Source organism: Pinus tabuliformis, chromosome 3_2, assembly GCF_031772625.1.
Source record: "Pinus tabuliformis cultivar Carrire ecotype Pingquan chromosome 3_2, CPIR1, whole genome shotgun sequence".
Lineage (NCBI taxonomy): Eukaryota > Viridiplantae > Streptophyta > Pinopsida > Pinales > Pinaceae > Pinus > Pinus tabuliformis.
This window is the reverse complement of record NC_142302.1, coordinates 368,152,718-368,224,806: the sequence shown is the minus strand read 5'-3', so window position 1 is coordinate 368,224,806 and position 72,089 is coordinate 368,152,718.

The window sequence follows — 72,089 nt, the reverse complement described above, 5'->3', positions numbered from 1 at the left end:
ATCCCAAATTTGAATGAAATGGTAAAAATGAGAGGTAAAAACTATTTTTATGTCACTATTCACATAGTTCAAGTAAAATATAGTTATTTAACTCATTTTTCAAGCATGTATTCACATTTCTAATCAATTTGATGGAGTAATTGAGCAGGCAACACGACTATCAAAAGAACATAGTGTTAATGGTGAAATCAATGTCTCTGACTATTCTGACAAGCAGTTCTACGCAAAGTTCAAGTTCATTAAAAAATAAACCTAGCCATGAGCAGTTTTACGTGAAGTTCAAGCTCGTTAAAAAATAAACCTAGCAATGAGCAAGTGTTCCCATAGAGTTTAAGCTCATTAAGAAAGGAACCCCACCTTCAGTAAATAATCTTTGTGATCGCATAATTATCAAATTTTGAACCTTGACCATGCTCTTACCATCACCTCCACTCTTTTTTAGCTGATCATATGCCTCCATTTGATTGTTTACCCTTCTGAGGAACAACTGTGACGAGTGATTCTATTAGCCACCTTCTTTACACTACCGTGATTGAAAAGTTCCAAACCTTACCTGGAACTAGCTGCTATCCAAAAAACATCACTCATTCCTCCAAAAATGAGTCTCCTTTAAGCTCTTTTCATTTGACCCATAAAATATGAAAATATTGTCGAGCAATTTGCCTCTCCAGCTCGTTAAAGTGATCGAAAGTGCCATCCCTCCTCTAGATTTTAATCTTTATGGACCTGAGGGATTATTACACAAAAAGATCGAGTACTTGTCTTGTTCGACTCGTTAAAACTATCGAAAATTCATCCCTTTCGTATTATTTTACACTTTTTCGGACTTAAGGGATTACATTACAAAAAAGGACCACTGGAGTTGCCTTTACGTCTCTTTTTAGACTCTCTAAAATTGAAAAGGACCAAGTTATCTTTGTCGTTAAACTCATTAAAACAATAGCGACAAACTTGTCCATGCAGACAAGAGCAAGTTTCATTGTCACTAGGCTCGTTAAAGCATAGCAAATTATAGAACAAGCATATGTTATCGTCCTCAAGCTTGAAAAAAATAAAGAGGTACTGGTCAAAAATTACTGGGGAAAAATTGGGAAGGAAACTTGAAGAAACTTTATTGGTAGCAGGTCACTCTTGAACATGACACTTTCACTCCATCACCATGATTGAGTCGGGTTGGGTTATTCCGTTCACCGGTCATATCACCATTGCTCCATTGTACCATACACCTTGGGGTTAATTCTACCAATCCATTTCAATGTCGCCAGTATGTTCAAGAGAAGTCACTCAAAGAATTCACCAACCTAGCTAACGTCTCATCCACTGCAATACCTTCACTCTCCATTTTTCATGACCGCCACCCTAAACCTTGTATCATCAAATTGTTTTCACCTCCACAAAATCATTTGCTCCATTCCGTGCCATAGATGTGGGATTCATTAAGGCCCTCCTATAACGGGTCACTTCTTGTCGACATCAGCTCATTATCCAAGAAGTTGACTTAGGCACAACCCTTTCAGTAATTTGAAGCTTGCATGCCTCAATGGAAAGTTTCTCACTTCTGGCGATAGGTTTACATCAATCGCCTTTGATCGAAGGATTTTACGTGGTGTTCGACATTAGCTCATGGATTCACACCACGTGAATTGTACTATAGTACCTTGAGGTTCATTATCATTATCGGTGATTCCTCTCGTGCCTGTTAACATCTTACATCATTGGTTGGTAATCAGGTAATGTCTTTCCATGTTCGACATCAAAACATCTTTTCACGTGGATCGACATGTACTTCGGTTGAAGTTTGAAAGAGTTTGAAGACCCCAGATCTAGTTTCATCCATCCGGGCTACGATATATTCAGGAAAATAAAGACATCAAATGTACATCACAGCTGCACAGATAATCATCCAAACTAAAGGATGATGGCTCTACCAGAATCATCAGTCTCTCACATAGACGATTGTCAGTCTTATGTACATGAAAATGAATTTATAAAGCTGAGCATGGGAATGCCTGCCTCAGCTAGATCATGAAAATATTATGAAGATAATGTATTGTATTCTATCTTATTACAGGTCACCTTTCAGTTTGAAAAACCTCGGATCCTCATTATAAAGCATTTCACCCAACATCAAAAGATTTACAACCTCATGCTTTATGGGGCAACTGTTATAGACATATTTAGGAACTACAACCCCAATCACATATGTCCATAAACCAAGGGCTTCTAAACCCCTAAAAGTGTTGTTTCATACCCTAAAGGAACAAGGTTAGCTGATTACATCATCTCCTAGAAGTTCTCCATGAAAAAATACTCAGAACTATTCAAAACTAGACCATACAGACTGCTCCATGCATAGGGTGCGATGGATCTCACCTATTACACATGGGGGGTGCGATGCATACTGGAAATCCCTTCTGTAGGGTGTGATGAGCGGGAGAAGATAAATGGTAGAAGAAGTTTACTAGGTGGAAACCCAGAGAATCTTCTAGAAACTACTCAAATGACACTTGCCTCTCTAAATTCACCCAGGGATGAGTAAGAGATCTAAAATCTCAAAGTGGAACCAAGAACTATTAGTGAAATGACACTAATCAAAATCCTAGAAGCTGACTCACTCTCCTGTAAACATCTATATATGGATCCCTCATCCTAGAGATCCTGGAGGCTGGAATTTTTATAATTTGTAAGGAAGTGCTGTTGGTTTCTCTTTGAAGACATTGTTGGGTGATCTTGCTTTGTATGAGGTGAAGAGTGCTTTCATGCTAGGGGGACGATGATGGATCAGAAAACTTGGTTGTAATTCTCTCTTCTACTACTTCTATCAATAAAGCTATTTGAGTTTTCCTCCATATGTTTGTATATCTCTAAATCTTGTATTTGTATATGCATTTGTGTGGTTAATGTACATCTGATCCTACATTAGTTATGGTTATAGATCTCCATGCTTTGATGATATTTTGTTGCCTTGACTCTACAGGTGTTCTTTGAAGTGGGACAAATGAGAAAGGAATGGTGAAAGCTCTATCAAAGGAGAGAGGAAACAAGCAAGTAGACTAGCGAAATACTGAGGTTGGTACTCTCTTCTTCTCTCTCATCTATCTCTCATAAAGGAAAACACAAGTGACTTTATTTTGTTTGTTTCTAAGATAGCTACTCGTCTTAGTGGGACTAGCAGCTCTGAATAGAAACTAGTTTCCCCGATAACAGGGAGGTTTACACTTTTCCATGTCTAAAGTAGCAAGCATGGAATCTTGTGGGTCGATACCACCAATAGCCAAAAGCAAAGATTTCCTTTGTGCTGGGCATGTTTGTAATACTTAGAGCACTGACATAGTTGATGACGCTTATGCCAAATCTTCTACAATGTTGTAGTTTTGGGTGGCACATGCAGATGTATTGTGCATTGTGCGTCAAAATGCCCCTTTGGGGGGGCAAATTACAATGTCAGAACCTAGCCTTTTGATATGAAAATCATTGGGCGACGGTGGGTTTGGACCTGATGAAGGTTCCGCTGCATGAGAGACAGGAGCTCTATAAGATTTGGCTCTTATTTGTAGCTCTACTGTTTGAAATGTGTAAATGGTAGAGGATCACTCACTAGCTGAAGGATGTTGTGACCATCGTTGCCCCCTTGTGGGGGTTTCCGTTGGTTTGGAATAAGATTTTGCTGCTACTGGTCGGGAAAAGGATTTCGAAGGACAACGGGGGTCTTACTAGTATCCTTTCTGGCAATTTATTATGTGCATTCCTGAAGACGTGGACAATGCCAGGTCATGTGGTCTTCAGCATAGGTTTTGCATGGAAATCTAGTGGGTTTATCCTTTTCATCGACAGTGGGCGCAGTGGCCTTTAGTTTTTCATTTTGCTACTTTGTTGACTGCTCCTTAGAAGGAGCAGTCTTTTTCTTATTCTTCTTGTTCTTGCCACCGAATTTTTGCGTAGACTGCATAGATTTTATCACGGTGGAAGGAAAAGCAGTCAATTTGGTAGAGGGGTCCATTGACATCTTGACGATGTGGCCGCTAATTTGTTTTACAACAACCCCAAAGGTTGCATCGACAATCTCATTAGCATGCACTCTGGGGTGGTGAGTAGTAGAAACATTGGTGTTACTAGGGGCATTGGGGATTATGTCATAAAGAGTGACAGACTGTGAATATATCATATCTAAGTGTTGGGCACTACATATGGATTGGTATTCTATGACCGCACCACTTAGAGGGACATCTCTAGTGATTTGTGAGAGTAAGGACTTGCAGAACCAATCCGTTAAGAGAAAGTCTGGGAGGAGAGCTTTGACTAACCTCCACCTACGTCTCCATTGATGTATATGATCAGAGATGTGGGTGGTGGTATCCTGACAAAATGAAGTGAGGAGCTCTGTCCTAGTCTCATAACGGATGGGTGGCTAGAAGTGCTTTAGGAATTCCATCGCTAAAGTGTTGAAGTTGTTTAATGACGCGCGTGGTAACTCAATGTACCATTTAGGTATGTTACCAGTGAGGGTGTGGGGAAAAAGATGTAACCGGACACTATCATCCACCATAGAGTTTGAAACACAACAAAGATTTTAGGTGGTGATATGGGTGTCCCGATCCTCCCCTTGCTTTCCATCAAACATAGGGATGTCCATTCGTATCTTATGTGGGATCAACGACCATTGTAAGTTGTGATAGATGGTGTCATTTGTCAGTTTGTATAAGTCAGGTATATCCAACGTTGCCAAGAAAGGCAGAGAGCTTGGTGCCCCCGACGTGGACCATGGTGATGACATATGACTTGAGGAGCCTTGCGCTCCTCCCATTGTTTGGCTCCCAATATTATACATGGGTTGCATGGTGTAGCAGCTTCTTTGAGGTATGGTGTTGTAGAGTGGATTTCCATGAGGATTTTGATGTTGGGGTATAGAATTTCCCCCAGGATAATCGATGCCCCCATGGATTGGTTGGACCTCCTTGAGGATTCCCACCCGACACAGAACTAACCATTTGTCCGTGATTGACATAAGGAATGTTCGAGTTAATTAGCGACTGACCAGGCATGCCTGAGAATGGAGAGGGAACTGTTATGTTCCCCACCAGCATGTGCATATTGGAAACCCCCTCAGATACAGGAATCTGGGGATTCGAACTGTACAATGGTGGCTGACCATATTTTCGGTAAATGGGAACCCTGCCCATAGTGCCACATTGAGTGTTATAGGGAGCGTTGTATGTGGCACTTGTTGAAGGTATGTAGTTTGACACTAAAGTGGTGGAACCCAGCATTGGCTGGGTTCCACTCGTAGAGGGTGTCATGTGAGTGGTTGTACCTGGGACAAACGGGGTAGTGGGATTCTCCATTAATGGTGTTGTGATGACTATCAACTGGGGAAGTGGTGGAGAACCGAAAGCGTCCACAAAGTTCCACGACCCATTAGTCGTCGATGGGATAGATGGAAATGTTCCAACTACCAAAGCAAGAAGTACAGGTACCATGAGAGCCAAGACATGCTCCAACGGATTCGTGAGTAGAGGGTTAAAGGGAGGAAGGAATCCTTCGGTAAAGAAATCCTCCAGAAAACTTGAATCATCGGTCGTCCAAATAGATCCCGTGTGAGATCTAGGAGACTAATCCCCTGAAGATGGGGAATCCAGTTTAGTGGAACTTGGTGGATCTTCCATAATGAGTGGAGGAAGGCCTAGAAATCGTCTAGAGTGAGGACAAGGGCCGAATGTAGCCACATTGACCGTTAATATTTATCAATAAATTTTATCATGATATTTGTTAAATTCTCAAATGATAGCACTCAGGTACTTAAAATATATAAAAAATACACTAAATTGATCAATCAACAGACAGAGGGAAATGACCCTATCTGATAAGCACCGATCAGTAGAGATGAAACCCAATATCTGAACGAATAACAGAGAAGGTTGGACATATTTACAGTTACAGTTACTCTATAGCTTCGTTCAAACCTCAGATTGAGCGGCCAAGTACTCTCGTGAAGATGAGCACCCTCCCAAAAATGGAAGATAGAGTAGGTCCATTTGTGTTAGGTACCAGGACAGCACGTCCCAGTCTCCTTGTGTAAGTGCCTAAAAGTTTTGCCACTAAAGATACCTTAGATCATAGACACCACCAAGGGGGACATAGTCGTAGATAGCACGCTATGTGGGCAGGATACCTGAGTCCCTGACTTAGCTCCAAAATCCCCGAAAGGATCCCCAATACACAGAATACCTAAAGGATTTGTAAGAGAATATGGGCTACCTTCACTTACAGTCCGATGTTGTCTCGTATTTAGCTCCATTTTTACTAGAGTGGGCCCAATAGCATGAGTGCATAAGGAATTTTCTCTCTTTTAATGACACTGGTTTGGTTTTCGATCTTAGGCAGTTTTACTCACTCTGCTTATCCCAAGATCCTAGCCTAGCTATTGTTTGTTCGCTCAATAAAGAGTTACTGATTGATTTTAGGTAAATTTTATGTGTACTTGATTATTTTCTTCGGTAAGGGAGTTGACGTATGAAATGTGATGAGACTCTAACTCAATAAATCATGCACAAAACAATGCTTTAAAAACATATTTTCAATTCGATGAAAACAAGCTATATTCTACAAGTGAGAGTTTGTCACATATTCATATTTTTTCCATGCATCTTAGTCATTTAACACATGCATAACCAAAAGACTTCTTTCCAATGTTTCTTAACAACTACTTGAAACCAAAATAAAGCAACTTTTAACCAGCTAAACAGAAGCATGAATAAAAAATGTGGGTCTTCCTTTCATAAAAAATGCTTTTAAGAAAGAAAAACAAAAATTATTTCCCAAAAAAAATCTTTTTACAACACCTATACAGCAAAATGCAGTTATAGATCTTTTTTCAGTACATGAGAAGGCTTCCTATCCCTTTTGGCTTACAAACACAGATGAAAATCAAGGTATTGGGAGACTAATGCTCTATAACAATGGCTACAGAGAGTTAGTAGGCCCACTAACGCTCCTTGTGAATAGACACAGTGCTTTATAAAGCTCTGTGTAGCCTTCTAACCTGCGTTAGTGTGGGAAATCAGTCAAAAAGAGGGATTTCAAGATTAGATTCAGAGATGAATGTATGTAAGCAAGATGCAACAAGGTTTTTGGTGGGTTAGAAAGGAATTGTAGAAGTATAGGGAGCTCTTAGAAGGATGAGAAACTGAGAAGAGTCTGCGTAAACCGGTAACTAGATGTATAGTCCCTAGTGGAGTCACCAATTTTGCTATTGGATAAAATTCATGGTGTATGGAGAATGAAGATACCCTCAAAGGTCTTCCTTGGACCTTCGGTAGACTGTAAGATTATCTGCAACCGTCACAAAGTTACATGCGCGTTCATAAACAATAACTAACTATCAAAGTAGGAGAAGAAGATTACCTCAAGCCTCCGTGTAGATTTTCTGGAGAGTACAATGCAACTAGGTGGAAATCCCCCGAGACGGCTCCAGATCAATTCCTGCACATAGAAGAGACAAGCATAATCACAACATACAACTCTGATCGCTAATACATGAATACATAAAATAACATCTAATTGCATATAACTAAGCTACTCATGCTAATAGGTATTGAACAAACCACTCAATGAATGATAGTATCAACACCACTGAGTAGACAGTACAACTGCAATTCTATATTAATGTTGGAAGAGTGATTACAACCATCTGTTGTATCAGCCTTCATTTACCCCTCCAACTTCTCTCTCTCTCTCCCTTCTTGCTCACTTCTTATGATTTGAGACAATTCTCAATAGTCAATTATGCTATCCTTTCAAATGCTTTGACCCTTTTCAGAATAGCCCTAGCTTTGCTTATATAGCAATTGAGTTATGGTTGCCCAGTTCCACCTTGAGTTTAATAGGGTAAAAGCAATGAAATTGCAATTATTTTCAGCTATTTCCCATTTTCCCCCTTATTTTGGATTAGAAATCCTCCAAATACATCAATTTTGGATGTTTCCTTGCTTTTCTTGAGTAATTTTAGGAACAAATATCTAGATATTTGTGAGTCAATTCATTCCTTTGACCCTTGGAACTTCACCAAGTTTCACTAATGTTGTTCCCGTACTAGCAACTTGAGTTAGTAGGGTCACTAATGCACACTTAGGCTTGCAGACAAGCTTTATAAAGCGGGTTGTTAGTGCAAAACCAGCGTTAGTGTGGAATCAAGGCATGTAATTGTGGTCTTTGTTTCAGCTATCTTGTCTTTCCCCTCTGAGTTGATGAGGAGGTCAATTTGTTGTATAACAATGTAGCAATATGTTGTCAAGGTCGAGTAAATATTTAAAAAAAGGAAGTGAAACTTTGGGTCTATGAATCTGAAGTAGGGAAAAGCACCTCCAACCTGCGGAATAAAGGACCAAGCCAATAATGAATGAGCTAGGACAACCCATTGAAGCCACAATCAAAGAACACTCGCAAGAACATGAATAAAGACACATGAAAGTGGTGTGAGTTCCATAAGCGCCCCGCTGACAACACAAATGAATGTTGCACAAAGTAGTCACTATTGATCAAGCTAAAGGCTTCCGAATTAGATGCATGTTCTAACTGAAAATTAGAACTGAAAAAGGGGGAATTGATCATTGATGCAGAACCCAATGTCGTTGTTGCAACCACCAAGGTCAATAGATGTGGGTTAAGGGTTAACTACTACAATTCGTTATCAACAATGGCAATCAAAAGAACCTCATCTCAACTAAGGCCATTAACTGGTTTGGCCTCTCGAGGACACCACACATGTCAAAATACCCCATTAGGTGGCTCCACCAAGGGACATCTCTTTGCATCAAAGAATAGTGTTGCTTATCATAGAAAATATCACCCTTCATAGATGAGATACCTTGTAATGTTTCTCCCCTTGAAGTTTGTGATGTATTATTAGAACAACCATACTTGTTGAACCATCATGCTATGTATGAGTCTAGGCCTCACACTATCATTATTAATTTGGGAAGTAAGCTACAAAGGGTGCAAGTGAGCGTTGTGGCTTTCGCGGTTTCTTTGATCTTTACTAAAAAATGTAGTAAGATCATTTCTTAGGCTGATAATATTTTTTTCTTTCTAAATGTATCTCAAAGTAAGGGGAATATCATGACCACCTCCATCACCGCTAGGAAGGGTTCCACCATGTAGCATAAGCAAGTGAATAAGGTCGTGGAAAAATATAGGTACATATTCTCCTCACCTATTGCGGTACCTTTGCAGTGTCATGTCAACCATTCTATTGAAATAACTCCTAGAGCACCTCCATTAAATCGTCGACATACTTTCACTCTCTCCTGGAAAAAAAAAAATCAAGCAAAAAATATAGAACTTGATATGAAAAGGGAACATCCAACCAATTTCCTCACCATGTTGGATACCAATTGTACTCGCACAGAAGAAGGATAAGACCTCGAGATTTTTCATTGATTATCAGGAACTAAATAAAATCATCGTCGGTAACAGGCATCTAATCCCATGGATTGATGAACTTCTTGACCAACTAAAGGGGGGAAATACTTCATAAAGATTGATTTGAATTATAGATATCACCATGTTCCAATAGAACCCACATATGTATGGAAGACCACCTTCAAATCCAAGAAGGGCCTTTTTAGAGGTTGGTCATGACTTTCAAATTAACAAATTCCACTGCAACTTTTATGATGTTGATGGATGATAGCTTGCAACTCTTCACCAACTCGTTCATGGTCATATATCTTGATGACATCCTCATCTTGAACAAGAGTTTGGAAGAGCACTTGCAACATATTTAGTGGGTACTTCAAACCCTACGCCAACACAAACTATGTTCCAACTTAGAGAAATGCACATTGGGCACAAAACATGTCTAATACTTGGGTTACCTCATTGATGGGAAAGATATGCATGTCGATTTTTCTAAGATCCAATTCAATTAGGATTGGTCAACCCTAATCACTCTAATATAGCTTCACAACTTTTTGGGCCTTCAATTTCTATCGAATGTTTATGTAGGGATTCTCTCATATCAGTTGGCCTTTAAGTTAAGCTACCAAGGGTGGAGTGAAAGAAAAAAAAAATATGGTCTAAGTCCCAATAGAAGGCATTCATTGAGCTGAATCACTCCCTTTGCTCCCCACCAGGAATCACATTGCCACACCTACAAAAACCATTTGAAATTTAGATAGATGCCATTGATTATGTTATTGGTGTAGTTCTCACCTAGTGAGGGCATCCTATGGCCTATAATAATGATATTCTCACTGATATAATTCATAAATAACTTACTTACGATAAAAAGATGTATTCCATCATTTAAGATTGTTGGTAGTGGAAAAATTGCATTGTTGGCAAGGAGATGATCATCCACACAGATCATTGAGCTCTTTAATTTATATACACATAAGGGAAGTTTCACAATGACTTCCATAAAAAATTGTTTGCATATTTGCAACAATTTCATCTAAACATTGAGTACAAGAACGTAAGAACCAATAATGTTTCATATTTCCTCAGTAGACCATTGGTTATGGTGCTAACTACTATTCTCCTCTCTTATGGGAACGAGACTTCTCAATGGCTGCAACTTTACAAGAATGATATAGAATTCACCACAACATACCAAGTGCTGATGGATGGCAAGAAATTTTCAGACTTCCACCTCAAAGACACATTGTTATGCCACTTGGGACACCTTTATGTTCCCTTAGGTGAGAATGCCAAGATAATTTGTGAGGCACACTAAATTTGGGTTGCATGACACTTTGGTGTAGAGAAGATAGTGGTAGTACTACAAAAGTATTTTTATTGGCCAAATCTCCAAAAATATGTCAGAGAATAAATAAGATATTGTAGTGTATGTGCCACAGTCAAGAAAACCATTAAGAAGCAAGGCTTGTATACTCCTCTGCCTAATCATCGCTGACCCTAGGAATCCATCTCCACGGACCATATGTATGGAATTCCTTCTACCAGACATCGCATTGACTATGTATTTTTTGTCAATGATATATTTTCTAAGATGAACATATTGACTACATGTGATAAGAGTATCACACTAGAAGCGACTATTAAACTCTTCTTTGAAAGAGTGTGGGTACTGTGGGGCTACAGATCCCCCCCATATCGTGTTTTTGGGGCTTAAAGCCCGACTTTTGGTCAACGTAATGTAAAGACCCCACTAAATGTGGGTGCAGAGCACGAAAGTCAAGGATGAGGAATAGGGTTGTCTGCCCTAAAATAATTTAATTTAATGTAAAGTTGTGTCGGCCTACCCATGGTCCGTGGACCATGGAATTGTATAAATAGAGCGAGGCTCTAAGTGTAAACATAGCATTTGGCAAGGAAGTACTAGATAGATTGGAAGGCCTGGTTAGAAGATAGAAGTGGATCTGAAGTGTATTGGGTCGTAGTAGTAGGTAGAGGCTCTACAGCTGAGTGTGTAGAGGCCTAGTAGAGTCCGTGGCTGAGTGTGCAAACCCCTGCAGCTAAGTCCGCAGGACAGAGTCGGGTCTGTATTGAACTAAACTTGAAAAGGATCATTAATAAAGCTAATTTGATTCAACATATTGTACATCTATTTCATAGATCTATATTTTGATGTTCAGTGTTAATGATATCTCTTTATCTATATGCACACACTTGTATGTGTGTTTATGTATGAAAACATTCTAAGTAATTAACGAACAGAACCTAACTAAGGAAGACTTGGGTAATTAATATTGGTCGCACTACGGCTGGTTCTATGCGAAGGCAGTCCAGCAGGATGTAAGGAGCCCACTGGTGCGTGTAACCTAGTAAGTGCGGAGGTTGAATCACATACCTATCGCCCATATCAAACATCCCTATGGTGCAGAAATCTGGTTCCAACACCCTCCCATACTACCTCAGGTGAGACCTTTGTTCGTGCTCCATGGACTATTGCTGAAAGGGCCAGTAGTACCGGGATTTGCTTGGCCAAATTTACTGCTGAACCTAGGTTAGACCCAACCAACAAATGGTTATGTTGCCAAGACCAGGATCTGCCTAAGGGATGTCTGATGTCGTGCCACTGGAACCCAACAGAGAAGGAAATTGAAGAGTGGTTGGACAAGAAGATTCATAAGTTTACGACACAAGAAAATAGAACTCCGTAGGTATCTGAGAAAATGTGGCTGGATCATTACATGTATACAGAAATCCATGAGATTTTTATTGCATCCTTTCCCTCTGAAATGTATGAGTGGATCACGAGATTAGCCGACAGCCAGGGAAGGTGTAAGCTTGACCAACCGATAGTGTGGACTCCGGAATTAGTGCATGGACTAAAGGCATCAAAAGATAAGATCGCACGAGCTATGGACCATTGGCTCGACTGGATAATAGGGGGATTCATCACTGAGTTCACGGTAGACACAACCATAAGCTACAACGAAGTAGAACGATATTTTCTCAAGGGACTGCAAGGTAAGTATATTAAATCTTCGAATACCTGGATTAACATGTTGTTATGTGAAAAATGGGTTACGTGAATACATTAATGTTTGGGACGACACGGAGCAAACAAATCTACAAAGGTAGCGAGGAATTAGGAAACAGTCCCTTAATTTCACCTTCGTGAGAAAGCGAGGAAGAGCTCACTCGGGTCTCTTCGAGAAGTGCGGTTAGTTTGATAAGGTAGTGCATTCTATAGTTACCACCTCCACCCATGCCATCCGCCCGCTTCACCTCCCTCACCTCCATCTCCACCGACTCCACCTCCATCTCCACCGACTCCACCTCCACCACCCCCACAGTTCAGCATGGCGAGCGCAATCAAGCATCCCGTATTCAAAGGAATAGGGAATGAGGATTCAGACCAGTTCTGGTTTGCGGTAAGAGCAATGTGGGAAGCACAAGGGGTCATAGATGACAACATTAAGAAGGCTACATTGGTGAGCATGTTGTAGGATCGCGTGTTGACATGGTATATCAAGCACTCTAATGACCACCCAAACGTAGGGATAGCGGAGATCCAAAATGCATTGAACAGAGAATTTAGTAAGCCGAAATCAGAGACACAGTCAATCATCGAGTTTAAAGAGATCATGATGCTTCCAGGCAAGATCCCCTGGGATCTGGATTAGTCGCTGAAGGGTACAATCCGTGAGGCTAATATGATGCTCATGGATGCACAACATCATGCATGGTTTGTGGCATCCCTAACACGACACTTGAGGATGGTCTTGTCACAATAGAAACATTCCACCTAGGCCGAAGTGTTGGAAACGGCAATGAGTTTGCATGAGACCCCAATACAAGACCTTGGATTGGGATTTCAACGAATGCACGCGCAACTATAGAATCTATGATTGAAAATGTAGAGTTTGAAGTAGGATAGGGCACCACGGCCAGAGGCGCTTGAGGAAGTATGGTGCATAAAATGCAAAGGCTAGGGCCATGACAAGGACCAGTGTCCAGTATTCGCAAACTACATGGCAGGAGGGGGACCAATGTCATTGAAACCAGAGGCATAGGCAGGGTCAAGTGTGACACCTACGTTATGCCGCGGGACCTATCCGATAGGAGGGAAACACACGATAGACAATAGTCATTTGTTGCAGAAGTATAAGCAGACTCCCTAGCAGCTATTTTGTAATTTTTGTAGGTCGCTAGGCCACGACGAGTGCACTTGTCACAGTTACAAGTTAATGATGGATCAGACCCCAACCTATACCATGTAAACAAAAACACAAGCCCTCGACCTAGCTGCAGGGATGGTGCATGCTGGATTTGAGGGGCGAGGTCGAGGACGAGAAGGAATGGGACCAAGAAGGGGCCACGGATAGTTGATTTGCTACAATTGCAAAGGACCAGGGTACTATGCCCATGGTTGTACCAACCTGACGAGGATATCTTGTTCGTTCTGTGCTCAGTTCAATCATGAAAGAGTAGATTGTGCTACGTTGATCACACAGATGCGTGAAAAACGGGTATTCCAACCTCCTCCGACTTAGAATATCCAAATGATGAGGTGTAAACTGCGTGAAGAAGACCCAAATGTGAACATGATACTCAGAAGTGGTGTAGCCACAGGGAAAGATAAGGGGAAGGAGCCTGAGGAAGATACATGGGTTCGCAAGGCTCCCACAAAGGAACCTGAGTTTGACTTAGAACGCTTAAAGGAGACGTTCATGGAAGCTAAGATGAGCTTCATGGAGGCCTCCACTTTAGGTAGTAAGGATCAACCAGAGCTAGGGATGGAGCCTTCTATGCTTACTACCCTTCTAGAGACAAACATTAAACTACTGCATGACAAAGAGGCAGTTAATGGACTACAGAAGCTGATCAATAGGTGTGCAGGGTCATGAGAACTGCACATAATCCATAAATTGGGAAAGCATGCCTTACATGCTAGAAGGAGATGAGATTGACTACGCAGATTGGTGAGTATGAAATGGATTACGTAATCCTAGATCTGGGTTTTGACGCAAATGTGTTACCAAAGAAAACATGGGAACGCATAGGTAGTCCCACATTGCAATGGTCCCTTATTCAATTATGAATGGCAAACCAACAGAATATTTTGCGCATGGGGAGTTTGCAAGGGATAACAATTGATATTGAAGGTGTGAGCACGTAGACAGACTTTGAAGTGATAGAGATTGTCGATGACAACAATCCCTATCTCGCATTGTTAGGAATCAACTGGGTCACTGATATGAATGGAGTCATCAACCTGAAGAAGTAGAAGATGATATTTGAGAAAAAGTCACTACACATAGTAGTCCCGCTAAATCCATCCGAAAGAGCACACTACACTGAACCAGTGTGTGATGTTGAAAGTGATATTGAGCTGGATTGTATTTACTAGATAACAGTGCGAGACCAGGATCAGGTGAATCTAACTGCAGATGGGAGAATCTCATGGGAGTGTGACAACTCCTGTACTTTGGATTTAGATGAAGAAGTAGAACGCTGGCAGAACCGGTTGCACGAAGTGAAAACAGTGAATTGCAACATGATGATTAGATGATTGCATTGCATGAAAACAGAAGCAAGGGAACCGCCAACATATGATGGAGTGACAGTGGTGGATGAATTCCTAGACAAATTTGAAAACGCAGTACGAGAACAATAGTAGTACTGTGCGCTGGAATGGGTATTTCTTGCAACACCCATAAGATGGTGGAGTACACATCAGGAGACCATTGTAAAGTGGCATGAATGTAGAAAGGAAATGCGCTTACAGTTTGGAAGCCCCCAGCATCGAACGAGAGTTGGGCAGCCAGGAAGAAGTAGCTTGCGTGCCCACCTGTGTTGATGGGTGCAAACGTGTGTTGTGCAAGCACACTACAGATTAAGGATCAAAAATCATAACTAGATGTAGCAGCAGGAAAAGAAGCACACACCACAAATATTCCATGTTGAAACATTCAAAAAGTTATTCAAAATCATGAACAGAGTTCACTAGACGAGATGAACTGATTGGGACCTGCAAGCCGTTCGATGGGTCTATAAGGCCATGGTCAAAAACCTGAGCATGGAAATGACTCCAATGCTGAAGAGCAGGGATGAGACCATAAGAGTAGAGAAGAATCCCCATACAATAGCTCCCATAGCTGGGATAGTATGCGAGGACCCTAGTAAAAGAATTATGCAGTTACAGGAAGCTATTCGGCGAGGGAACTTGATACTTCATGAACTCGAAGAAGATCGGGTATGGCTATGAAAGAAAAGCATGTTAATGGATGAAGAAATCAACAAACTAGAAACCAAAATTGCGCAAGCATGCTGCACCAAGAAACTAAGCATGATAGCACAAGGTATAGCCAGCCATACTACTGCATTAGGAGAATTTGTTGCCCTACTACCATGGCTGCAACTGCACCTTACTAGACAAAGTAAACAGGGGAGCACACCATACAAGGAATAATGCGATGCATTGACGAACCCAAGGGTAATTTAAGGGTGTCCATGGAACAGGATGGAAGGTAAATTGAAGCCTAGCATAGGTGGTGTGAGCACCTGACTATCTGTAGAGAACATAGTCTCAGTGCTCCAAGCAGTTGAAAGAGAGCGTGGGACTATAAAAGAGTCTGTATGGGAGCTGCGCGATATGGAGGTTACACGTAGGATCGGTATGTCACAAGGGTCGCGGCCGTGCATAGGGGATTGCACTGCTGCACGGGTAAGCTTGGAGGTGACCGTTGGTGTTACTGTTCATGACAAGAGGTCCAATTTAAGGCAAAAAGGAGCAAGCAAGGGAAAATTAAGATAGGAATTAAGAGCTAGATTTGAGATGATCTGCGACCAAGAAGGTATTAATGACTCAGGAGTGGGGGGAAAGGGTTGAATTCAAATTAAAAAGATGCTATAAAACCCCCAGGGCCAGTGACAAGGCAACACATGGCTGTTTGAGAATTGAGAAAGTACAGAGCATTGACAATCGCGTACTCGTACCATCCTCAACTGTAGACAGAATGACGGTTGCAAGAAAAAGAGTGTGATTCGCCAAAGTTACTATGGAGCCCCGTATGGCCCATGAGGAGCCTACAGAGGTAGCAGCTATGCTAGAGCTTCCAAAATCACCACACATGCCGCGGCCACTAAAAGATAAGAAAATGATGGGGCCAATCCGTGTATCCCCTAGAAACCCATGGTTTGGAAAATTGTTAATGGCAGAGAAGGGAACAGTCGTCACCATTGAAACAAACGAGGAGGAGGAAGACTTACAATTCTTGATCACCCAAATTGAGGTGCAAGACGATGAGGTAGAGGATGTCCCCAAATTCCTTCCACGACAAAGTTACCTCCTTACATCACCCCGTGGAAGGGGAAAGCCAAGGTACCAAAGGACATGGAGGCCACGAAGAGTGTGCTCCAGACCCCGCTCCTCCCATTTGATATAAGGTTTGAAGGTCTGCCATTGGGATGAGTACCTACTATGAAGTTCGAATATTGGGACCTCGCAGACAGTGAGAAGTTCCCACAGTTGGTTGCGGAGAGGTTAATGAAGCAGAAATTGTCGCGCGGTGTGGAGAGGGTTGGATTACTCCATCTGCGATGGATACCCCACTACCATCATGTGCCCATCACCACTTTTGTCATCAGAATCTGCTATGCTTGGTGCATGATGGGTATTTCTAGATGGAGGAGTCGATTCCCATCATGGCCGATCTAATTCATCGAATTTCTCGACTACCAGTCAAAGAAAATGATCTCGCAGCCATATCACCAAAAAGCAATGACTTGACCCTCATAGAAGCTATGAAGGCCAAGTATAAACTAGAAAAGAGAAACCGAGGGTACGCAATAGCAAGCATTAAAGACCAAGGCATGTGCATAGCCACCTCGCTGCTAGTCAGCAAGCTAATTGGGAAATGTCGTGCCGACGAAGTACCAGTGTCTGTGATTACATTGGCAGAGGAATGCATAGAGGGGGTCCATTTCAACTAGGCATAGTTCCTATGCGACGAGTTCTTGACGAACTGTAGGGAGGCCCAGGAGCAGGGTAAGACCTTCCATTATGTGTGGTTCCTCTTATCCATCTTGTTGGTTGCAGGGGAGCTGTCGGAGGACAACCAGTTTCCCATGATTAAGGATGACCTACCTAAAGTCGCGAGGTACACCTCACTCTGGGCTACAAAATATAAGTAGAAGATTCATAAGATAAAGGTGTTCTAGGTGTTCGTGGAGGAAAGCATCCGAACATGGATCAACAGTAGGCTGCACTTGTCCCCTACAGTTCATAATAAATTACAAAGCACGACAGAATTCAAGGTGTATATGGATAACCTGTATATCTGAGTGTGCAAGGACCAAGTATGAAAATGGGTGAAGCTTCCATTCATCACAACGGATGATGCAATCTTCACAGTAATGTAGTCATGGCCTCTAGAGTGGTGCATCCAGGACTGTGCAGAAATGGAGGAGGTTGCAGCTCAACAAAGAAAGAAGGACACCAAGCTGCACATCATGCAGTTGGCTGAGAGGAGGCACCAGGAACAAAAAGCAGCCACATAGCAGAAGGAAGTTGATGCAACAGCAACAACGTACATGGCAGAGACCACAACCACACCAACTAGAGAGCCCGAGGAGGGCCAGGAGATGTCCACGGGGCAGCAGACTAGGGAAGGGGACAGGACTGAGGAACGCGTGGACCTTGGTTCTGCATCGACCCAACACAAGCGGCTATGCAGCCCTGAGGAAATAGCTCCCCGAAAGAAGGGAAAAGCCACAAAGACATTCGTCGACTCGATCACGCTCATAGAAGGTGATCTATTGGATATTAGCGAAATGATTCATGAGGTCACAGAGGACACGCTCCAGGGATTGTAGATGGAGTAGAACACTGTGTTGGGGGCACTCAGTATGTAACTACAACGTTTACAAGTACAACACCACCAAATAGGTGCAATGGCCCAGTATGTTGCAGTAGGAACCGCTGAGGTCAAACAGACGTTGTGCACCCGTATGGCCAACACCTTCGTCTTGCCCAAAGGCATGCTAGCAACATCAAGCGAGGGTGACCAGGCTGCGATGAGTAGCATGATAGGCATTAGCTTGAACTTGACCACTCTGCCACATGAAATTTTGTACTAGCTACAGGATGGGGTCATCGCAGAGCTCCGCGCCCGGGAAGGCCGAGCGATCCAGGTCTTGCATGAACAAAAAATCAACATGGACAAGCTCAGCATCTAGCGAGATGAATTGGTTGCACAGGCTCGTAGACTGGAAAAAGCTGTAGAATATGCATATAGGAGCGTTCTAGAGTTGGCCATGCCAGCAGATCTCCTAGTAGCAGAACGGGTATATAGATTGGTGACCATAGTCCGCAAGGCCCAGGAGGAAACGACAAAGGTTCAACTGGAGCTGAACCTACAGATCACCGAGCTGCGATTGAAGGCACAACCCTCCATGCCCCTAGAAGTCAGAGAGCAGCGTGGTTATGATATCCAAATGGGGTTGGAACAAATTGGCCAGGCAACACAAGATTGCACAGGGTTGTTGGAGCAAGCACTCACCATGCTTACGCACCTATAGGAAGACTCGAATCTGTAGTGCGTAGAGACCAAGTTGCATGAGTTACAATAGGAGTACGATAGTGTCTAGGGCACCGTATAGACGGTTTTCCTTACTCAATGAGTCGCCAGACTACAGCAAGCAAGGGCACTGAAGGACCAATTAAACACCATGTGCCAAAAAGAAGCCTTGCTTAAGGAATGCATCCAAACATGGATCGATGAATCATTGACAGTTATAGCTACCATTGAAGGGAAGATGGCACAGATATAGGAACTATATACGGTTGGATAGGAAGGTGACCCTGGTCATGAAGGTTCAGAGCTATGTGTACAACAGGTAAAACAGACAGCCAAACAGTGTGTTGCGGACACCCAAGCTGCGCACGACCTCCTAGATGGACTTTGCGCCAAGATCGCCACACCATTAGAGTGAATCGGGACGAGTCACGATGATTGTGTTGGGGGCCTGTTGGGCAGCAGATCCCCCCATAGCATGTTTTTGGGGCTTGAAGCCCAAGTTTTGGTCAACGTAATGTAAAGACCCCATTAAATGTGGGTGCGCAATGTGAAAGTCTAGGATGAGTCATAAGGTTGTCCACCCTAAAATAATGTAATTTAATGTAAAGTTGTGTCAGCCTACCCATGGTCTACGGACCATGGGATTGTATAAATAGAACGAGGCTCTAAGTGTAAAGATAGCTTTCAGCAAGGAATTACTAGATAGATGTGAAGGCATGGTTAGAAGATAGAAGTGGATCTAAAGTGTATTGGGTCATAGTAGTAAGTAGAGGCTCTGCCGCTGAGTGTGCAGAGGCCTAGTAGAGTCTGTAGTTGAGTGCGCGAACCCCTACACCTGAGTGCGCAGGGTGGAGTCGGTTTTGTATTGAACTGAACTTGAAAAAGATCATTAATAAAGCTAAGTTGGTTCGACATATTGTGCATCTGTTTCATAGGTCTATATTTTGATGTTTAGTGTTAATGATATATGTTTATGTATATGCATGCACTTGTATGTATGTTTATGTATGAACACTTTCTAAGTAATTAACGAATATAACCTAACTAAGGAAGAATTGCGTCATTAATACTTGTCGCACTACAACTGGATGTGCGCGAAGGCAGTCCCATAGGACATAAGGAGCCTGCTCGTGCACATAATCTAGTAAACATGGAGGTTGAATCACGTACCTATCGCCCATATTAGACATCCCCCGGGTGCAAAATCCTAGTTCCAACACCCTCCCATACTACTTCGGGTGAGACCTCAGTCCGCGCTCCACGGACTGTTGCTGAAAGGGCCAGTAGTACTGGGATTTGCTTGGCTAAACTCACTACTAAACCTGGGTCAAGCACCACGTAGCCAACAAGTACATTTTAGGATCCCTCACACCATTATATTACATCAGGATAGTCAGTCCCTAAGTGCCTTCTCATCAAGCCTTTTCTTCTTGTTGGACACCAAGCTCACCAAGCCATCTTCATTCCACCCTCAGACTAATGGCCAAATGGAGGTCGTCAACAGGTTGATTGTACACATACTACACATGTACAACTCTAATCATCTATGAACATGTGATCAAAGTCTTTTTTGGGTCTTCCCTACATGCAACATAGTTATAATAAGTCTCTCCATATCTTGACTAGACACAACTCCATTCAAGTGGGCCCGATATTTCAACCATTATGTCCCATTGATGTCGCATTGCCTCTTGCAACTACATAGGAAGAATCTGCCCATGTTTAGTCTAAAGATGATAAATACACCTGGTTTATTGAATGCATTCATCACATCCACCATCATGTTCACAACATATTGGATCAAGCTGATGCCTAGTACAAACAATGGCATGATCAACATTAGGTGCCACATAGGTTTCAAGTGAGAAACAACGTTTCATTACATTTGTAGAAAGAATGCCTTGTCGGCACCCATCAAAAGATTCAACCACTCTGATATGATCCTTACACCATCACCAAGGCTATGAGATAAAATTATTTTGAGCTTTATATCCTCCCATTCCTTGGTTTGCATGCCATGTTAAATATGAACTTCCTTTATACCATTGTTGGACACAACAAACATTGTTGAGCAACAAACACCAACATAGCTTAACCAATACCACATTGAACAAGCCACAACTCATCGAATCATGGACACATGGATCACGAACTCTCACCAATAATGGATTGAACTATATCAAGTTGTCAAATATGGCAAGCTCCCGCACCAAGGGAAGTGGCTAACCAAGGACCAAGTCCAGTAGAAGTTTCCCCATCTCATGGAGGCACTCAAGTGGACCATTGCTTCCTAAGGGAGGGGGACTAATCCAAGTGAATATAGGTGGCCACCTGCCTACTCCAATTGGACTTCCAATGCTTCTTCCTTTCATTTTCCTTAATTCTAACAAAACATTGGTTTTTTGGTATTTTTTTTGGTCCTATACTTCTCGAGCCTTTTTTGGGCCCTAAATGACATTTTTTGGGAAAACATGCTAATCTTCTAGATTATGGAGTAGGGGATTTTTGAGAAAATTTGTTTCCCTCAGATATATCTTCCTAATGAGATATCGTGCACACCAAATTGAGATCATATGCCCAAATTGTGACTATGGGAGGTTGGCATTCCAGCTAATCCCAACATGCTAGGTTTCTGGATGTTTATGGTTTTCCATTATTTCTCAATAATAAAATGGCCATCAAGCTTCATTGTAACATAGTTCATAGGCATGTAGCCATAACATCTCTTCTTAGATATAAGATGTCATTGCCTGAGTTAGTGTGTTTCCATTTTGCATGTAAATAATTTCTAATACTTGTTCTTAACTAATTGAAGTTGATTTTTCACTATAACTATATATTTATATTTAAAAATTTCTTTCATTTTGTTCTTGCATAAATTTGGATAACATTACGATCTCTAGGATACCTTTGGGAAGGCGAAGATATGTAAAAAAAAATTGCAAATGTTAACCTTTCTAAATGGGGACAATTGGAAAGTGTTTGGACTCACTTTTATGTTGGTTTTTGCTCTTGTCATTTCTATCTAAAGCCCAAATTCATCATCCCATATGTAGTGGAAATCTAGAGGGCACATAATAAGAAAATGTTATCTTAACCTAGATTAGAAAATATGCTACCTACTGATTGTTGAGGCTTGTTAGCTCATGAAAAACCATTTTACGCTTTACCTTTGTTTAGTATTATGATTTTGGACTTGTATATTTTGGTGAGTAGAGTCATTCACTACTCTAGACTCACCTATATGGTATAAGGAGATACAAGTGCACCTAAAAAAATTAATAGATGTCATATATCATAGTGATTAGCTCCTTATATTTTTCTATTAGATGCAATTATAGGATTTAAGTCCTATGTGCAGTCATGATTTCTATAAGTGATATTAAGTTGTTTATAGAGAAAGAAATCCGTATCAACTTTGGTTTTAATCATTAAAGATAAAATCAACATTGTGATATTTGATTAAATGTCTTTGTATGATTATTGGGATGGGGTCCCTAGGGTTAAGTTTTGGTCAAATTTTGGGTTAGTTTTTATATAAAATGTAAAGTCTTCGCGAAATGTGGAAGCAAAGTGCGAAGATGGTATTGGTCTAAGGGGCTTCAGTCCCTTAGGTGGGTAAGTGATAGGAAGGCTTTGAGACTCATCCATGGTTTTCACACCATGGTATTGTAAGAAAAATGCTATATATAGATGAATCATAGCGAATCTAAGAGATATGAATTGGATAAGAAATTTTCTAAGGGAAAGTAAGCTAAGGCAGGAAAGGTTTGTTTCATGTACTTAGGTGAAAGGGGAAGGCTCCTGTAGCCGAGTGTGTAGAGACCTTGGTAAGTCTGCAAGCTGAGTGCACGGGCCCCTACAATTAAGTGCACAGGGAAAAGAAGTCTCTACTTGAATGATTATACTTAATAAGGACAACGTTGTGCCAATTTTGATGCATCTATGTATTATTTCTTATTTTTGCAAGTATTGATGACTTCGCTTTGTGTTAAAATTTATATGACTTAATCCTTATCTCGTGCGTGAAAATAATATATCAGTAATATTTATGCGTGTTATGAATGATTAAGAGCCTTCATGAAGATCTGGAAATTGTTTAAGCACAATCACATTAATTGTATATTCATAAGGGTTAAGGGTCCATGAAGATAGATCTAAGCCTTAGGACTACAAAAACCTATCACATAGAACCCATCAAGCAAACAAATGTTCCCATTTCTGGGACTAGGATCTTTCTGAGGAATGTGTGATTTCGAATAAGTGGTTCTCGACTAAGAAAGTAATTGAGAAGTGGATTGACAAAAAACTACACGTGTTTGCAGCATAGGAGAATAGAACTCTGTGGTTATCTAAGGAAGACTCAATGAATAAATACCAGTTTACAGATAAGCTTGAAGCATTCTCCTATTTCTTTCCTTGCAAGTTGCACGAGTGGCTGTCTAGGTTAGCGGATGGTCACAGTACGTTGAAGCTTGATAGCCACATTTTGTGGACACCATAACTTGTAAAGAACTTGGAAGCTTCAAAAAATAACATCATGTGAGCCGTTGATCATTGGATTGATCGTATCTTAGGAAGATTCACTACTGAACTCACAATCAATACGACCATCAGATATGTTGAAGCAGAGCGCAAATTCTTCAAGGGACCAAGAGGTAAGTACCTAAAATCTCTAATGGCCTATACTAAGATGTTGTTGTGTGAAAAGCGATTTATGCCATTACATTGATGTTTGGGACTACGCGAAGAAGAAAACCCTTCAGAAGGAATGAAGAATTAGGCTCTAAATATAGTCTGATGTTAGGATCTTCTGATAGTGATGACGAAGGAAATATTTTGAGAACACCATGAAGCACACTGCTGATAGTAATCTAGAGTATCCTAGGGATACTCCATCCATCCACTCCACCACCACCTCCACCTTCACCACTTACACCTACAAGACCACCTCCACCTCCACCTCTGCATCAACCATTCGACGTGGAAAACATGATGAAGATGTCAGTGTTTAAAGTGGTGGGAAGCAAGGACCCCGAATAATTCTAGATCCATTTCCCAGACTAGGATATTTAGAGGAATGTGTGATGTATAATAAGTGGTTCCCTATGAAGAAATAATTGATAAGTGGATTGACTAAAAGCTTCACACATTTGCAGCATAGAAGAAAATAAATTCGCACTTATCCGAGGAAGACTTGATGAATAAATACCTATTAATGAACGAGGTTGAAGCATTCTTTTGTTTCTTTCCCTGTTAGTTGCACGAGTGGTTGTCTAGGTTAGCAGATAATCAGGGTACGTGGATGCTTGAAGGCCCTATTGTGTGGACCCCAAAACTGGTAAAGCACTTGGAGGCTTCAGAAAATAACATCACGCAAGTTATTGATCACTAGATTGATCGTATCTTAGGAGGAGTCATCACTAAACTCAAGATCGATATGACCATCAGCTATAGTGAAGCAGAGCACAGATTATTCAAGGGACAAAGAGGTAAGTACTTCAAATCTTTAAGACCTGGATTAAGAGGCGTTTGGAGGAAAAACCAAAGAAAAACAACTCATGGACTAGATGAAGAGCAAGTTTGGGTTGGTGAAGAAGTTGCACAAATATTCCATCTGCTCCATTACAGACAAGGCGATATAGTTTGTCACACAGATCTTAGCATGAAATATCATGTGAAAGTGTCGCGCAGACAAGGTTTAGACATGAGTAATTTCATTAGCTACATAATGTGCTAAAGGTGTGTAGTACAACTAGGCATATTACCTCTGTAAGGAGTTTTCGGTAAACTATCAGGAGGCCTAAGACGACAGAAAAGAAATTCACTATGCTTCGCTGCTACTATTGATTGTGGTAGTCGCGTGGAGCTTGCCAGAAGACAGTCAATTCCCTCCACAGGAAGCTGATTTATCACAAGTCGTGAAGTGCGCTTGGCTATGGGTGACAAAGGAACTTGTAGAGGTCATGTAGACTAGAATGTTTTGGGTGCTGGTCAATATGGATCTCCGCATGGTGATCATCCAATGGCCTAGGATGTCACCAATTCTATATGAACAAGTGGAATCTTACGCAGAGTTCAAGGCGAACTTTGAAAATTTGTTTATCCATGCGAGATGGGATATGAAGAAAAAATGGTACAAGTTACCCTAGCTAGTGAGTGAGGCAAATGCATAAGAGGTCATTGGGAAATTTCCATGGGAGTGGCTGCACCCCTCAGACAGCGGTGGGGGTACAAGCAAGGTCGAGGATATTTCTTCCACACATACCACAACAACACAAAATCAGAAGGAGGCTAGGAAGGGTACAGCTCAAGAGAAAGTTGCACAATAGAAGAAGGAAGTTGTTTCCAAGGTAGCTGTTACTTAGGTAGCTACTGAGAAAGATCAGGTGGCCAAGGAGATTACTATTGACATTGAGGAGTCTGCTTCTCATCACACCAAGGACGAGGAGGTGTATGCTGTTGAAGGAGGTGGGGCATGGAGTAGGGCACCCTGTTTAGAGTATAAAATCATTCCAAGGAGAGAACTTTAGGACCTCAAAAGAAACAAAAGTCCGACATGTATACACATGTCAACCTAATGGTACTCACTGAGGGGGACTTGGACGAAATCGCAGATAACGTCTGCAACACCACAACAGAACTTTGGACGTAGTTCAAGTAGTAGTACCAGTAGGAATTGGGTAATGTGTAGAATGATTTGAGCAATATGGATATTCAAATGGGATGGCTGCAAATGAGCGTGGGCTAGGCAAGCAAGCTCCAGGTGAGCCTGCAGCAAGTGAGCACGACTGTGCTAGATACAGATCAGACTCTAGATCTCAGAGTCATTCAATTTCTAGAGGGGTCCCTGTGCATAGACTCAAAGGAAGTGAATACCAAGCAGTCACGGCTCAAATATCTGGGTGTCAATCTCATGGCACTCCCTATCTAGACCCTCCATGAACTACACGAAGGAGTATCCGACGAGCTATGTTTCAGGGAGCAGTGCATGCTGCTCTTGATCAATGAGGTCAAGACTAACAATGAGAAAATATTCACAAAAAAGGTGCATGCACCGAAGGAGAAGGAAGAGATGGCCGTGTGCAGCCAGAACTCGTAAGAAGATATTAAACATGTATGTAATATGTTGCTAGAGCTCAACATTCCTGAATACATAGAGTCATCAAAGAAGATTCAGAGGTTGGTTGTAGTAGTCGAGGAATCGAAGGACAAAATTGGCTGAGTCCAATTTGAACTTCAGCTGCAGATCTCTAAGTTGCAGTTGAAGTTGCAGCTGAAAACTCCCCAAGAAGTCCAAGAGAAACACAAAGCAACGATTAAGGAGGGGATGGCCACATTAGACAAAATAGTCAATGAATGCACCAACTTATTTGAGCAGGCCATGGAACTTTGGAAATCTCTACAGGAGGACCCCACTCTATAGAACATTGGTACTGATATTAGTGAGAAGCAGCAGAAGTTTGATGAAATGAGGTCGACTATGTGCACTTTGGTTCCAGTCGAGCGCTTTGCATGAGTACGAGAAGGAAAGAAACTACACAGAGAGATTGAAGAGTTGCACCATAAATAGGCCATCTCAAAGGCCTTAACACAACCATAGATAGAGGAAGTAGGCCAGCTTACTCTATTAGTTCAGGAGAAGTTGAAGACAATCGAGCACACAAAAAGAACAATGGGCCTCGCAGTGGAAGGCCTTACTACAGAGAAGTGGTCGAAGAAGTACAACAAGCTATGGTGCAAGGTACTCCTGATTTGTAGGTTCTAATGATGGAATTCCATAAACTCTAGAACAATATTGTAGTGCCAGTCAAGTGACTTGATGGCTAGTCACTGAATTTGTGTTGGGGGCATATTGGGATGGTGTCCTTGGGGTTACGTTTTGGTCAAATTTTGGGCTAATTTTTGTATAAAATGTAAAGTATCCACAAAATGTGAAAGCAGAGCGCAAAGATGGTATGAGTCAAAGGGACTTTAGTCCCTTAGGTGGGTAAATGATTGTTGGGAACGGGTCCCCTAGGGTCAATTTGTTGTAAATAATACTGAGAGGGGGGGGGGATGAAACAGTATTATCAAATTCTTTTTCAACTTATATAAATATTAGCAGATCTGACTAACGAAACTTGTGTATACCTTCCAGACTTATAATTTAATTTACTCTTCAGATGTTGATCATTAATCTGTGTGTCAGAACCATATAACAGTAAGCAGGAATAGAAAAGTAGAGCAGACAGTCACACAATAGAACATAAGATATAAGGTGGAAACCCAATGTGGGTTAAAACCACCTACTGCAATATGTCTCTATCGTCCTTCAATTAGAAACTTCCTTTTACAATGATTCTATACTGGTGCAGTATTATACCAGCACGCAGGCTTCAACCTACAGAAGGCTACAACCTTCTCTCATTCTCCAGTCACTTCTGGAAGGGAGCTACAACCCCCTTAGCTCTTGTATTAGCTGAGGTACTAGTACATAGGTGCTAACCTACAGAAAACTTCTATTTTCTTCCAGGGACCACGTTTTATAAATTTTCAAACTGGATCCATGAATATCAATCAAACATCAAATAGGTCTGCAATCAATCAACTTCCTTGTACAAATACTAAATCAATAACTTCTCAGAACACAATACCAATAACCAGACACCAAGTCAGAAGCCTGAACACTGCAGAAATAGATAGAAGCAACTAAAACATATTTCAAGGGAAAAGTATGCAACTTCACCAAAAGAAACCTACGTACGTCCGTAGTGTTAGCTACCTATACCAATAGGTTTCATATTTCATGATTGGCAATGAAAAGGTCCAAATATGCTCTGCTTTGATGATGCAAAGATCACATATTTCCATAAGAATACAATCTGTGCTTATAGCTTGATGGTGACTAAAATTTTGATTGATGGTCCAACAGCCTAACCTGGATCATCCCATGTTTTAAATTTTTAGTTGTAGAATAGAGAAAGGAGTCTGTCCAAACTGTTTAATCTTGGCAAACAAGTAGTTCAGGTAGAGAAGAAAAGGCTCCCAACAGCTTAATCTGGGACCTTGGAAGAAATAAGGGTAGAAGTAGATAGAAAAACAAAAGAAAAAGCCAAAGAAAAGAAAAGGCAAGTAAGGGTCTGCAAGCCTATATGCACCCTTCAAGAAGAAACAAAAAATGCTAGGCAAAATAGCTGGGTAAGTAGATGGGATTGCAGAAGTGGTATTCATTTCAGATTTAACCTTGATGGTCAAGATGAGAAAAGAGAAACAAAGAAGCATGTCTAACTTCCCAATTATCCCTTTTCCCACTCATTACTAACATCCCCTCATCAATTGAATTGCTTAGAAGACTTGAGGTTTGATGGTGGTTTTATTCATTGAAAAGTCACATTTCTTGTCTAAAAATTCTTTTCATTTTGATCTACTCCCTAAACTAAGTAAGTTTCAAGTAAACTTAGTGATTTTCCCCCTCATTCACATATTCCCCCATATTAACTCTAACTCTAGTATGTAATTCCCCTATGTTACCCTTTCCCTAGTATTATTAACACCATGGTGTATAGATCCCCAAACATTCTATAAATATCCTCCTTTTAGCATTATAGCTAAATATGTCTGTCTAAAGGGAGACTTTAGTCCACCTGGGACTATGGTCAACCCTGTCCTGGGGCTGCTCTAACCTCTGGTTATGAGCAACAACCTTTCCCCTAAGTCCTCACCTTCCCTCTGCTCAGAAAAACCCAAAAAATCCCCAAAAACCTTGCTAAAAAACCCCTTTTGTCCCTTTAACTGGCTTCATTGGCAAAAATACTCTAAAAACCCACTTTTCTCCTTTATCCAAAGTCTAAGCACCGGGCGCATTTTGACAAAACTATTCATAAAAAACCCATTTTTATGATTCCATTGGTTCGGGTGCTATATTGTTTTTATTGAAAATATATTAAAAAACCATCGAAATTCTTCATACCCCAATGATCTTACGCTAAGCGCGCATCCCAAAAAATACATTTTTTAAATCCCGCCCCCTTCCGTATCGCTCGATCACTTCATCAACCCATCAGTCATCCGATCGAGCGCCTCTGATCGGACGGCCCTTATGCATATCGGGTTGGTCCCCGCGCTCAACAGTTAGCGCCAGAGAAACTGACGAAGGGTTACGTCAGTCCTCGGCCACGCGTCACCTTCTCAGTCTCTCGGAGCGGCCTCTGAAAAAACAGGGGCCGTATGGTAAGCGGTCCGAGAAAACCGTTACCACTGTTTCACTTACCGCCAGGTTTTGCTGGTCCCATGTCATGCCCACGTCAGAGCCACGTCGCCGCCACCCCGCCGTCGCATCACCTCATTCGTCCGTCCCTTCGCTGACATGTCCGCCACTTCAGCATATCCATGGACCAACCAGGACCTGCCACATCACCGGTGACGTCATGCTGACGTCATCCGACTCCGACCCCACCCGATGACATCATGCTGACGTCATCCCAAAAAGGCGCCAATATGGCAAAAATCTATTTTTAGGCCAAAATTTCGTGTTTTTTCTACTTTTGCTGAAAGAGACTGTTGTTGTTCCTGCATGTATTTAACGACCAGACCAACACCAACCTGCACTGTTCGAATCCAAACCACGGGCGCCTCCGTCGTACCTGCATTTGCAACTGTCAGTGGAAATCCGCAAGGTATTTCTCGAAATTATTCTCTGCACCTGGTTTTTATCCAATTTTCTACAAACAAACTGTTAAGGGAGTGTTAAAACACTGAATTCACCGTCTAATATCCAGTAACCTGTACCTATTCCCCTCTCCAAGGCAACAAACAGTTTACGAAACCTGCATTTGACTGAAACAACCTGAATTCACAGGTAGCTCGCGCAATCGTGAGCTAGAAACCTCTGCTGGCTAAATTCACCTTAGAAAAGTTCTGGCCAACCCTGCTATTTATTTTTATCAATCCGTTAAACAGTATTTCAATTGCTGAGTGCTCAATTCACCCTCTGGTCCTTAAAATTCACACTTTCATCGTAAGGAATCACCTCTGTGTTGTTCTGCTTATTTCAACCAGTTCACCTGCAAGTCAGAAGCTTAATAGACCATGGAAACTCCAATTGCACTGAACATCAAGCCTCTCAATACCCCTCACAGGGAGTTAGAATGGAAAGCTCTAGGAGATGTGGATTATCAGATGTTAGACTATTTTCCATTAGACTCTAAATATAATATTCAGATGCTAAATGAGTTGAAAGCCCAGCACCTCAGTGGAGCTGATATCCTAGGCATTTGGGACTCAAACTTGCCCATCTACAACCTCCCCCAGGTAAATCCTATGCCAGAATTGATCCACAGATGCCAGGAGTGCTATGATCCATGCCAAAGAGTTGTTCTCAGCCCCACAGGCTCAATTCTGTTCCATATCACCCCAGAGAGCCTAAATGAGATGCTGCATTTCCACACTGCAAAACCATTGACCCCCCTCTACATGCAGAACTTGATAAAGAAGGGGACTAAGTTGTCAAATGACCAGATCATCAAAATCAATCAGCTGTTCATACAAACAAGCTCTGAAGCCATCAGAACTCCTCCTATTGGATATGCATACTTAAATGAATTGGGCAGAATGCTAGTGGATTTGATCAGCTATGTCCTAGGGTTCAGGGGAGTGGAGGATGTGGATGATAGTATAATGGCAATGTTGTCTATATTCTCTCCTGGAAAGCCTCCAGCTGTACATTATGACTATGCCACATATATTGCAGATAGGATCCATGACCAGCTGATGAATCTGCAAAGGGAGAGACTGTTCAGATACACTTCATACATTTACCATCTATTATTGTTTTATCAACCAGACAACTTCCTCATTCCCCTGAAGCGAGTTAATGCCCAGGGGAATCCAAGATCAGTTGTGTTTTGGACCTCAGTTTTTCATTGCACCTCTGTATCACCATACACATACTGTGAGTTCATAGACTTGTTCATTCATCCAGCTATGACATTATTGTATGGTGTTTCTCCTCCAAGGTTAACTGATGACATGAGGAGAGTTCTCCATCTCTCCAAAACCTACAACATTGGTAATTGGTACTTTTACCAACACCACACAGTGATCAGAATATATGGCTGTGAGTTGAAGCCGTATAGGCTGCCAAGGTATGTCCCTATGAGACTTTTTGCCCTATAATACTTCAGGCAATTTGGGAATGCCAACTACCTCCACTTCCAAAACAAGAACAAGAAGGGACAGTTGAAGGTAAGGAGCCAGCTGGGCCCTTTCCTATATAACAAAAGAGAGGAGGGATGGAAAGAGGCAAATAGTATCTTAGAGGCCCTCAAACTGTAAACTAGTTTTGAGTGGATACCCTATGACCCCAATCATTTTGTTTCCCTCAGGAGGATAAAATACAAATTGGGTACCTATTCACATATGAGGCTGCCTGAGATTGAGCAGTATGCCAATGCATTGAGCTGGAAAAAGGGCACCCTAGAAGAGGAAATTACTAGTGAAGAGCTGCTAGAAAGAGAGGCTAGAAATATTCAAAAAGAAGCTGACTTGGAAACTTGTGGACAGGTCCCCCTCTCATATCAAAGACAACTTGGAGCAGCTGCCTCATCCTCAACAACACATCAGCAAGCTACCATGAATACTCCACAGACATCCAGCAAAGGCAAAGAAAAGCAGATGGAACAGCCACCTCCTATGACTGAAGAGCAAATGGAAACACTAGTGCAACAACAAGAAGAAATGATGCAGCAGGAAGTGCAGCAACAAACACAACACCAACAGCAGGAAGAACAAAGACAGGAGCAGCCTGTCCAGCAAGAGCAAACAGTGGAAGCCCCTAAATCCACTGAACAAACTGTGCCTCCAAGGCAAGAAACTTCAGCTGAGGCATCAATCCTCCAAACTCCACAAAAGGAGGATACAAGCAGGAAAAGGGACAGAGAGACTCCCCTTACAACATCAGCAACTCATGGGGAGAAAAGACAGAGAATCAATCCCTTCTCAGAGGAAGAAATGCCATTGGGACAGTCTTTTGGTATGGTCCCACCCAGCAGGGAAGCATCAGCAAGTTCCTTTCAACAGGAACAGGATAGAGCAATGGGAGGAGAAGTGAGTTCCTCAAATCAGCAAAGGGAAGGTGGACTCAGCATTAAACAGCAGTTCATCGACATTAAGAGGAGAAATGAGCCCATCAAGATACAGCTGTATAACCATCTGTTAAACATGGCTCCCACCAATCAACAAAGACTCATGTCTGCATATGATGTGTAGGAAGGCAAAATGATCATGAGTCATTTTATGCCAACAGCAGTGCAGCCCCAATCTGCCTCTGACTACTTGAGGACTATCCTTGAGGTCCTTGCCAAGGATATCCACCCAATGGACAAAATAGAACTGCATAAGCAAACGGGTGAGATGGTCTATGCTTCCCTGGCAGACCAAACATTGGATAACTACAGGCTATAAAATAGCCTTAACAACACAGCTGCTCAGCTTGAGTTGGAGAAAGCATCCTCTCAAGCAAAGGACAACAGAATTAGGTCCTTAGAAGACATCATCATTGAGATTGGGCATGATCCCAAAGATATCAAGGGCATACAAGAGATATTAAAGTTGAGGGATGCAGACATGGCAGCCTTGAGGAGAAAGATCAAACTCCCAGCCACAATTCACCCTCAAACAGATGATGTTGCCTAGCAAAGACATGATCAAGAGGCCACAACCTTGTTGGTATCTCTGTACAAGCAGCTAATCCAAACCCAAGAAAAACTGGGAGAATCGGAGGCTGCAAAAGCAGCACTACAGGCAACCTTGAAACAAAGAGAAGAAGGTCAAACCTCCCAGCCTCCTCCTGAGATAATCAACCTTGAGGAAGCTGCTCCAACTACTGCTCCTCCTCCTCAGCAAACATAACCTACAGCACCAACTACATCGACAGCTGCACCAACAACAGAGCAGACTCATAGTCTGGATATGCAGAAGCTTCAGAATCAGATTCAAGTCCTGGAAGCTCAAATGTTAGAGCTTAATCAAGCCAAGGAATCTTTGGCTAAAGTAAATGAAAGGTATGATAAAAGCAAACAGAATGTGGCTGAGAAGGAAAGAGATATAAAAGCTCTCAAAAAGAGAATAACTGAGCTTGAGAAAGAGCTCACACTAGATAAGGTGACAGCAGAGCTCAAAACAGTCCTATGGGCCAATATTGGCCAGTCCATTACTGATCAGTGGCAGTTCATTGAGACCATAGATGAACAGTCACTACTCATTACAAAGGAAAATAGGGAGATACACAGAGTAGGAGCAAGCCTTGGCAACATGCCTGATGCTGCCAATAGGATGATCAACATATTGAATAACAGGACAAGCTCTCAACTGACCACCATGGGAATTGCTCACAGGACTGAGACAATCTCAATGGTTAAAAGGGTCCTGACATTAAGAAACCTGGTTGGAACATTAGAAAGGAGAACCCAAGATATGCAGACTGAAATCAACAGGTTCATGGACAGGTTTTAGGTGTTACAAAACAGAGGCCTCCCCAGCATACTAAGCAGTGTGGGAAGACTGATTACCCATGAAAATTATGCTAAAAGGGTCAATGCCTTTGCTGCAAGTGAAATTGCAGGACAGCCCAGCACTTCAGCAGAATCAGGGCCAGCATCAGGGCAAACTCTCTACAATAGGGTGGAAAACCTGTTTTTCATCATGAACGAGATCAATCATCTGTTCGATGTGCCTCCAAATTTCTATAAATATACAGAAGCAGATGAAACCATAGAGGCAATTGTGAAGCACCAATTGCCCACACAGGAAGTCTGGAACAGATTGACACAACTAATATTATCAAGCCAGAACCTGTAATGTAAAGTTTTGCAAATTTATAAGTGATCATACACAGAGAAAATTTTGGTAGATCAGCATACAAAGGAAAGATGAAAGGCTGAGCCAACTCAGCAGGGCTATGCGGTCACCACAGCAGCAAGCACAGTCACAGGTGGCAAGGCCGAGAAGATACAGCGCAGCAAACGTAAAGGCCCATTTTCCAGCATTAAAGCAAAGCGTTCCAACCGACTCAGTGACCTCCAAAGGTCAAAATATCCTCTGACAGACTTAAAGAGCAGTTATGTTGCATTCAAAGCTGTAGTAACTTCTTTTCTACTTTTCTGTATGAAGTAATGAAGATAGTTCTCTCTCAGATGACTCAATGCCTGAGATATTTTTGTATAAACATTTCTATAAAGTCCCCTTTGCATGAGTTTGCAAGGGTTGTTGTTGATTTCATTTCTATATTTCCGTTGCTATACAACTCTCAGAGAAATAATACAAAAGGTGGATGGAATTTCCAAAGCTCTGTGTTCCTTGATGCACTGTGGTGGCTGGCTGAATGTTACAGGATTCCTGCATGTTTCATAGCACAATAAGTCTTCTTTAAAACTCTGTGTTATATGTTTTCTAGTCTTTCATCTTCTTTCATGTTTATGAGTTTTACACTTAATGGCGAAGTAAAAGAATAGTTCCAGGATTTGATCATAGATTACCCTGAACTCAATCTAAGCTGTTATAAATGTTTTCTTCAGATACAGTAAATGAGGTGTAATTCTTAATTGCTACACTTTCAAGCTATATCTTTCACTGTGATAAATATTTTCAGGAATTCAAGTTTGCTCCTGAGGCATCTATCTCTTTCCCACACCCCAGCTCAGTGGAAAATTCTTGAATGCTTTTCACTGGTTGTTCACATGTCACCATCATAATCTAACTTTGTTCTATGAAGTATTTAAATGGCCCTGTAATTTCAGTAAATCATCTCAAGGTTTCTAAACATTTGTAGCCACAGACTCCATTGCCCAATGAAATAAAGTCATCTGCAGATTGCACACTTCAAGTACAGAAAGATATCCCTCAACCAAAGCATAAAACTAAGCACGCTCATTTCATATCTAGCCTAAAATCTCCACAAAACAGAGACAAATTATAAAGAGAGAGCCCTCTCTGATTACAGTGTGGCTAGGCACTGTAATCCAAAGATTGGTTAGTGGTTACCCCGGCCGTATTCCCTTGGGAGTCATAGGGAACAACCTGGGTGTTAACATAATTGGCGACTCCACTGGGGACTTCTTAGCATTTTCCAATTTCTATACATCTCTCAAAGCCGGAAATCGAGCCTGAAATAAGTCAGGAGGCCTTCAAAAATGTTTCTGTGTCACATAGACAGCTTTAGGGAAGAGTTTTTTCAGTGAGTCTTCATCTCAGCTTTGAAATATATATAGCCATTCCAAAATCTTTATCCAGTCCTTGCAGATATAAAAACTTCCTCTAAAATCCAAAAACAGTTAGAAGCTGGCTCCCAAGAAAAATCCGAGGCATACTAGGGCAAATCCTGACCCTAATCCACCCATCATTGTTGATAATCCAAATACCATCCCTAGAAACATTAGGAGGCAGCAAAGGCAGGAGAAGCCTGCTGATCTAACCTCAGATTCAGATCATCCCAGCCTTATCTCTACCCCATGCAAGGTCCTTTTCCGGTCTACCCCTAATTCCCCTAGTTCACCATCCACATCTCAAAGTCCTCCTCTCACATCTTCATCCACTACACATATCCCCTTGACCAACACTCTAGGTTCACCCTTACTTGTCACCCCTGTGGTACCCACTGTTCTTATTATCCCAGCTGCCCCTGTTAATCCTCTAAACCCTGTTAATATGGCTAACAGATATGCACCCTTGCAGATACCAGCTAATGCTGCAGCTCTACCCCAAGATTACCAAACCAAAATCTCATATTTTGACTCCAATGGCCCTCTGACAGCTGTCCAGCATACTAAGAGGATGCAAGATCATTTTGAGACTTATGAAATAGATGATGATAGTGTGAGGATGAGGATGTTTGTTCAAAGTCTAACTGGGGATGTAAGAACTTCGTTTAGATCCCTGAATGCAAACTCCATCACAACTCCTGATGAACTGTATCAAGCCTTTACTAGTAGATGGGAGAAGAAGAAAGATCATCTGCACATACTTGGGGAATATGACACTATCAAAAGAGGTCCCCAAGAGACTGTTTTGGAGTATTGTGCAAGATTTAACAATGTATATAACACGATTCCACAGAATTTAAGACCTCCTCCTGATTTAGCCTTGTACAAATTCCCTGATGGTTTTGACCCTGACATGGCCTATCAGTTGAAGGAAAGAGATCCTCAATCCCTTGCAGAGGCCCAAAGGGTTGCTGTTATAGTGGAAGCCAACCTAATTGCCAAAAGAAACAGGGCAAGGTTGGAAAAGAGGACTGCTTTCAAAGAGGAACCCTCTGCCTTTGATCAAAAGCTAGATGCAATTCTCACTGGAATGAAAAGATTGGGTGATAGAGTGGAATCGGTTGAAAGAAAATCATCATGGGAAGCACCACAAAACAACCCTCCTAGGAATCCAAACTTTAAGAGAACTCAAAACCCAGGCATTGGCAAACCCAGTGCTGATCAAGACATAAGACCCCCTTTCCAAGAAAATTATGCAAAAACTTCCACATCAACAGAGCCCAATGAAGATCCTGAGATTAATTTAATGGTTCTAGATGGTGAAAGTCAAGTTTTCTTAACACAAGAAGATCATGAGGACGATGAAATCAAACTGTTCCAAACTAAATCAGGTGAATCCTTTGACTTTAAACAAGGCTATGACACTGATGTTTGTGAAGTCCATAAACAATACAAGATGAGGAGCAGAACTGTGAATGTAAACCAGCCTGAAAAGATAAAGGATAATCAGCAGCCTGAAAGAGTCATAGTCACAGAACCTAATGACAAAATAAATTCACCTGCAGAAGAAGTGATTATTGTAGAGATCACTGAACCACTGTCCTTAAAACAGCAGCCTGTGGCCACTTCACCTTCTCAGCCTAACTTGAATGTTACTCCCCAAGAGATGAGTAAAAGAGGCAAGTCCCAAAGTCAAGATAAAAATCAAGAAGAAGATTTAATGAACAAGGAAAGGACTGTTATCCATAACCCCAAGGCCCAATCTGAAAAACCCTTTGACTTAGAAACTGAAATTGGCAAACTAAAGATAGAAATTCCTCTCTCAGAACTAGCCAAGCATGACATCTATAAACTACAGATCAAAAAGTCCCTTCAACTCACTAGCAACAAAGATGATGTCAATGTGCTGGATGACACCCTAGAATTACTATTTGGCCCGGAAGTGGATGGAAAAATGGTAGCCACAGGGGTATTACCTTTTTATGTCAGCTTACACATTCATGATAAAATACTACATAATGCAATGTTTGACTCAGGTGCCTCTCACAATCTTATGCCAAAAGCAGTCATGGAGAGATTGAATCTAGACATAACAAGACCATACAAGGACCTATTTTCCTTTGACTCCAGCCAAGTCAAGTGTCTGGGTCTCATAAAAGATTTATGTGTGTCTCTGGTTCAATACCCAAACAAGACAACCCTAATGGATGTGGTAGTTGCTGATATTCCACTTAAGTATGGGATGTTGTTATCAAGATCTTGGGGAGCTAAACTCCAAGGTTCCCTACAATTAGACATGTCATATGCCACCATCTCTATTTTTGGGCAACCAAAAAGACTGTACAGAGAAACACTCATGAAATACATGGTCAGCAGTGAAGAAAAGCCTCAAAACTTTCCCATATATGCTGTCCATTCAGACATAGACTCATACATTCTCTTCAATAACAACACAACTCCCTCAAAAGGTGAGGTTGAAACCAAGGTACTCATATAAGAGGAAGACTCCAATGAAACGACAGTCAATCAAACACTAGATGCTGCCGCTGCCCTAGTTGTCAAGAATATCCAATCAAACGATGAGACTGTCCTAAAATACAAGCAAGATGAAAAACCACAACTTCAACTTACTTTGCCAGCCCATGAACAGATTGTTAAACCTCCCCCACAACAAGATATTCTATGGTTCCTCGAATTTGATGGCTCAGTCAACAAGTTAGGGGCAGGAGCTGGAGTTTGGGTACACAATAAAGAAAATAATCATGCAGAAGGCAGAGCCTATAGATTAAACTTCAGATGTACTAATAATATGGCAGAATATGAAGCTCTTTTACTAGGCCTCAAGTTAGTAAAGTTCTTACAAGCTGCCAGGGTTTCAATCATGGGTGATTCGGATTTAGTTATCCAACAAGTGAAGGGAAATTTTGTCACCAATGACAAAATACTAAGGACTTATAGGTCTGTTGTTGCTGAGGTACTAAACTTTTTCTCTGAATTCCAAATCACTAAAATTCCTAGAACACACAATCTGCACGCTCATAGTTTAGCCACATTTGCAAGTACATGCAAGCTGCCTTTTGAGCCCCATCACTGTTTTACAGCTGAGGTAAAACACAGACCCTCCATTCCAAACAATGTTAATGATTGGCAAGTATTTGAGGATGACAAGCAAATAAACCACTTTTTAACTCTGCAACAAGAATTTGCAGGATTAAATATTGATACTGATACAGCAAGTCAATCACAAATACTTGATGGAGCAAGTCAATCACAAATACTTGATACAGCAAGTCAATCACAAATACTTGAAAGAGCAAGTCAATCACAAATACTTGATGGAGCAAGTCAATCACAAATACTTGATACAGCAAGTCAATCACAAATACTTGAAAGAGCAAGTCAATCACAAATACTTGATGGAGCAAGTCAATCACAAATACTTGATACAGCAAGTCAATCACAAATACTTGATGGAGCAAGTCCATCACAAATACAGTTTCAGAAAACTACTCACCCAATATCACCTAGAACAGCAATACAAATGTTAAATCCAACTATTTTCAATAAGGACAACATTCAGCAAATTCAATCAATTAATTGTGAGGAAGTGGCCAATGCTGAAACTGAAATCATAGAGCTGAAAGACAATTTTCTACCAACAGGCCTAACTCCACTAGAGGACATCTTTGATTCAAATGATATTCCTAGAAAACCAAAAATGCAGCCCTTAAATGCAGTCATTGAAGAATGCAACATAGGTACAATTGACAAACCCAAAATAATTAAATTGTCTGCATCTTTACCTCCTGATCAAAAGCCTAAATACATTGACCTCTTTAAAGAGTTCCAGGATGTCTTTGCATGGAGTTATGAGGACCTAAAGTCCTATGACACCTCTGTTATCCAACATACAATCCCTCTCAAACCTGATCAAAAGCCCTTTAAACAAAAATTGAGGAGAATCAATCCTATGCTTCTCCCAGCAATGGAACAAGAAGTATAGAAAATGTTCAATGCAGGCATCATAGCACCAATCAGATTCTCTGAATAGATCTCCAACTTAGTCCCTACAAGAAAGAAGACTGGTGAAATAACGCTGTGTGTGGACTTAAGGAATCTGAACCAAGTATCCCTCAAAGACAACTATCCCTTACCCAAGATGGATCACATTCTCCAAAGAGTGGTAGGGGCCTCAAGGATCTCATTACTGGATGGATTTTCAGGCTTCAATCAAATCCTGGTGCACCCTGATGATCAAGACAAAACAGCATTCACTACCCCATGGGGAACTTTCAAATATGTAAAGATGCCTTTTGGACTGAAAAATGCAGGGGCAACTTTTCAAAGAGCAATGGATATTGCTTTTTCCAAAGAGATTCATGACTTCCTTGTCATTTACCTAGATGACCTTACACCTTTCTCAAAATCAGACCAGGAACATATAAAACATTTGAGACAGATCTTCCTAAAATGCAGAAAATATGGAATTTCCTTGAATCCCAAGAAATCCCTGTTTGGTTTAGAGGAAGGTAAGCTATTGGGCCACATCATTTCTAAAGATAGCATTAGAATTGACCCAGATAGGATACAGGCTATCCTACAAATGCCCCACCCAAGAAATGTCAAAGAGTTGCAAGGATTCTTGGGAAAAATCAATTTCTTGAGAAGGTTTATCCCAAACTTAGCAGAACTAATCAGATTGTTAAATAACATGCTAAAGAAAGATTCAAAAGTCAAATGGAATGTTGAAGCCAATCAAGCCTTTGAAGGTATAAAAATGGCCCTTACCCAAACCCCAGTGTTGACCAATCCTCAGTTTGACAGAGAATTTATCATTTTCTCTTTTGCCTCCCAGCATACTATTGCTGCTGTTTTATTGCAAAAAGATGACCAAGGAAATGAGAAGCCAATTGAGTTCTTTAGCAAAGCTCTTAGAGATGCACCTTTAAAGTATCAAATCATGGAAAAGCAAGCTTATGCTTTAGTCAAAGCCATTAAAGACTTTAGGATTTACATCCTTTATTCCCATGTTATAGCATACGTGCCAAGTCCTATTGTCAAAGACATTCTCACCCAAGAAAATTTAGAGGGCAGAAGAGGAAAGTGGATTGCCAACATCTTAGAATTTGATATTGAGATAAAACCTCAAAAACTAATAAAAGGGCAAGGCTTGGCTAAATGAATGACAGAAGCAAATTTCCAAGCCTTAGACGTTAACCAGCTGGACAGTGAACCGGAGCTGGCGACTCCAAAGATCAATGTAGCCTTTGAACAATCCCCTTGGTACTCTGATATATGTTATGTATTGCAAAACCTGTGTGCTCCCCCAGGATTGTCCAGAACTAAATGTAGGTTCCTAAAAATGAAAGCTTCTAAATTCTGTGTTATGGATGGAAATTTATTGTGGAAAAACCATGAAGGAATATTGCTAAACTGCCTAATTGAGAATGAAACTGACAATATCATAAAGGAATTTCATGCAGGTGACTGTGGTGGACACTTGTACTGGAAGTCCACTGTGGATAAAATACTAAGGGCTGGGTACTACTGGCCCACCATGTTCTCTGATTGCAAGAAATTCACCACCTCATGTCATAAATGTCAAGTGTTTGAGGGAAAGAGACAGTTGTTGCCACTTCCCTTAAGGCCTATTGCAACAGAGAGACCTTTTCAACAATGGGGCTTGGATTTCATTGGGGAAATTCATCCCTCGTCTTCAGGCCAACATAGATGGATCTTAACAGCTACAGACTACTTCACCAAGTGGATTGAAGCTGTCCCATGCAGACAAGCAAATGATTCCACTATCATTCAGTTCTTGGAGAACAACATATTGGCTAGATTTGGCTGTCCTGACAAAATAATAACAGACAATGCTGCTACTTTCAGATCCAAGAAAATGGTGAACTTCTGCCATAAATTTCACATCACCTTGGGCCATTCTACTGCATACTATCCCCAAGGAAATGGCCTTACTAAGTCATCAAATAAAAGTCTGGTAAACATCATAAAGAAAGTACTAGAAGAGAACAAAAAGAATTGGCATAAGAAGCTTGTGAATGCCCTATGGGCAGATAGACTAACAACCAAAAGATCAATTGGGACCAGCCCATATGAGTTGGTTTATGGATTAGAGGCCAAATTTCCTTCATCACTAGGAGTGCCTGTTATGAAACTTCTTCAAGAAAGCCAAGCTAAACCAAATGATATGCAAAGAAGAATCAATCAGATCATATGTTTACAGCAAACTAGAGACCAAGTTTTTCAGCAGAGTTCAAGTTCTACAAGAAAAATTAAAGAAGTCCTTTGATAGAAGAACTAAGGAAGAAGATTTCAACATTGGTGACAAAGTCCTCAAGTGGGATTCAAGAAGAGAGGATAAGGGAAAACATGGAAAATTTGATTCCCTTTGGAGAGGACCATTTGCTGTCCAAGCAGTACAAGGAAACAACACTTATTTCCTTAAGAGTCTCAATGAAACTGATTTGGATGAAGGTCCTGTGAATGGCAGGATGCTGAAGCACTATTTTGAATATCACCCATAAGTGCAGCCTGAGTTTCCCCTTGTACATATCCAGATGTATATATTATTTTCTGCCAACATGTAGAAATGCAATTTCTCAAAGTTTTCCTAAACTGTCAGCGAAAGGTGAATAGAATCAGAGGTCTACCAAGAAGAGAAGCACACAATTTTGGCATTTTCAAAGCATCAAACTTCAAGATTGGCAAGAGCAGTCAAGGAGCAAGGCAATTTGACCTGCTGTTCTTGGTCTTTCAAATGAAACACCACCCCCATGTGGAGCCACTGTTAGCTACCTATACCAATAGGTTTCATATTTCATGATTGGCCATGAAAAGGTCCAAATATGCTCTGCTTTGATGATGCAAAGATCACATATTTCCATAAGAATACAATCTGTGCTTATAGCTTGATGGTGACTAAAATTTTGATGGATGGTCCAACAGCCTAACCTGGATCATGCCATGTTTTAAATTTTCAGTTGTAGAATAGAGAAAGGAGTCTGTCCAAACTGTTTAATCTTGGCAGACAAGTAGTTCAGGTAGAGAAGAAAAGGCTCCCAACAGCTTAATCTGGGACCTTGGAAGAAATAAGGGTAGAAGTAGATAGAAAAACAAAAGAAAAAGCCAAAGAAAAGAAAAGGCAGGTAAGGGTCTGCAAGCCTAAATGCACCCTTCAAGAAGAAACAAAAAATGCTAGGCAAAATAGCTGGGTAAGTAGATGGGGTTGCAGAAGTGGTATTCATTTCAGATTTAACCTTGATGGTCAAGATGAGAAAAGAAAAACAAAGAAGCATGTCTAACTTCCCAATTATCCCTTTTCCCACTCATTACTAACATCCCCTCATCAATTGAATTGCTTAGAAGACTTGAGGTTTGATGGTGGTTTTATTCATTGAAAAGCCACATTTCTTGTCTAAAAATTCTTTTCATTTTGATCTACTCCCTAAACTAAGTAAGTTTCAAGTAAACTTAGTGATTTTCCCCCTCATTCACATATTCCCCCATATTAACTCTAACTCTAGTATGTAATTCCCCTATGTTACCCTTTCCCTAGTATTATTAACACCATGGTGTATAAATCCCCAAACATTCTATAAATATCCTCCTTTTAGCATTATAGCTAAATATGTCTGTCTAAAGGGAGACTTTAGTCCACCTGGGACTATGGCAAACCCTGTCCTGGGGCTGCTCTAACCTCTGGTTATGAGCAACAACCTTTCCCCTAAGCCCTCACCTTCCCTCTGCTCAGAAAAACCCAAAAAATCCCCAAAAACCTTGCTAAAAAACCCCTTTTGTCCCTTTAACTGGCTTCACTGGAAAAAATACTCTAAAAAGCCACTTTTCTCCTTTATCCAAAGTCTAAGCACCGGGCGCATTTTGACAAAACTATTCATAAAAAACCCATTTTTATGATTCCATTGGTTCGGGCGCTATATTGGTTTTATTGAAAATATATTAAAAAACCATCGAAATTCTTCATACCCCAATGATCTTCCGCTAAGCGCGCATCCCAAAAAATACATTTTTTAAATCCCGCCCCCTTCCGTATCGCTCGATCACTTCATCAACCCGTCAGCCGTCCGATCGAGTGCCTCTGATCGGACGGCCCTTATGCATATCGGGTTGGTCCCTGCGCCCGACAGTTAGCGCCCGAGAAACTGACGAAGGGTTACGTCAGTCCTCGGCCACGCGTCACCTTCTCAGTCTCTCGGAGCGGCCTCTGACAAAACCGAGGATGTATGGTAAGCGGTCCGAGAAAACTGTTACCACTGTTTCACTTACCGCCTGGTTTTGCTGGTCCCATGTCATGCCCACGTAAGAGCCACCTCGCCGCCACCCCGCCGTCGCATCACCTCATTCGTCTGTCCCTTCGCTGACATGTCCGCCACTTCAGCATATCCATGGACCAACCAGGACCTGCCACATCACCGGTGACGTCATGCTGACATCATCCGACTCCGACCCCACCCGATGACGTCATCCCAAAAAGGCGCCAATATGACAAAAATCTATTTTTAGGCCAAAATTTCGTGTTTTTTCTACTTTTGCCGAAAGAGACTGTTGTTGTTCCTGCATGTATTTAACGACCAGACCAACACCAACCTGCACTGTTCGACTCCAAACCACGGGCGCCTCCGTCGTATCTGCATTTGCAACTGTCAGTGGAAATCCGCAAGGTATTTCTCGAAATTATTCTCTGCACCTGGTTTTTATCCAATTTTCTACAAACAAACTATTAAGGGAGTGTTAAAACACTGAATTCACCGTCTAATATCCAGTAACCTGTACCTATTTCCCTCTCCAAGGCAACAAACAGTTTACAAAACCTGCATTTGACTGAAACAACCTGAATTCACAGGTAGCTCGCGCAATCGTGAGCTAGAAACCTCTGCTGGCTAAATTCACCTTAGAAAAGTTCTGGCCAGCCCTGCTATTTATTTTTATCAATCCGTTAAACAGTATTTCAATTGCTGAGTGCTCAATTCACCCTCTGGTCCTTAAAATTCACACTTTCATCGTAAGGAATCACCTCTGTGTTGTTCTGCTTATTTCAACCAGTTCACCTGCAAGTCAGAAGCTTAATAGACCATGGAAACTCCAATTGCACTGAACATCAAGCCTCTCAATACCCCTCACAGGGAGTTAGAATGGAAAGCTCTGGGAGATGTGGATTATCAGATGTTAGACTATTTTCCATTAGACTCTAAATATAATATTCAGATGCTAAATGAGTTGAAAGCCCAGCACCTTAGTGGAGCTGATATCCTAGGCATTTGGGACTCAAACTTGCCCATCTACAACCTCCCCCAGGTAAATCCTATGCCAAAACTGATCCACAGATGCCAGGAGTGCTATGATCCATGCCAAAGAGCTGTTCTCAGCCCCACAGGCTCAATTCTGTTCCATATCACCCCAGAGAGCCTAAATGAGATGCTGCATTTCCACACTGCAAAACCATTGACCCCCCTCTACATGCAGAACTTGATAAAGAAGGGGACTAAGTTGTCAAATGACTAGATCATCAAAATCAATCAGCTGTTCATGCAAACAAGCTCTGAAGCCATCAAAACTCCTCCTATTGGATATGCATACTTAAATGAATTGGGCAGAATGCTAGTGGATTTGATCAGCTATGTCCTAGGGTTCAGGGGAGTGGATGATGTGGATGATAGTATAATGGCAATGCTGTCTATATTCTCTTCTGGAAAGCCTCCAGCTGTACATTATGACTATGCCACATATATTGCAGATAGGATCCATGACCAGCTGATGAATCTGCAAAGGGAGAGACTGTTCAGATACACTTCATACATTTAGCATCTATTCTTGTTTTATCAACCAGATAGCTTCCTCATTCCCCTAAAGCGAGTTAATGCCCAGGGGAATCCAAGATCAGTTGTGTTTTGGACCTCAGTTTTTCATTGCACCTCTGTATCACCATACACATACTGTGAGTTCATAGACTTGTTCATTCATCCAGCTATGACATTATTGTATGGTGTTTCTCCTCCAAGGTTAACTGATGACATGAGGAGAGTTCTCCATCTCTCCAAAACCTACAGCATTGGTAATTGGTACTTTTACCAACACCACACAGTGATCAGAATATATGGCTGTGAGTTGAAGCCTTATAGGCTGCCAAGGTATGTCCCTATGAGACTTTTTGCCCTAGAATACTTCAGGCAATTTGGGAATGCCGACTACCTCCACTTCCAAAGCAAGAACAAGAAGGCACAGTTGAAGGTAAGGAGCCAGCTGGGCCCTTTCCTATATAACAAAAGAGAGGAGGGATGGAAAGAGGCAAATAGTATCCTAGAGGCCCTCAAACTGCAAACTAGTTTTGAGTGGATACCCTATGACCCCAATCATTTTGTTTCCCTCAGGAGGATAAAATACAAATTGGGTACCTATTCACATATGAGGCTGCCTGAGATTGAGCAGTATGCTAATGCATTGAGCTGGAAAAAGGGCACCCTAGAAGAGGAAATTACTAGTGAAGAGCTGCTAGAAAGAGAGGCTAGAAATATTCAAAAAGAAGCTGACTTGGAAACTTGTGGACAGGTCCCCCTCTCATATCAAAGACAACTTGGAGCAGCTGCCTCATCCTCAACAACACATCAGCAAGCTGCCATGAATACTCCACAGACATCCAGCAAAGGCAAAGAAAAGCAGATGGAACAGCCACCTCCTATGACTGAAGAGCAAATGGAAACACTAGTGCAACAACAAGAAGAAATGATGCAGCAGGAAGTGCAGCAACAAACACAACACCAACAACAGGAAGAACAAAGACAGGAGCAGCCTGTCCAGCAAGAGAAAATAGTGGAAGCCCCTAAATCCACTGAACAAACTGTGCCTCCAAGGCAAGAAACTTCAGCTGAGGCATCAATCCTCCAAACTCCACAAAAGGAGGATACAAGCAGGAAAAGGGACAGAGAGACTCCCCTTACAACATCAGCAACTCATGGGGAGAAAAGACAGAGAATCAATCCCTTCTCAGAGGAAGAAATGCCATTGGGACAGTCTTTTGGTATGGTCCCACCCAGCAGGGAAGCATCAGCAAGTTCCTTTCAACATGAGCAGGATAGAGCAATGGGAGGAGAAGTGAGTTCCTCAAATCAGCAAAGGGAAGGTGGACTCAGCATTAAACAGTAGTTCATCGACATTAAGAGGAGAAATGAGCCCATTAAGATACATTTGTATAACCATCTGTTAAACATGGCTCCCACCAATCAACAAAGACTCATGTCTGCATATGATGTGTAGGAAGGCAAAATGATCATGAGTCATTTTATGCCAACAGAAGTGCGGCCCCAATCTGCCTCTGACTACTTGAGGACTAACCTGAAGGTCCTTGCCAAGGATATCCACCCAATGGACAAAATAGAACTGCATAAGCAAACGGGTGAGATGGTCTATGCTTCCCTGGCAGACCAAACATTGGATAACTACAGGCTACAAAATAGACTTAACAACACAGCTGCTCAGCTTGAGTTGGAGAAAGCATCCTCTCAAGCAAAGGACAACAGAATTAGGTCCTTAGAAGACATCATCATAGAGATTGGGCATGATCCCAAATATATCAAGGGCATACAAGAGATATTAAAGTTGAGGGATGCAGACATGGCAGCCTTGAGGAGAAAGATCAAAATCCCAGCCACAATTCACCCTCAAACAGATGATGTTGCCCAGCAAAGACATGATCAAGAGGCCACAACCCTTTTGGTATCTCTGTATAAGCAGCTAATCCAAACCCAAGAAAAATTGGGAGAATCGGAGGCTGCAAAAGCAGCACTACAGGCAGCCTTGAAACAAAGAGAAGAAGGTCAAACCTCCCAGCCTCCTCCTGAGGTAATCAACCTTGAGGAAGCTGCTCCAATTACTGCTCCTCCTTCTCAGCAAACAGAACCTACAGCACCAACTACATCGACAGTTGCACCAAAAACAGAGCAGACTCATAGTCTGGATATGCAGAAGCTTCAGAATGAGATTCAAGTCTTGGAAGCTCAAATGTTAGAGCTTAATCAAGCCAAGGAATCTTTGGCTAAAGTAAATGAAAGGTATGATAAAAGCAAACAGAATGTGGCTGAGAAGGAAAGAGATATAAAAGCTCTCAAAAAGAGAATAACTGAGCTTGAGAAAGAGCTCACACTAGATAAGGTGACAGCAGAGCTCAAAACAGTCCTATGGGCCAATATTGGCCAGTCCATTACTGATCAGTGGCGGTTCATTGAGACCATAGATGAACAGTCAGCACTCATTACAAAGGCAAATAGGGAGATACACAGAGCAAGAGCAAGCCTTGGCAACATGCCTGATGCTGCCAATAGGATGATCAACATATTGAATAACAGGACAAGCTCTCAACTGACCACCATGGGAATTGCTCACAGGACTGAGACAATCTCAATGGTTAAAAGGGTCCTGACATTAAGAAACCTGGTTGGAACATTAGAAAGGAGAACCCAAGATATGCAGACCGAAATCAACAGGTTCATGGATAGGTTTCAGGTGTTACAAAACAGAGGCCTCCCCAGCATACTAAGCAGTGTGGGAAGACTGCTTACCCATGAAAATTATGCTAAAAGGGTCAATGCCTTTGCTGCAAGTCAAATTGCAGGACAGCCCAGCACTTCAGCAGAATCAGGGCCAGCATCAGGGCAAACTCTCTACAATAGGGTGGAAAACCTGTTTTTCATCATGAACGAGATCAATCATCTGTTCGATGTGCCTCCAAATTTCTATAAATATACAGAAGCAGATGAAACCATAGAGGCAATTGTGAAGCACCAATTGCCCACACAGGAAGTCTGGAACAGATTGACACAGCTAATATTATCAAGCCAGAACCTGTAATGTCAAGTTTTGCAAATTTATAAGTGATCATACACAGAGAAAATTTTGGTAGATCAGCATACAAAGGAAAGATGAAAGGCTGAGCCAACTCAGCAGGGCTATGCGGTCACCACAGCAGCAAGCACAGTCACAGGTGGCAAGGCCGAGAAGATACAGCGCAGCAAACGTAAAGGCACATTTTCCAGCATTAAAGCAAAGCGTTCCAACCGACTCAGTGACCTCCAAAGGTCAAAATATCCTCTGACAGACTTAAAGAGCAGTTATGTTGCATTCAAAGCTGTAATAACTTCTTTTCTACTTTTCTGTACGAAGTAATGAAGATATTTCTCTCTCAGATGACTCAATGCCTGAGATATTTTTGTATAAACATTTCTATAAAGTCCCCTTTGCATGAGTTTGCAAGGGTTGTTGTTGATTTCATTTCTATATTTCCGTTGCTGTACAACTCTCAGAGAAATAATACAAAAGGTGGATGGAATTTCCAAAGCTCTGTGTTCCTTGATGCACTGTGGTGGCTGGCTGAATGTTACAGGATTCCTGCATGTTTCATAGCACAATAAGTCTTCTTTAAAACTCTGTGTTATATGTTTTCTAGTCTTTCATCTTCTTTCATGTTTATGAGTTTTACACTTAATGGCAAAGTAAAAGAATAGTTCCAGGATTTGATCATAGATTACCCTGAACTCAATCTAAGCTGTTATAAATGTTTTCTTCAGATACAGTAAATGAGGTGTAATTCTTAATTGCTACACTTTCAAGCTATATCTTTCACTATGATAAATATTTTCAGGAATTCAAGTTTGCTCCTGAGGCATCTATCTCTTTCCCACACCCCAGCTCAGTGGAAAATTCTTGAATGCTTTTCACTGGTTGTTCACATGTCACCATCATAATCTAACTTTGTTATATGAAGTATTTAAATGGCCCTGTAATTTCAGTAAATCATCTCAAGGTTTCTAAACATTTGTAGCCACAGACTCCATTGCCCAATGAAATAAACTCATCTGCAGATTGCACACTTCAAGTACAAAAAGCTATCCCTCAACCAAAGCATAAAACTAAGCACCCTCATTTCATATCTAGCCTAAATTCTCCACAAAACAGAGACAAATTATAAAGAGAGAGCCCTCTCTGATTACAGTGTGGCTAGGCACTGTAATCCAAAGATTGGTTAGTGGTTACCCCGGCCGTATTCCCTTGGGAGTCATAGGGAACAACCTGGGTTTTAACACGTAGTATCCAGTTCTTTACTCTGCGGGTATCTGCACCTTCTCTATGTCGAACCTGCGGTATCCGCACCTGTGCTCTGCCAGGACTGCGGGTATCTACACCTCCTCTGTGTTGAAACTGTGGGCATCTGCACTTGCACTATGTAGAGCCTGCAGGTATCTGCGCCTACGTTGTGTCGAGCCTGCAGGTATCTGCACCTGCGCTGAGTTGGGCCTGCGGGTATAAAATTTTATTAGACTTCAATTATACCCCAAATTATCAGATTTATAGATCTGATCACATGCCAAAGAGATCTTGACCCCTCAGTAGATTCATTTTGTAATGCTCAGGTTTCTCCTTGATTTAGGTCCAGCTCACCAACCAATCATGAATATTTCAGATCTTGCTCATCTAAAGATATTCCACATTAGTTGTTCCAACCAAATGATCTCCTTTCCTTTTTATAGTCTAGGCCTTACTCAAACCATGGTCCAAAACCATAGAGATCCAATACTAGGGACCCAAAACCTGGGTTCAATACTTTAGATGCAAAACCACGGACCAAAACCATAGGATCAAAAATGTCGGAGTAAATACCATGAACCAACCATAAGATTTCCCCATGTGCATGCTTTTCTCTCCATGAAAGTGCGTGTACTTTACGTCCGCACCTTTTGTTCGGAGAACCTGCATACACATCCGTGGCTTTTGTTCGGCGCACTTGCGTATGTCCACGGCTTTGTGAACAAAATCCTGCGGGTATCTCATTTTCTACTATTTTGAGAGCCTGAACTTGTGATCTGCTATTTGAGTTAGTTGCTCCCCCTGAGTACATGCTGAAATTTATGCTCTATTGTGCTGTCCAAGCTCCCCTTGACATGTAGGCAAGATCTACAAGAAAATGTTCTACAAAAGAAATATGACTTTATACATAATAACTGACCTCCCTATCACCAAAGACTCATACATATGACTCCCAACCAAGTGGGGATACATGATATAATAAGCTTATTACATTATCCATCCCAGGCATAGTGGGGCAACCAAGATAGGCCGTTACATGACCTTGACAGAAGAAATATAAAGACAAAATATCAGCAGCATTTGTCAATGATTATTCAAATTAGTATCCATGTTCTCCTTCTTCACTTGCTTCTTCTAAAATCAAAACAACTGAAGAAATGAACCAAGATCTTCTATGATAATGCAAACAATGCATTATTAGAAGAATATATGCTCCCCCTAAACCTGTGCCAGATGGTCTCTGACAGACCCATATCGAACTCTTCTCATCCTTGCTTTTCTTCAAGTATACTGCACCCACATAAACCAGTGTATGTACGCATATACCCCATATGAAACTCACGTATAGCCAAAAATCTCTGAAACAGACAAGATTCAATAGAAGGATGATGCATCAACTACCCCCAACTTTTGTCTGAGGTATTCAAAGGTCTCCCTGGGTAGTGGTTTGGTGAGAATTCAACAACTTGTTCCTTAGAGGGAACATACTCTAATTTCACCTTTTGTTCAAGCACTTGCTCTCGGAGAAAATGATACTTGATCGATATCTTCTTAGTCTTTGAATACATGACAGGGTTATTTGAAATACTGATTGCACTTGTATTATCACAGAATATAGAGATAGGTGGAGTGCAGGTGATTTGAGGATCTTGCAATGTTTTCATCATCCAAAGGAGTTGTGTGTAGCAAGATGCAGCAGCTACATATTCTGCTTTAGATATAGATAATGCAATCGAGCTTTGTTTCTTGCTGAACCAAGATACTAATCTAGGACCCATGAAGAATGCACCACCACTAGTGCTTTTCCTGTCATCCACGCTTCCTGCCCAATCCGCATTAGTGTATGCATGAAGTGTGAGATCTGTACCTCTAGGATACCATAAGCCATAGTTTTGAGTTCCTTGAAGATACTTGAAGATTCTCTTAACTACTTGAAGATGAGTTTCCTTTGGATTTGCCTGAAACCTTCCAACTATTCCCACTGCATGCATAATGTCTGGTCGGGTACTTGTTAGATAGAGCAGACTACCAATCATGGATCTATAGGTTGGTTGATGTACAACTGCCGATTCATCATTTGCACTGGGGCTACATCCTGTCACCATAGGGGTACATACTGGTTTCAAATCCTCCATCCCATATTTCTTCACGATCTGCTTGAGATATTTAGTTTGTGATAGAAAAAAGCAATCTTTGTTTTGTTGGACTTGTAAACCAAGAAAATATGTGAGCTCACCAAGCATGGACATTTCAAAATCTTTTTGCATCACCAAGGAAAAATTTTGACTCATGTCTTATTCATTGCTACCAAAGATGATATCATCAACATACACAACAAGTATCAGCAGCTTATCACTGTCAATTTTTATATATAGATTTCTCTCAATTGATCCTTTTATAAAACCTTGTTGATGGAGGTACTTATCCAACCGATAATACCATGCCCATGGAGCCTATTTAAGGCCATAGAGAGCCTTTTTGAGTCTGAATACAAGTTTTGGATCATTTCCAAGAATAAATCCATCTACTTGTTCAATATATACTTCTTCATTTAAGTCTCCATTCAGAAAGGCAGATTTTACATCCATCTGAAATACTTTGAACTTCTGAAAGCTAGAGAGAGAAAGGAATATTATTATGGCCTCATGTCCGGCAACTGGAGAAAGAGTTTATTCAAAGTTTATTCCTTCTTGTTGTGCATATCCTTTACAAACAAGTCTTGCATTGTTTCTAACCACATCCCCATTTTCATTCAGCTTATTTTTGAAAATCCATTTTGTCCCTATGACATTCTTATCTTTTGGTCTAGGAACCAACTCCCAAGTGTTATTCTTTTCAATCAGCTCGAGTTCTTCTTCCATGGCCTTGACCCAACATTCATCTTTGCAAGCTTCTCTTATGTTCTGCGGTTCAGTGGAGGAGAGTAATGCTAGATAGCTTGAAGCTTTTGAAATGGTTCTTCTTGTTTGTACACTTGCCTCTTTCTGCCCCAAAATTTGAGATTCTGGATGATTCTTCTGAACGTATCTAGATGGATTCTTTTCTTCTATCCTTATCTGTTCTTCTGGTGCCTCATGGGTTTCTTCTTCATCATGAATTTGATTTGATGTTGACAGATAGTCTTCATCATCTTCAAAATCTTAAGATTGTACCTGCCTAGGAGTGTTTCCTTCTTCATCAACCACTACATCAATACTTTCAACAATTTTACCAAGTCTTTTATTGTAACATTTGTAAGCTTTGTTGTGGGGAAAGTAGCCAAGTAAAATGCTTTCATCTGATCTAGGTTCAAACTTGCTAAGATTTTCATTAGTCATTTTAATGTAGCATTTGCTTCCAAAAATTTTGAAGTATTTTACCGTGGGAGTCTTACCGTACCAAAGTTCATGAGGAGTCTGAGTGCTGTTTACCCGGACGTTTGTCTTGTTGAGAATAGTAACAGTGCCAAATGTGGCTTCACCCCAGAAGGTTGCAGGAGTTCCATACTCATCAAGAATAGCACAAGCCATTTTTTGAACCGTTCTGTTCATCCTTTCCACTAATCCATTTTGCTAAGGAGTCCTTGTAGCAGAAAATTCCCTTCTCATTCCATGTTCTTCACAAAAATGGAAAAATTCATCTAAGGTAAATTCCCCTCCTCAATCAGATTTGAGGCATTTGATTTTGCGATCTGATTCATTTTCAACCAAGGCTTTGAATGACTTGAACTTTTCGAAAGCTTCATCTTTATACTTCATGAGTCCTATCCAACACATCTTTGAAAAGTCGTCAATGAACAATATGAAATACTCTTCTCCTCGAGGTGACCTCTTCCTAGTTGGACCACATATATCGGTGTGACCAAGTTCAAGTCACCTGCTAGTTGATCCTTCCTTCTCGGGGAAATTAGTTCTGGTTTGCTTACCAAATTGACATGATTTGCATATTCTATTGTCTGGAATTCTGATGTTAGGAAGATCACGAACTGCCTAATATTTGCATGATTTCCTTGTCTGAGAGAAGCTAAGATGCCCCAGTCTTCTATGCCATAACCAGTGTTCATCATTCTTGCTTAAATAACATTTTTGTTGTTCTCCCTTGAGTACATATAAATTATTTGGAGTTCTTATGCCTCTGATCACTGTCTTTCCTGTATCAAGCTCACGAACAACACATCCATTTGATCGAAATATTACCTCAGTTCCTTGATCACACATTTGATTGACACTCAATAGATTATGCTTTAAGCCATCATCATACATAACATTACCAGCCTTGACCTTTTCTTTCAAACGAACAGAGCCTTTACCTTTTATGAATGCAGGGGTGTCATTTCCAAATGGGACCTTCTTTTCTTTTTCTAAGGCACTATATGACTGAACTTTTTCTTTATTACCTGTCATATGTTTCGAGCATCCACTGTCGATGTACCATTGATTTTCTTGTCCTTTCGCATATAAGGCTATCCCACATCTTTTCAGTTTCATTTCTTTCCTTTTCCATGTTTTGGAACTCAATGAGGCTTGCTCCTTCTGAGTTGTTTGCCGAAACATGCTTTTGCATTCATAATCTTCATGACCGAAGTTGTTACAGATAGAACATTCTATTTCATTTTCAAGAGCAGAGAAGTTATTGTAGGTTCTTTTTCATGATTCCTGTCATACTCCTTCGTTTTTGAGCTTCCCTAGTCATGATGATCTTGTAGGCAACACATTGAGCAGCTTTATGACCAAAGTTATGACAAGAGAAACATTGGCCATTGAAGAAAGTCCTGCGATTATCAAATCTAACAACCATATGATTGTAGTTTCCATCCACTCTTGAGCCAATATGAGAATGATTTACCTGTGGTTGGTTGAGGCTTATGTTCATCCTTGACATAGATTGCCCCTGATATTTGATCATTCTTGAAGAAAATTGTCCCTGATTTACTTGGTGATCTGCATTATGCTTTTGCTGTCGATTTTCAACTTGTTCGCTTCTCCTTGCTGCATCAAGATAACTTTTGGAGGTGGATGGCTTCTGAGCTTGCTTCTGAGCTTGGGATGCTTCTTCAAAATATCCGAGACCAGTCTTCATTAGTGGAGAATGTTGCACTTTGATAATATCATCTACAGTTTTAGATCCTTTAGCAAATGTGAGATTAAGCGCTTTTGTTTTCTCAATTTCTTTTCTAAGTCCCACAATTTCACATTCTAACTCTTCATTGTGTTTATCTTTTTCAGCAAGTTGGAATGTTAGAGTATCTATAATCATATTCTTTTCCTCTAAATAAACTTTAAGTTCAGAAATTTCATCATATAGACCTTCTTCATTTATAGCATCCAAGAAATCATCATCTTCAAAAGCCATCAAAAGTCTATCATCATTACCTTGTTCATCTTCATCACTATTTGACAATCCCTCACTCTCTTCGTGCGTGTAATAGCTCTTCTTATTTACATTCTGTTTTCTATTCCATCTAACAGGTTCCTTACCTTTGTCTAGTTTATCCTTATGAGGACATTTTGCAGCATAATGACCCACTCTTCCACAAGCAAAGCATTCGAAAGGCAGCTTACCTCTGAATCTTCCAGTTTCCGTTGAAGGTTCTTGAAAAAATTTGATTCTTCCTCTTCTTCTGACATATGTCCTGCCTCATAGTAATCTCCTTTTCCTGAAGCCTTGAATGCAACTTCTCTCCTATCTGATGGTCCTCGTTTTCTCATCTTGTAAGCAGTTAGAATTCCGTGCAGCTGTGACATGGTAAGGCTCTGTAGATTCTGCTTTTCTTCTATGGCAAAAACTTTTGAATCAAACTTAGGAGACAAAGATCTTAGAACTTTTTCAACAAAAGCAGATTCTTTTATTTCTTCACCCAAGTTTTTCTTACAATTTACGATCTCATCTATACGTAGGAAATAGCTAGCCACACTTTCATCATTATGAATTTTTAGACTTTCATATTGAATTCTAAGAGTTTGTAATTTTTCTCGTTTTACCTGTTCATCTCCTTCATATCTCAGAATGATCTTGTCCCATATTTCTTTTGCACTTTTGAGCTGCATAACCTTGGCGAATTCTGATTGAGATAGACTTCCTAATAGAGTATTGACAGCTTTTGCATTTGTTTCATACTGCTTCTTACCAGCTGCATCTGTAGGAGTTGCTGATGGAAATGTGTATCCAGTTTCTACAATATCCCAAACTTTTGTACCAAGAGATTGAACATAAGCAGTGATTCTTACCTTCCAATAGACAAAGTTGCTTCCATCAAAAATCGGTGGCCTGATAGATGCTTCTTTTTCGTAGTTTCTCATGATGATAGATCTTCCTTCAAGCGATCAAGCTTTTCTTGAAGGACCTGCTCTGATACCAATTGTTGAAAATAATACTGAGAGGGTGGGGGGGGTGAATCAGTATTATCAAATTCTTTTTCAACTTATATAAAGATTAGTAGATCTGACTAATGAAACTTGTGTATACCTTCTAGACTTATAATTTAATTTATTCTTCAGATTTTGATCATTGATCTATGTGTCAAAACCATATAACAGTAAGCAGGAACAAAAAAGTAGAGCAGACAGTCACACAAAAGAACACAAGATATAAGGTGGAAACCCAACGTAGGTGAAAACCACCTGCTGCAATATGTCTCTATCTTCCTTCAATTAGAAACTTCCTTTTACAATGATTATGTACTGGTGCAGTCTTATACCAGCAATGCAGGCTTCAACCTGCAGAAGGGTACAACCTTCTCTCATTCTCCAATCACTTCTGGAAGGGAGCTACAACCCCCTTAGCTCTTGTACTAGCTGAGGTACTAGTACATAATTGTTGACCTACAGAAAACTTCTCTTTTCTTCCAGGGACCACGTTTTATAAATTTTCAAACTGGATCCATGAATATCAATTAAACATCAAATAGATCTGCAATCAATCAACTTCCTTGTACAAATACTAAATCAATAACTTCTCAGAACATGATACCAGTAACCAGAAACCAAGTCAGAAGCTTGAACACTGCAAAAATAGATAGAAGCAGCTAAAACATATTTCAAGCGAAAAGTCCGCAACTTCACCAAAAGAAACCTGCGTACGTCCGCAGTATTCAGTTCTTTACCCTGCGGGTATCCGCACCTTCTCTGTGTCGAACCTGCGGTATCCGCACCTGCGCTCTGCCGGGACTACAGGTATCCGCACCTCCTCTGTGTTGAACCTGCGGGTATCCGCACCTGCGCTGTGTCGAGCCTGCGGGTATCTGCGCCTGCGCTGTGTCGAGCCTGCGGGTATCCACGCCTGCGCTGAGTTGGGCTTGTAGGTATAGAAATTTATCAAACTTCAATTATACCCCACATTATCAGATTTATAGATCTGATCACGTGCCAAATAGATCTCAACCCCTCAGTAGATTCGTCTTGTAATGCTCAGGTTTCTCCTTGATTCAGGTCCAGCTCACCAACTGATCACCAATATTTTAGATCTTTCTCATCTCAAGATATTCAACACATTAGTTGTTCTAGCCAAATGATCTGCTTTCCTTTTTATAGTCTAGGCCTTACTCTAACCATGGTCCAAAACCATAGAGATCCAATACTAGGGACCCAAAACATGGGTTCAATACTTTAGATGCAAAACCCGGACCAAAACCATAGGATCAAAAATGTTGGATTAAATACCATGGACCAACCATAAGATTTCCCCACGTGCATGCTTTTCTCTGCATGAAAGTATGTGTACTTTATGTCTGCACTTTTTGTTTGGATAACCTGCGTACATGTCCCTAGCTTTTGTTCGGTTCTCCTACGTATGTCCCCGGCTTTGTGAACAGAAACCTACGGGTATCTCATTTTCTACTATTTTGAGAGCCTGCACCTGTGATCTTCTATTTGAGTTAGTTTCCATCAAGGACAACACTTATGTCAATGAGGCAAACCTGTGAAAAACCTGTGTCATAATGCCAACACAATTTTGGGGTTAAAAAACCATGTTTTGGGGCAGAAGGCCCGAAACTTGTATAAAGAATTATAAAGTCTCTGCATTTTGTGGTCGTGGAGGGTGAAGATACCAAGAGTCAAAAAGGTTTTCTGCCCTTAGTTTAGATAGGTTGTGTCGGCTTGATGAGATACGAGATTGTTCTGCGAACTATGGGATTGTATAAAAACGAGGTCTTAGAGGAGTTTAAGTTAGTTTTGAAGTTCAGTTAAGTAGAGTTGATGGAGTTAGAGTCATTGATCAGTCTGTAAGGAGCTAAGATTGAGAGTCTTAGTGTAGCAAGAAGGCTTTCCAGCTCAGTTCGCAGAGGCCTAGGGTACAAGTCCACAGCTAAATGCGTGGACCCCTGCAGTTGTGTGCTCAGGGTAGTCAGAGTCTATACTGAAAATATGGATCATGAATAAAGAAGAGTATTTTGAAACTATTGTGAATTTTACTTCTTTCAATTGCATGCGATTATGTTATGTTAAGCATTAGGTTTATCTTTTATGCTAAATTGATGAGTGAATCTATATGTTCTCCTCTGTTATATGAATGCAAGTAGACATATACGTTTACGTAAAGATAATATAAATTGCAAGATAGAATTGGTGAAAACTTAAGATAATCCGGAGAACTATACAAAAAACAAGTTACAGAGGGGCGTAAGTGTTGAGATCACTTGTTAGGGTTACGCGAAGGACGATCACAGACCTTCGCGGAGGTTTTGAAAGACTAATAGAGAAGTACATCGATAAGCCTTAAAGGCTTATCGATCTACGTGAAGGCAGATTCAAGGTATAGAACTAACATCACAACCATCTCAGGGTGCAGAAGCTTCGCTCCTGCATCCCCCCATACTACTTTGGGTGACACTTCAATCCATGCTCTGCGGATTGATGCCAAATGGGCATGTACTATAGGGATTTTCCTGGCTGACTAACACTGAACCTGGGTCAGGGCCCATCAAGCCAAAAGATTCTTATGTTGCTGGGACTAGGATCTTCATAACGAGATGTGTGATGTCTCATCATTGGAATCCAACTAAGAAGGAGATTTAAGACTGGTTGGATAGAAATATCCTCGAATTCACGGTGCAAGAAAACAAGAACCCACGATTGGATAGATGTCCGTACATAGAGATACAACAAATCTTCCTCTATTCCTTCCCATTGAATTATATGAGTGGATCGCAAAGTTGGCATATGGCCAAGGGAGGTGGAGGCTTCACGATATGATTTTCTAGACCCCGAAGTTAGTGAGGAAATTGGAATCCCCTGAAGATAAGATCGTGCACGTTGTCGATCATTGGCTCGACTGTATCATAAGAGTGTTTGTGACAGAGTTCACGGTTGATACTTCGGTCACCTACATCGAAGTAGAGTGCTGCTTCTTCAAGGGGCCGTGAGGTAAGTATTTGAAATCATTAAATAATTGTATTAAGATGCTCTTGTGTGAAAAAAAGGGGTCATGCAGTTACCTTGATGTTTGGAGCTACGCAAAGTGGAAGGTATTTCAGGGATGTAGGAAGAAATGGTTGTGAGTATAGCCTATTGATTGAGCCACCTCTGAGTGATGACGAAGAAGCAACATAGGGTTCTCCACTGAGCACTATTTAGCAAATAAGATAAGGGTTCCAATGAATACCTACACTGCCTCCATCTTCATCCCATCCATCCACATTGCCTCCATCCTCACCTCCACCACTTACTCCATCGCCCACACCACTACCACGTCCACCATTGTTCAACATGGTGAACTCTCTAAAGCTACCTATATTCAAGGGCATAGGAAATGAAGATCTGGATCAGTTTTGGTTCATGATGAAGGCTATATGGGAAGGTCATAGTATCACAGACAATCAAATGAAGAAAGAAACGTTGGTTAGTGCTTTGTAGGACCGCGCACTAACGTGGTACATTAAGTACAATAGTGATAACCTGACGTCCGCATTGGTATATATCTAGACTGCGTTGAATATGGAATTCAATAGACCTAAGTCTCAAGCGCAATCCATTATTCAATTCAAGGAGATCATGATGAAGCCTAGGGGGACACCCTAGGATTTGGATCGAATATTGAAGTGTAACATTCGTGAAGCCAACATGAATTTGACTGATGGGCAGCACCGCAAATGGTTTGTGGCCTTGCTCCTGCCTCACCTAAGGGTTGTGTTATCACAATAGAAGATTGGGACCCAGGTAAAAGCCCTGGAAATCACGATGAGACTACATGAGACACCAATGCATGATGCTAATATAGGGGTTCAGCAGATTCACACGTAGTTGCAAAACCTTTTCCTCTAAATGCAAATTCTGAAGAAAGATAAAACATCTTGGACAGAGGTGCGTGAAGAATTTTGGTTCCTGAAATAAAAATGTTAGGGCATGACAAGGATCATTGTCTAGTCCTTGCAAATTATGTTGCAGTAGGGGGACAAATGCCTCTAAGGATAGAGGCTGCATTAGGGCCAAGTACAGGGCCCATGCTATGTTGTGCTATATGCCAGGTAGCAGGAAAATATGCAACGAACAATTTCCATTTGCTGCAGAAATTTGTATAGACACCACAACAGCTCTTCTGCAATTTCTATCAATCAGTAGGTCATGACGAGTGTAGTTTTCATAGTTATGAATTAAGGATGGATAGGACACCTGCATACAAGGTACATGCAGAAACGCGGGCTCTGGACCAAGGTGTTGGAGGAGTGTGAGGTGATATTAGAGGCATTGTTACACAACATTTTGTCACTGTCCCTGTACTCCCCGTTCCTTGACCCTGGAGATCCTCTACAGCGAACCCTACATGCTTTCCCTCCATGAAGAAACTCCCATTGTGTCCCTCTTCCTTAGTAGAACAATTTCCTCTTGCACCATTTCCCCAAAATATTCTGTTTTTCCTAGTTTACAAGACTAGTGCTAATGGCCCTTGTCCTCAGCGCACCAAAGAAGTCTGAAGAAAGAGAAAACAGCTCTGCAAGAGTCACGTGAAGAAGTTTGTTGCCTAAAATGAAAAGGTTGGGGCATGACAAAGATTACTGTCCAGTATTTGTGAATTATGTTGCGGTAGGGGGACCAATGCCTCTAAGGACGAAGAATGCAGCAGGGCCAAGTAGAGGGCCCACGCTATGGTGTGCTGTATGCCAGGTAGCTGGGAAACATTCGACTGATAATTTGTATTTGCTGCAAAAAAAATTACAAACACAACAAAAACTCTTCTACAATTTCTTTCAATCAACGGGTCATGACGAGTGCAATTTCTGTAGTTATGAATTAATCATGGACAGGACACCTGCACACACGGTATGGGAAAAAACGCGGCCTCCGAACTAAGGTGTTGGAGGAGTGTGAGGTGAGTATCAGGGGCATTGTTACACAACATTTTTTCACTATTCCTGTACTCCCCATTCCTTGATCCTGGAGAACCTCTACAGTGAACCCTACATGCTTCCCTCCATGAAGAAACTCTCATTGTGTCCCTCTTCATGAGTATAACAATTCCCTCTTGCACCATTTACCCAAAATCCTTAGTTTTTCCCAGTTTACAAGACCGATGCTAATGGCCCTTATCCTCCTCACACCGATATGCAGGGATTAACACTGTATGGGAAGCTCAGGGTATCACAGATGATCAAATGATGAAAATAACATTGGTTAGTGCTTTGCAGATCCATGCACTAATGTGGTATATTAAGTAAAGTACAACACCAAGCTCTTGTGTGAAAAATTGGGTCATGCAATTACCTTGATGTTTTGAGCTACGCGAAGTGGAATGTCTTTCAGGGATGGAGGAAGAAAAGGTCCTAAGTATAACCTGCTAACTGAGCCTCCTCTGAGTGACAACGAAGGAGCAACACAAGGTTCTCTATTTAGCGCTATTTAGTTGATAAGACAAGGGTTCCCATGAATACCTACACCGCCTCCATCCTCACCCCCACCACATACCCCATTACCCACACCACCGCCACCTCCACCACTATTCAACATGGCGAACTCTGTAAAGCTACTCGTATTCAAGGGCGTAGGAAATGACAATCCCAGGGAAATTTTTAAGAAGCCCCCCTAAATTTACATGTATAATAAATGGGCGAATCTCCATGGTATATAGGAAAAATGGAAGGCAATTTTATCAATAATATGATATGTATATATAATTTTTTGGCGAATCTCTCACCAGGCATGGCGAATATTTTACTCAATTATAAAATCTTGTGTTTATTGAATACACAAATGAAATCATTTCATTTCTTTAAAATATTTTTTGAAATCAAAATTACCAATATTTGATACCTTTTGGGGGCTAGTAGATCCAGAGTAAAGATGGATCTATGTTGGTTTAATTCCCCCATTTAAATAGGCTACATTCCAAGTGCCATGGGTCAATACCATGTGCCATTTTGGTGAATACCATGGGTCAATACCATGTGCCATTTTTATTTTTATTAATACTAATATTAGGGTTAATAATGTTCTTTTGCATGGTATTAATAACAATATAGTCCATGGTATTTGTCCCATAGTATTTTTCCCAAAGGTTTCACCTAAATATAACGCATTTTTTGAGTGTTCGTAAATATAAGGTGACTTATGGAGTAAATATAAAAAAATGTTTTATTTTTTTACCATACCTCTCGTTTATTTATATTTTTATTAATTTACCATACCTCTTTTACAAATATGGTATTTGGCCCATAGGATTCACTTAAATAAAACCTCTTTCTTGAGCCTTCATAAATAGAACGAGGGTTATGGACTAGATATAAAAAGAGGTTTTATTTATTTACGATGTGTCTAGTTTATTTATATTTTTATTTGTTTACCATACCTTTTGAGTAAGTATAAAAAAAACGTTTTATTTATTTACCATACCTCCACTTTACTTATATTTTTATTTGTTTACACCCTTGCATGTATATAAGGTGACTTATGGAGTAAATATAAATTTTTATTTATTTATTTACCATACTGCTCATTTATTTATATTTTTATTAATTTACCATACCTCTTTTATAAATATGGTATTTGGGCCTTTGGCCCATAGGATTCACTTAAATAAAACCTATTCTTGAAAATGGGCGAATGGATTCACTTAAATAAAACCTATTCTTGAAAATGGGTGAATGGAAGGTTGTAACTCCTAATTTCAAGGGCTAAATTTACCTTTTTTACCCTCTCCCTTAAAAGAAGGTGGGCTATTTGAGGTGATTTGTAAAAGTGTACTATGATACAAAATAATCGCCCACTAAAAATTTCAAACCCCTTAATTTTGCCAAAGGGCGAACATTCGCCCCTAAAATCACCCCTAGACAATCCTGACCAGTTTTGGTGCATCGCGAACATTGTATGGGAGGCTCAGGGTGTCACAGATGATCAAATGAAGAAAGAAACATTGGTTAGTGATTTTAAGGACCGCGCACTAATGTGGTACATTAAGTACAGTACTGATAACCCGACGTCTGCGTTGGCAGATATCCAGATTTCACTAAATAAGGAATTCAGTAGACCTAAGCCTCAAGTGCAATCCATTGTGGGATTCAAGGAGATCATGATGAAGCCTGGGGAGACATCCTGGGATTTGGATAAAAGATTGAAGTGTACGATCTGTGAATCCAACATGAATCTAACTGATTGGAAGCACCCTGAATGGTTTGTGGCCTCGTTCCTGCCTCACCTAAGGCTTGTGCTATCACAATAGAAGATTTTGACCCAGGGGGAAGCCCTGGAAATCATGATGAGACTGCATGAGACACTAATGCATGATGCTAATCTGGGAGTTCATCAGATTCACGCACAGCTGTAGAGCCTTTCCCTCAAAATGTAAAGTCTAAAGAAAGACAAAACAGCTTGGCCATAGGCACACAAAGAAGTCTGGTGCCTAAAATGCAAAGGTCAGGGCATGAAAAGGATCACTGTCCAGTCTTTATGAATTATGTTGCAGTAGGGGGACCAATGGCTCTAAGGACAGAGGCTGCAGTAGGTCCAAGTACAGGGCCCATGCTATGGTGTGTTATATGCCAGGTAGCCTGAAAACATGCAATCGACAATTTCCATTTGCTACAGAAATTCGTACAGACACCACAACAACTCTTCTACAATTTTGGTCAATCAGTAGGTCATGAAGAGTGCAATTGTCAGAGTTATGAATTAATGATGGACAATTCACCTACATACAGGGTACAAGAAAAAATGCGGCCTCCAGACCAAGTCGTTGGAGGAGTGCAAGGTGAGTATCAGGGGCATTGTTACACAACATTTTGTCACTGTCCCTATACTCCCCGTTCCTTGATCCTACAAAACCTCTATAGTGAACCCTACATGATTTCCCTCCATGAAGAAACTCTCATTGTGTCCCTCTTCATGACTAGAACAATTCCCTCTTGCATCATTTCCGCCAAATCTTCTGTTTTTCCCAGTTTACAAGTCTAGCACTAACGGCACTTGTCCTCCTCACACCGATATGCAAGGATTAACATTGTATGGGAAGCTCAGGGTATCATAGATGATCAAATGAAGAAAGTAACATTGTTTAGTGCTTTGAAGGACCACGCACTAACGTGGTACTTTAAGCACAGTACTGATAACCCGACGTCTATGTTGGCAGATATCGAGACTGTGCTAAATAGGGAATTCAATAGACCTAAGTCTCAAGTGCAATTCATTACGGGATTGAGGGAGATCATGATGAAGCTTGGGGAGACACCCTATGATTTGGATCAAATATTGAAGCGTATGATCTGTTATGCCAACATGAATGTGATTGATGGGCAACACCATGAATGGTTTGTGGCCTCTCTCTTGCCTCACCTAACAGTTGTGATGTCACAACAGAAGATTGGGACCTAGGTGGAAGCCCTAGAAATTAGGATGAGATTACACGAGACACCAATGCATGATGCTAATTTGGGGGTGTTATCACTCAGGTTGTTCCCTGGCTCCTAAGGGAATACGGCCGAGGTAACCACTAACCAATCTTTTAGCTACAGGTCCTAGCCTACCTGCAACCAGGGAGGGCTCTGTCTTTATGTTTTAGCTTTGTTTTGGAGTAATTTTAGGCTAGTTATGATGTATAGGGTTTTGTTTTAAATTTGGTTGGATGATGATTTCAAACAGAACTGGTGTGCGGTTTTCAGAACAGCTTAGTCCATTGGGCAATGGAGTCAATGATTGTGTACTGCTGAAAGTGCTTGTTGGGGAAGAGGTAATGCTACAGAGCCAGACAGGCATCTATGGTACAATTCTTCAAATTTGGGAGATGATGGCATGAAATCAGGAAATGAAAGGCAGTCAAGGATCTTTCACTATGCTGATAGGGGGAAAGTGTAAGAATATTATCTAGGAGCAATTAAGGATTCCTAAACAACATTCATAATGAAAGAATCAGTGCAAACATGAGCAGTTAAGAATTCATATTTATGGCTAATTCTAAAGAAAACACAGTTAGAAATAGAGATTGAGCAGAGGGTGCATTCAAAAAAGTCCTGAGCTATTCTTCTTCTCTATTTCTAAGATCATGAAACATATATGTGAATTTTGCAAACACAGAAAGACTAAACATGGTTTAGGAAAACTTATTGTTCCATTAAACAACACAGGAATTCTGTAGCAGAACGCAGTTCATTACTTTCACATCCAGACAGTGCAGAGACCATGAACTTCACCAGCCATTTGTATTATAAAGTCTGAAAATTTATAGCGCAGCTCTTAGAGAGGGAATCACCAACCAACCCCAAATACATTATATGGGGAAGTATATATACAAAAATAAGATACAAAATATCTAGATGATGAGTCTTCATGTAATAAATTACATCACCAACTCTTCCAAGGAAGTAAATGAAGAAAGTAAATGCTGCAGTAAATATTAGTGTATTAGCTGTCCATTCTGTTAGAGAATTTTGACTTTTGGGACCAACTGAGTCGGCTGGGGCTGCGCTTTCAAATTTTCATTTTTTCGGCCTTGCTTTCCTAGCACTTTGATGAGTCATTGGTTTGACCTCTTCCACTTGTTGTCTTCATACTTTTTCCGGTGCTTGCGTACTCAGTTCTGTTGACCTGTAGTTGACCTGTAGCTGACCAAAATTTGAAGCTGAACGAAGAGGAACAAGACCGAGATTACTTGGGCAAAATTTCCAGCATTTCTTGCCACCAATATTCTCTAGGCAGCTGATGTCTTTGTATCTTTATTAATGTCTCATCTACCTTGGTATATCTGTAAAAAGTGGCTGTGACCTCAAAAAGATGATTGATTTCATGCTCAATGTAAAACAGGTTTTCTAATTTATCATATAGAGATTGTCCAGAGGGAGGGCCTGCTTCTTTTGAGGAACTTGAAGACGCTGTAATCTGATTTGTAATAAAATTATTCATCCTGGTGGCATATTGTTCCCGGGTCAGCAGTCTTCCGGCGCTGGTTAACAAGCTGGGTAATCCTCTGTTTTGTAATGCTGCAAGCTTTAGCTTGAAGTCATCTACTTCTGCTTGCATTTACTGACACTTTCTTTCTAGACTTTGGACAAAATTCCTTAAAGTCAACACCTTTTTTGTTGTCAGAATAGTATCTATCCTGTTGCTGATGTCTAATGCTGCCAACTCTTCTTTGGTGTGAGTGTTCAGGAAATGAATCATTTTAGTAGCCTGCTCAGGCATGTTTCCCAATGCTACTCTAGCCCTTTGATTCTCAAATTGAGCTAGGCCTATTAATTCTATCTGTTCATGCATGGTTTGGATTGATTTCCATTGTCTAGTGATTGATTGGCCAATTTTGGCCCACAAAATCTTTTTTATTTCAGCTAGAGTCTTTTCCAAATTCAGCTCCTTCTCCAAGGCCTTTATTTTGTCATTCAAGGCCTTAATTTCCCTTGTTTTTTTAGCTACTGTCACCTTGGACTTATCGTAGCTCACTTCTAGTTTGGCCAGCTTTTCCTTGGCCTCTTTTATCTTTGTTGCCTGAAGTTCTAGCTCCTTGACAGCTTTCATCATTTCATCCATGCTCATGCTAGATTCAGGTGTTGTTGTTGTTGCTGCTGCTGTAGCATCTGTGGTGGATGAAGCTGTTGTAGATGCTGGGATGATAGGAGGGATCACTGCTGCTTGTGTAAGAGGAACAGGGACATCAGTTGGAACTATTTGAGGTGGCTGGGAGGTCGACTCTCCCTGCTTGCCTTGAACTGCTCTTTCCAATTCTTTCTCCATCTGAATTATTCTTTCGTTCATTCTCATCAGTAGATCCATTGTATCCTCAGCATCTTTTTCTTGCACCAGCTCTGCAGTTTGCGGGTGCATAGTAGAAGACAACCCCAATTGTTTTCTAAGGGCAGCAATATCATCTTCTTTTTTCTTCATAAGGGCTCTGACACCCTTAGGATCCTTGGGATCATGTCCTAGGTCCACAATAATGTCCTCCAATGTTTTTATTCTGTTGTCTTTGGCTGAGGAGGACATTCTTTCCAAGTCTAGCTGAGTATTTGTGTTCTTCAAAGACTCCTTCAATTCATGGGCCAGCATGGCCTTATCTGCTAGGGTGGCATAGACCATCTCACCCATTTGCTTGTGAAGCTCTATTTGATCCATCAGGTGTATGTCCTTGGAGAGGACCTCTAAGCCTGTCTTGACAAAATCTGCAGCTGACTATGGCTGCTATATCTTTGGCTTGAAATGGCTGAGAATCATTTTTTCTCTTTGAAGTCATATGCTGCCATCAATCTTTGCTATTTGGCAGGTGTTTCCTTGAGTAATTGATCATATAACTGTACTCTTAACAGCTCATTTTGAGCCTTGATTTCCATGAAAGCAGTTTTGATACTAGGTGGCCGCTTGCTCTGTTGTGTTGAGGAGGATACCTCCATGCCATGTTGCCTCTCTTTCTCTTTCTAGAAAGAGCTAGTAGGTGTGTGTTGGCTTGCTTCCCTTTCTCTCCTTGGACTTTCTAGGATGTCTTCACTAATTTCCTCCTCAACTGGAGGATCAACTCTTTGCCTCTTGGCTTCAGGTTGCTGTGTAGACCCACTAGCAGGTGTGGAGTCCTCTCAATATCACTTCTTACCTCTTTCTTCATTAGCAAGAGTTTGCAATACTGGCACTTGTAGTTCCTCTGTTTGCTGTGGAGGAGCTGGTTCTTGAGTTTTCTCCTTTGAGGTGGTCGGTTGTTCTGTAACCATTTCTTGCTCTGCATCCATTGGCTCCTTATCTTTTGCTGTACCTGTTGCTGGTGTAGACCATTGTTGGGCAGCTTGTAAAGCTGCAGCTGTAGATGGACCTTCTTCGACTTGTTGTGGCATTTTGAAAGTTACCTGGTCAAAATAATCCAAGTCAAGAGTTTTTTCTAGATCTTTGACATTTTGCTCCATAATTTCTTCTTGAGTAAACTCCTCAGCTAGTGTCCCTGCCATCCACTCATCTTGGTTGGCATATTGTTCAATTTGTGGGACTCTACAATGCTCATATGCTACCAGCCTATATTTAACTCTTCTGGCACTGATAAAGCCATCCGGGTCATAAGGAACCCACCAGAAACTTCTTTTTAGCTTGAGTTTCTGCCCCAATATTTGGTCAGCATCTTTCCAACCCTCTTTCTTGTTCATAATAAAGGGGCCTAGATGGTCTCTAAATTTCAGGCGAGCTTTCTTCTTGGCACTATGAAAATGAGTGAGGTCTGAATTGATGAGTTGCCTGTAATATTCTAAGGCAAAAATTCTCATTGGTACATATCTTGGGAGCCTGTAAGGACAGAGCTCACAGCCATAGATTCTAATGACAGTGGGATTTTGGTAGAGATACCAATCACCTATTTTGTAATTCTTAGACATCTGCAAGATCTTCTGCATGTCATATGATAATCTAGGAGGAGGAGTTCTCATTAGGAGGCAAGAGACTGGGTATACAAATTGGTCAATGAACTCACGGTAGGAAAATGGAGAGTTTTGAACCTCATGAAAAACTGATGACCAAAAGATGACAGACCTTATTTCACCCTTAGAATCCAACTTCTTGATGGGGCATTGGAAGCATTCAGACTAGTAATACATGAATAAATGATAGATATATGATGAATATTTAAAGATTCCCTCCCTATCCAGTTTTACTAGCTGGTCATGTATTTTGTTGGCTATGAACTTGGCATAGTTATACCTGACAGCAGGGGGCTGTCCTGGGGTGTATGCAGACAGCAGAACCAACACTGTTTCATCAATGTTCTCACTTGTTTCAAAACCCAGCACATAAGAGATCATATCTACAAGCAGCTTGCCCACCTCATTGAAGTTGACATATAGGAATGGAGGTGGCTCAGTAGGTTAGCGGTCTACCCTCATGAATGTCTTGGCAATTCTTGCAATCTTAGAGCTGGAGAGCTTGGAGCCTTCATCCAGCAAGTAGTTGATAGAGAAAGGAAACAATAGTTGAGTCTATTTGAAGTTTAACATCTGGTTGATAGAGTCAGGAGTAATATGAAAAAGTATGCTCCCAGATGGAGACTTGACAGCTCTCTGAGTTGGTTCATAGTTCTTAGCACATAGACGGATAATCTCAGGAAAAATATTAATAGAAGGAAGGAAGTAACAAGGCAAATTAGACTCCCATATGGCATACATGTCACAGTTGTTTGAAAAACTGTTTCTCAACTGGCAGAAGGTCTGCAAGTGATTCCTATCCCCAACTAAATCTTGAATGAGGTAATTCTTATCAGCAAGAGGCATCGCTTCAAGCTCTTTATTTGGTGGATTGATAGGAGTGATGTTTAGAGCTGTCGGAGTGGTCATTATAAAACTTTTTTTTTGATGTTATATTTGGAGTGAAGTTTAGAGCAGTAACAGACTGAGGATAACTGCTTATGAGGATTTGTAAAGGGGTTGCAGAATGAGTTCAGCGGAGCAATAAGCTCCAATGTTTGTGGTTATTACAAAGAGGACAATTTGCAGAGTTTGGAAGGGGCTTGCCCTTTTTGATAAACTTTCTGGATTAACAGAACGTAAGGGCAACATGCAAAAGAGATGAGAATTATCACAGCTCAATTCACTATAGTTCTTCAGTGAAATGTGGTAGAAAAGGATAAAGCCGATCTGTTGTGGAATTTTGTCGGGAACCCGAGCTTTAAAATGGTTTTCCACGGTGAAATTGTGAATGGACGAGGGTTGGCAGGGTTTTCTTCCAACGGGGGAGAGTAACGAGTGAATTTGGGCAATATTTAGGCGTATGAGTAATTTGAATTTAGGAATTGGCAGGTTTTAATCATGTAAAATGGAGAAAAATGGCAAGAACAGGGGAAAATAGGCGAAATTGGGTAAGTACCTGGTTATAATGGCACCGAGGGCAACTGGACTGGTGCGATGGTGAACAATGGTGGCGAATTTGGAGACAGCAATGGCGTAATTGGTCGAATTTAAATTCTGGACGCAAACGGACGAAAAACGGCACAAGCAGCTCTCCAACACGACCAGTGAAAATGACTTGAAACGGTCGAAATGCGTGTTTTTATGAAAATTTGGCGCTTTTGGGGCTTTTTTGTGATGACGTCATCAGCGAGTATCGGTACGGCCGGGTGACGTGGCAGCTGACTGAGCAACAACATGGCACAGGTGTTACCGGGAAAATTTTCTATTTAGAACTGCTCTATCCCACTAAGGTGTGACAACTGCCTTAGAAACAAACAGAGAAAACTACTTTTGTATTTCCTTTATGAATTAAAGATAGAGGGGGATAGAAAGAACCGACCTGTGTCTTGTGCTAATCCTTTGATCCAATCCCTCTCTTCTTCGACAGCTTCCAGCTACCTGCTCCCTTACTTGCCCAGCTTCACTAAGTTCCTGTAAGATCACAGAAGAAGAAAACTACACAAAGACATGGATCTATATTCATAAACAGCTTAGGATCAGATTTAAGCTAAACATACAAATGTAACAAGCATCAATGATACACAAGCATGTAGGAAAAACTCAAATAGGTTTATTGATATAACAAGAAGATCCAGGAGGAGTTACAACTGATGATTCCTAACCCAGCACCAACCTCCCAGCAAAGAAGCCCCTTCTTCACCTCCAACAAAGCATAAATCACCCAATACTCTGATATCTATCTCAAAACCAACAGCAATTCCTTGCAATGTACAAAATTCCAGCCCCTGGATCTCTGAGATGAGGGATCCATATATAGATTTATGCAAGGAGGATGAGTCAGCTTATGATTTGATTAGTGTCTTCTCTCTGTCAGTTCTTGCTTCCACCTGGAGACTGAAAGCCTCTTACTCATCCTTGGTCGAATTTAGTGAGGCAAGTGTCATAGGAGAAGATTCTGGAAGGTTCCATTGTCTTTCCACCTCGCGGAATGGCACTGCCATTTGTCATTTCCCACTCAACGCACCCTGGTAGTGCATTTAGGTGCGTTGCAATGCACCCAACTAGTGTATTTAGGTGCTATGCAACGCAGCTGGCTAGTGGAGTAGTTGAAATGATCATGTTTTGACTTATTCTGAGCAATTTCCGGTGGAGAACTTCTGGGAGAAGCTGTAATTTGTTGACCTTGTTTATTTAGGGGTTGGAACAACACTTTTAGGGACTTAGGAGCCATTGGTTTATGGACATTTCATGCTTGGTGCTGCAAGGCACAAAAATGTCTATAACAGTTGCCCCCTAAAGTGTGAGGCCGTTAATCGGGTGAAATGCTTTATTATGAGGATCCGAAGTTCTTTCAATGTTGGGGGGAGACCTATAATAAGATACAATACAATACATTATCTTCATACTGTTTTTCATGATCTAGCTGAGGTGGGCATTCCCATGCTCAGCTTTATAAATTCATTTTCATGTACATAGGACAGACAATCGTCTGAGTGTAGACTGATGATTATGATAGAGACATCATCCTTTTGGTAGGATGATTATCTTTGATCCAATGATGTACATTTAATGTCTTAATTTTCCTGAATATATATCGCAGCCCAGATGGATGAAACTAGATCCGGGGTCTTCAATCTCGTCTGATCTTCACTCGAAGTACAAGTTGATCCATGTGAGAAATGTTTTGAAGTCGAACATGGAAAGACATCGCTTGATTACCAGTCAATGATGTAAACTGTTAACAAGCGCGAGAGGAATCACCGATAATGATAATGACCCTCAAGGTACTACAGTACAATTCACGTGGTGTGAATAAAGGACTTGGCGTCCAACACCATGCAAAATATTTCGGTTGAAGGCCGTTGATGTAAACCTATCTCCGGAAGTGAGAAACTTGCCATTGAGGCATGCAAGCTTCAAAGTACTGAATGGGGTGTTCCTAGACCAGCTTCTTGGATAATTAGCTGATGTCGACAAGAAGCAATCCGTCAAAGGAGGGCCTTAATGAATCCCAAATCAATGACATGGAACGGAGCAAATGATTTTGATGGAGGTGAAAACAATCTGATGATACATGGTTCAGGATGGCGGTCATGAAGGAATGGAGTATTATGTATTTTAGTGGGTGGGACACAGGTGACTTCTCTGGATGACTTCTCTTGAACATGTCGGCGACACTTATGTGATGGATTGGTAGCATTAACCCCAAATGTGGATGGTATGGCGTGACCATGGTGATGTGACTGGTGAATGAAATAACCCAACCCGACTCGGAGACGGAGTGGAAGTGTCATGTTCAAGAGCGACTTGTTACCAATAAAGATTCTTTGAGTTTTCTTGCTAATTTTTCCCCAGTCATTGCTGACCAGTACCTCTTTATTTTTGTCAAGCTTGAGGAGGATAACATATGCTTGTTCTATAATTTTCCCTTCGGGCAAACCCATCGCTATGTTTTAACGAGCCTAGCGATAGTGAAACTCGTTCTCGTCT